The sequence below is a fragment of the Pelodiscus sinensis genome, chromosome 6 (assembly GCF_049634645.1).
Source record: "Pelodiscus sinensis isolate JC-2024 chromosome 6, ASM4963464v1, whole genome shotgun sequence".
In the NCBI taxonomy this organism is placed as follows: Eukaryota; Metazoa; Chordata; order Testudines; family Trionychidae; genus Pelodiscus; species Pelodiscus sinensis.
This window is the reverse complement of record NC_134716.1, coordinates 24,214,552-24,286,640: the sequence shown is the minus strand read 5'-3', so window position 1 is coordinate 24,286,640 and position 72,089 is coordinate 24,214,552. Positions and strand designations below refer to the sequence as shown.

At 40.2% G+C, this 72,089-nt stretch overlaps 2 long non-coding RNA genes across 2 annotated transcripts; one reads left to right on the top strand and one right to left on the bottom strand.

The window, feature by feature from the left end:
- The first annotated feature begins 25,443 nt into the window (after window positions 1-25,443).
- Window positions 25,444-41,593, top strand: LOC142830041 (uncharacterized). The gene is made up of 3 exons (XR_012905054.1): window positions 25,444-25,552; window positions 35,739-35,817; window positions 39,429-41,593. It is a non-coding gene; the product is annotated as an uncharacterized LOC142830041 (long non-coding RNA).
- On the bottom strand, window positions 27,014-58,272 carry LOC142830040 (uncharacterized). The gene is made up of 3 exons (XR_012905053.1): window positions 58,158-58,272; window positions 38,870-38,994; window positions 27,014-27,628 (listed from the first exon to the last, which is right to left on the bottom strand). It is a non-coding gene; the product is annotated as an uncharacterized LOC142830040 (long non-coding RNA).
- Window positions 58,273-72,089: the final 13,817 nt, after the last annotated feature.

Here is a 72,089-nt window from a genome sequence, read left to right as displayed (position 1 = left end):
TCTTTTCACGTTATGTCATTTCCATTTCTGAATATGAGGACGTGTGAAATATTGGTAAAGTTATTCTGAAAACTGTAAACATCAAGAGACGGATCCTCAACAGGTGTTAATTGGCATAGGTCCTTTGAAGTAAATGAATTTATGTTGATTACATCTTCTGGACAGAGACAGTGTTAGGGATAAGGAGACTAAGCAATTGCATAAGGCCCCAACCAGCTCAAGACAGCCTTCTGTTAATTATTCAAATGTGTTGGGGAGGCCCCAAAAATATACCTGCTTAGGGCCCCCAGAGGGCTAGCACCACCACTACAGCTGAGAATCTGGCCCAAAGTTTTTTATAGCATATGTATGGTTACCCAAATTGGGATCTAAAAGAACTGAAACTATAAAGCAGTTTGCCATTAGCCAACCACACCTCCCTGCGATGGACCTTCCCCCCCCCCCCCACCTCCGACGTTTTATGAAATGGTTTTACGGGCACAAATATACATAACTTAAAGATGCTTTGGACAAATTGCATCATACAACCTATCAATCTTCGACTATGTGTAGACCACATTGAAGATTCGAAAGAGGATATGCAAATTCCATGGGAATTTGCATATCTTCTTCCGAGCTCTGCTTTTGAAAGTGAAAATAGTCTAGACACATTTTTTTCGGCAATTCCACCCTTTTTCGAAAAGCTGCTCTTCCTCAAAAAATGAGCTTTACCCGGCTTTTAAAAAAAGGAGGGGTTGCCGAAAAATGCATCTAGACTATTTTCACTTTCAAAAGCTCTGCTTTCGAAAGTAAGTTTGGAAGAAGATATGCAAATTCCTGTGGATCTGCTTAACTTATTTTGATGTATGTATCATTCTTGTGTGTAATATTAGACATATGGAGAATTGAATGTTTTGTGGTTTTAAATGTGCAAAGGAGAGCCATCAAGTCTGTTTCCAATGCTGGGATGCCTCAATGTCTGGACAAATCGTATATAAATAGTCTTTTGTCCTTAAGTCTTAGCAGTGGTTGGTCTTAGGAAATCACGTGTTCCCTAACTGGGGGTATGTCTACACTACAGTGCTACAGCCTGGTCCTGGGAAGAGGGGGAGGGCTGGGGGGCATCAGGTGGCTGGCTCGAGCCATGCCAGGTGCAGGGTCTGCTAGCTGGGTGCTGGCAGGCTTGCATCTGGCACGGGCACCCAAGGGGTCCAAGAGGGGGGCAATAGGGTTTCCCTGGTGTTGGCCAGAGCGGCCACCAGGGAAACCTGGGGAGGGCTAGCCTCCCACTAGTTCGAATTAAGGGGCTACACACCCCTTAATTCGAACTAGTAAGTTCGAACTAGGCTTAGTCCTCGTGGAATGAGGTTTACCTAGTTCAAACGAAGCGCTCTGCTAGTTCGAATGAAGTTCGAACTAGCGGAGCGCTAGTGTAGCGCCTATCAAAGTTAATTCGAACTAACGTTGAACGAACTGCCGATGCTTTGGGCTCCAGCCCCACTGGGGAGGGTGGAAAGAGCTGTTGGCGCTTGGAGGTACTTGGGGTTCCGTCCCCAGAGTAGGGAGGGGAAGGAGCGACCGGCGCTTGGGAGTGCTTGGGGCTCCAGCCCAAGAGTGGTTGGGGGGGAGGCGCTACCAGTGCTTGGGGCTTCCATGGCTGAAGCTCTGAGTGCTGGTGGTTCCTCCCGGCCCTCTGCTGCAGGGGAAATATGGCACAGTGTGCCCTTGGTTTTTTTTGTTTTTTTTTTAAAGTAGGGATGCTGAGTACAGACTTTAAATACAGCACTGTCCCAGTAAAAACAGGATGGATGGTCATTGCAGCAACTTAGGCCAGGTGAGAAGTACCTGTACCTGGCTGCTGCAGCTGAAGTGGGCACAGCTGTGGAGGTGTGCCCGTTCCCCAGCAGGGGGACATTACAGATAGACACACAGGCAGACAGATACACAAGCAGACAAATGCTCTCAAATATATAGTATATAGCAATCTCTTTCTCCACCCCAATGGGATTGTGGCTGTTCCAGTCCCCATCTCTGAGCCTTTGCTACCTCCTATGGTCATTACACATAGTATAATGCTAGCAGACCCCCACTTCCCATTTTATAAGAAACAATCACATTCCAGGCACATCCCATTGTCCTAGAACAACCAACTCTTACCTTGCTTCAAGTTATGATCAGGGGAACTGCATATCAAATTTAGTGGTCCTAGCTCTTACTGCTTAAGAGCAATTCTTGAACAGACTCACACTCTCAAATTTATAGTAGATACTCTACTGTACTAGTTAAAAACAAGTAATCCTATAGCACTTTAGACTAACATGACTACCTTTCTGTTCTAGTTTAGCAAACAGAAAGCATATAAAGAGTTAGTACAATACAGTTGGTTAACAACTATATATTTCCAAAGTAACATTTAGTAAAGCATACCCAATAGCAGAGCTATCTCTCATAGCAGTAGTGCTGTGTATCACTGAAGATCTTCCAAATCAGTCAATGCCATTCCAGAGGTAATATGAAACGGTATGAGTTTCTGCATTCTGTGTAAATTCCTAGGTATAAACCATTTTCAGACAGTACCAATCACAGCAATTGTGGTGATTGGAGACTTAGCACCCAACTCTAGCATCTATGTAAGAGAATTTCTTAAATATGTATACACAGTCTATAGAAGAGTGTGTGAGTAAACACTATTAGCACTGCCTCATATATAATGTGTGAGATGAAGTTACTTGTAACGATATCAATAGCTATTACAATGGAGGCTGGTTGGGTTTTTGATCTGCTGTTCAGATCTGCAGTTGAATTTCTGGCAAAGGCTGTGGAAAACACAGGGGGTTCAACAGCTTCTGTGGGCCCCCAGAAGAGTGTGTGGGGGAGGGTTTGGCTCCATGCTCCTGGAAGGTGCAGGACCTCTGGCAGAAGAGGCAGGGCCAGGGACAGCCAGCTCTCAGCATTACCCAGACCACAATGCAGTCCCATGTCCTCAGCCCTCAGATCTGCTTGGAGTGTGCAGAGCCTTGCTCCAGTGGAGATTCAAAGGGCCCAGGCCTCTGGTCACCACCACTGCCATCACAGAAGGAGCCCTGGGCCAATTTGAATCACCAAGCCCTGGGGCAACTGCTCTCATTGCCCTCCCACCCTCCACTGCCCACCTGAGACAACATATTTTATATTGTCAAAGCTCCATTGCAATAGGTGACCAGTGGAAGGAAACCAGATACATGTGTTTTCCGTGCTGAGAAAGATAGACATACAGGAATGGAATAGTGACTTAGCAACTACTCTTCCAACATGTAGAAGAGAAATTAACTAGCAGGAAGTATAATAGTAGGAAGCTTTTGGTGTCAAAAATGCTTTATTGGATGGATGGATGGATGGATGGATGGATGGATGGATGGATGGATGCTTTCCAAATTTTACTCATTCCCATAGACTCCTAATTCCCATTTTCAAAAGTATCTAAATTACTACTCTAGCTGTCTTACCCATTACAAAGATAGCTTCCCCAATTATCACCTCTAATACCATTAGCTCACAGACATTTACCTTCTCCCCCCCCCCCCCCCCCCCCCGCTGCCGCATCCCCCTCCTGTTCTGAAATGTGATTTGTCCTTTTCATATGTGTTCATTTTTTTAATTGTATCCTTTGGTATATATGGTTGTGACTATTTTCTTCCACTATTTGATCTGAGGAAGTGGGTCTGGCCCATGAAAGCTCATAGTCTAATAAACCATCTTGTTAGTCTTTAAAGTGCTACATAGTCCTGTATTTTGTTCTAAATTACTTAGGAGCTGAAGAACTACTGTCGTTCGTAGGAATCTGTCTCATTGACTTTAAATTTCTTAGTTGCTTTTGAAAATGTTACCCATTACAAATGATACAATCAGGCCCCACTACCTGACTGAGGGCTCTCGGTGCAATTAAAATGCAAATATTAAAGACTGAAATAATAGTTTTATTCTTTACAAACATGTTCAAAAAAATGTGTTACAAATTCTAAATGGTTTATTCTCACTTTCATCACTATGTTAAAAGAAAAATATAGGAAAACAAATATCCTTCAAATTATTTCCATTCTGTGGTATCCCTATGTACAAACTTCTATTTAGACAAGCTGAGTAGTAATTCTGAAGGTGATTTTGATAAAAGCTTATGAAAGCTACAGATATTACTAATATCAAACACAAGACCCAAACACTTTCAGTACCATAAAAAAACCCAGAGACTCACCAGGTAGTAAAAAGTTAGTAATTGTTTATACTGTTATAATTTGTTGCATTTTATTGCTGCTTTATGTTCCAGCTCAGACAGTGCTAAAAAGGTTAAAGTTGGTGGGGGTTTTTTTTTGGGGGGGGGGGGGGGGGGAGAGTTCAGCATGGGTTATTTTCTTGAAGCTTACTATCTGGATTTTGGACACAAATTGAACAGTAAGAATAAATCAGAGAGCTCTATCTTTGAAATATACACACATTAATTTTAAACAGATTTAGGATATTTTGTCATTAGAATGTGGTGTGTGCTTATACTTTCTTAAAATTATGTAATGAATTAGTTTCAGTTTACCAGATCCTTTTCTGTTTCCAGATGGAAGGCAATCAGTAGTTTCTGAAGATAAGGCCCCTTTTAAAGGGCTAAGGAAAGGCCCCAAAATTTGAGGCACCAAGAGTTACTAGGTCCTTCTTAAAATGGAGGTCCTTAATTATAGATCTGTTGCACTCATGAAAGAGTTTAAAAAAAACCTGTCTTCAGTCTATCCAAAAGGAGACAGGAATATGTTTGTATCTGTGTTAATACCATTTACCTCACGTCTAATGATTTTGTCAAAGATATCTGTGAGTTTGAGGTGGGCAACGGAGATCATTCTCTGATTTAAATATGTGCCTCTGTTTTCTAAGGAAGGGTGTGCCTATACTGCACCATAGCTCGAAATAAGATTCTCAATTTGAGCTATGCAAATTGCGTATCTTAGCTTATATCATAATTGGGCGCTAACTACACAAAACTAAATTTTGAAATAACCCGCTATTCCAAAACCACCCTTAAACCTCATGGAAAGAGGTTTACAAGAATGTCAGAATAGCAAGCCCATTATATTCCAAAATAATGGGCTTGCTGTGAAGACATGGGGTAGCTATTTCAGGTTACTCCGGTATCCTGAAATAGCATTGCAGTGTAGACTTAGACTATGAAGAGGGTCTTCTGAGAAGGTCAGATAGTGGGGGAGAGAAATAAATTTCCAGCTTGAGGTGAATGGTGCTATGGCTTCAGCAACTCAGAGTATGTCTACACTACCCCCCTAGTTCGAACTAGGGGGGGTAATGTAGTCATACGGAGTTGCAAATGAAGCCCGGGATTTGAATTTCCCGGGCTTCATTTGCATAAAGCCGGCCGGCGCCATTTTTAAATGCCGGCTAGGTCGGACCCCGTGCCGCGCGGCTACACGCGGCATGGGGTCCGACCTAGCCGGCATTTAAAAATGGCGCCGGCCGGCTTTATGCAAATGAAGCCCGGGAAATTCAAATCCTGGGCTTCATTTGCAACTCCGTATGACTACATTACCCCCCCTAGTTCGAACTTGGGGGGTAGTGTAGACATACCCTTACAGACTATAGAATATACAGAGTTACCATCTGTTCTACTGATCTTATGAAGAATAGGCTATGATTAGTTTTCATATCACTTCAGCCAGCAGTTTTCACACTTTTTCTACATTGAGACTTCCTATTACATATATAAATAATCTTGAATTTGGAGGAGCTTCCATTATATGTTTGTATTCTATCCCTGTAATCCATCTTTAACCCCCTAAAAAGATATATGTCTATGTATGAAGGAGTGGGGCACATGCCAACAGCACATCCTGATTCTCTTCTTTTGTCCAACTTGTGCCTTTTGAGAGCTCCTGTAGGAGAAGAGGGACATTACTGTTAAAATCGCTAACACTTTCTGCTCCTTTCTATAACCAGTTCTCCTGCTCTCCTTTCCGGTGAAGAGTAAATGACAACCATGGCATACCATAAGGCCTTGCAAATACACCAGGGCTACATCTACACTGGCATGATTTTCCGGAAATGTTTTTAACGGAAAAGTTTTCCATTAAAAGCATTTTTGGAAAAGCGTGTCTAGATTGGCAGGACGCTTTTCCACAAAATCACTTGCCAGTGTAGGCAGAGCCCTGCAGCTTTATGAGAAGGAAAAAACATTTAATCTCAACAGCTGATTCAAGACTGAAGGATCAGTTTCCTTTCTCTCTTTTTGGAAAAAAGAAGACCAGTTTATGTGGCCCAAGGGGAAGAATAACACTTCCAACAGCCTCCTTCTCACAATAAATGCTCAGAGCTCATTGGATAGAGCAAAATATCTGTTTGTTACACAATAAGAGGAGCTAGTGATGGAGGATTCTGGAGTGAAATAGGGAGACTTTACCACGAGGAGTACTCTACAAATAGGTCAGTGAAACAAGATACAAGTTTCTCATCAAAGAGCCTTCGTGGGTATTACTGCAGATAGGGTTGCTAACTAAGCCCAAATATCAATGCCCAGCCTCCTGCGATGCTCCTTCCTTGAGGCCCCACCACTCTGCTTATTCTCCGAGGTCACATCCCTGCCTACTCACTCCATGCCCCCTGCCATCATGGCTCTCTCCCCTGCACCCTCACTCATTTTCAGAACTAAGACTGTGTTATGGGGTGCAGTAGGGACAGGGGCTGAGGGCTGTGGGAAAGGACTCAGGGCTGGGGCAGGGATTTGGGTTCATGAGAAAGGTGCTGCTTTCAGTAGAAGGCTCAGGGCTGGAAGTCAGGGTTGGGCTCCAACCAGACAGCACTTATCTTTGGCAGCTCTGAATCTCTGGTTGGTGGCACAGTAAGGTAGGCTTTCTGCCTTTACTGGCCCCATACGGCTCCTGGAAGCAAACAACATGCCCCTACCATTCCTAGACAGAGGAGCAGGGTGCAGGGAGCTGTGGAATGATCACTTGGAATATTTGAGCAGTGTGTGGAGTCCCCTGTTCTCCACCAACCTAGGTGCCATAGGCAGTGATGTGTCAACCAATCCCAGGAGTGGTGCAGGGCCTTGGTATACAGGAAACTTGTTTTAGTTCCACTGCACTACAGGCAGTCCCCGGGTTACATACAGGATAGGGACTATAGGTTTGTTCTTAAGTTGAATTTGTATGTAACTCAGAACTGGCTCCAGATTCAGCCGCTGCTGCTGAAACTGACCAGGGGCTGACTACAGGAAGCCCAAGGCAGAGTTGCTCCGGCCCCAGCTTCCTGGAATCAGCCACTGATCAGTTTCAACAGTGGCTGAATCTGGAGCCTGGGACAGAACAGCTGGGGCGCTGCCGGGTAGGTCCCCCCAGGACCAACCCGGCAGCACCCCAGCTGCTCTACCCCAGGCGTCCACAACATAAGCCTGGTCTGCTGGGAGGGGGCGGGCGCACTAGCCGCCCCCCCCCCCAGCAGACGAGGGAGATCCGGAACAAAGCCGCGGAGGCGGCGGGGTCCTGCACCTCCAAGGCTTTGCTCCGGAGCAAAGCCTTGGAGGTGCGGGACCCCGCCGCCTCCAAGGCTTTGCTTGGGGTGTCCCTGGTCTGCTGGGAACCCCCCCAGCAGACCAGGGACACCCGGAGCAGCTTTTCTTGCCCCGGAGGACGCGGTGGCGGGACCACTGCACGTCTGGGTGGTCCCGCCGCCCGCAAATTTCTGGGGCGAGAAAAGCCCCGTTCGGAAGTGCAGATCCGACATAAGTCAGATCCGCATAACTTGGGGACTGCCTGTACTGGATTTTTAGCAGCTTATCTCCCAGTATGGTTTCAGTCTGGCTATAGGAGACTCCTGGCAAAACTAGGAAGGTTGGCAACCCTAGCTGCACAACACGGGAAATCAGACTAGGAGAAAAGCAAATTTTCCTCTGGGCATGCATTCCCCAAATAACTGTTTGAATTCCCTGACTGAGATCCTGTATCTGCAAACACTCCTCATCCCATTTTCACTTGATAATGTAAAAAAGAGATTGAATGTCACAAGGTGGGCAGGATTAGTGGTGCATTACTTTTTTCCAATATGTATTTGAAGCATGTATTTTTAAGATTTTATTAAAAATGCCATTGCCTGATTCTACACAACTGATGTTAGTGGGAATTCTACCATTGACTTCTAGGGACACATATGGGCCCACTATTGTGCTCACTGAACTCAATGGCAAGATAGTTGCTGAGTTAAAGATGTAGGATCAAGCCCCTGAAGGCTAGAGGTTTATTTTATATAAAGATGTCTATATCTGTAAAATACAAAGCCAGCTTCTTTTTTGTAAAGAATAACAGTTCGGGATGTATGTGCATATGTCCCCCTCTCTCCACCTCATGTGCTGAGTGCTGAATGCTTTAAGCATATTCTTTTTAATGTTATTTGCCTTAAGCTGCTATTCTTTACAAAAAGAGATTGCTGAATCAGGTTCTTAAAATTTCAGCAAAGCATTTAACTATGTGTTTAAGTGCTTTCCAGAAAGGGGGCCTAAATATACAAGTACCTATTTCTGGAGATATATAAATGTAAAACTCTTGCTTGTCCCTTAATGGTGTGGGTGCAAACCCCTTGCCTGTGTCTAGACTGCATCTCTTTTCCGTAAAAGGGATGCAAATTAGACACATCGCAATTGCAAATGAAGCGGGGATTTAAATCCCCCCCGCTTCATTTACATAAACATGGCTGCCACTTTTTTCCGGCTCAGCGCTTTGCTGGAAAAAAGCCCCAGTCTAGACGCAGATCTTTCGGAAAATAAAGCCTTTTCCGAAAGATCCCTTATTGCTCTTAAAATAAGGGATCTTTTGGAAAAGGCTTTATTTTCCGAAAGATCCACGTCTAGAGTGGCACTTTTTTCTGGCAAAGCTCCGAGCCAGAAAAAAGCGGCAGCCATGTTTATGCAAATGAATCAGGGGGGATTTAAATCCCCGCTTCATTTGCAATTGCGATGTGTCTAATTTGCATCCCTTTTATGGAAAAGGGATGCAGTCTAGACACAGCCCTTGACTATAGAAGATGTAGGGTGCATATTACAGATACATACAATTTTTTTTTATTTTACTATACATATGAAATCAAGAGCAAGCAACCTCTTTTGTAAAGAAGAGTAGTTCCCTGCAAATAATTTTAGAAAAGAAGGAATGTTCTTAAAGCATTCATTCAATACCCAGTTCATTATTATTAATGTTGTTTTATTAAATCTCGCTTGAACATAGTGATTAAGAGTTTTTTAAAAGGTAAAATATACGCTACTTTAAAAAATAAAATAAATGAAATATCTATTGTGCCCCACTTTTGTGGCTAATGAGACCATGCACAGCAGCTCCGTTTTGACATTTTGGAAATGCTGACAGGAAAAAAGAGAAGGCCATAATAGTTCCCATAACCATATAAGTACTGAAAAGCACAGCCACAAAAGTAGGTCACCGAGCTGAGCCAAAGGATATGTTCAGGAGCTTTCTATGCAATCTAGAAATTAGAAGTGAGTATCTGCAAAGGATAATGCAACAGATAAAGCATTTCACGCCATATATTTATATTATGATTTCTCCTACATTGGAATCATTTCTTCATGCTTAAGACTTATTTTCCAAATAGCTGGGAATGTCACACAGTTTATTCTCTCATGCCAGAGAGCTGAAACATTCTTTACAGACTTCATAACATAGTAAGCATAAATATATATATTGTATAAATATATATGACAATTCACCCCGTATTCTTCATAGTGATGTTATTAGGATACTGTCATAGTGTAATTCTGATGTATTTTATGCAAGATGGGTTGTTCAAGGTGTCATTGGAAAAGTTGCAATTTGCTGAATATGATTATCTCATGAGTATGCATGTATCATGTTGTATCTCAAGTTATAAACACTGACTATGTATTTGTACTTCAAATGCAGTTACATGTGAGTAACACCCAGTAGACAAGTAACACCTTCTGGTTGGCAAGGACTTATTCAAGGCAATGAGCCATGAGGGAAAAGAGTAGGCCTGCTCCCACCTGATGAGCCTTCATGAAAACACTCTAGACAGCCTGAAAGTGATGACTGCTATGACTCTACAAAGACATGTGACCAACCCACATGATTCTGGACTCCATTTTGGGAATGTCAGTATTATTCCACACACCGGTCTGCAAACCAGGGTTTGAAATGAAGATTTCCCTCCATATGCTAAAGCTATATAAGGCAGGGAGTGATATCATCTGTTGTTCTTCACTCCCCACACAAGAAGACTCCTGGCAACATGAAAGGAACAAAGACTGAATTGGGGAAAGTGCTAGATCCAGGCTAAAGGCCTTTCTGGACTATGTGTGAAAGACCTGGAAATTCCAAGCTAAAAAGTCATTTCAGTTTGCCCCTTAAGAATCTGCAGCCTGCTTGTTTCATCAGCCAGGATGTGAATTTGCTAATTCATACCCTATCATTCTAGTATCTTGGGCTTAGTTTGTGTATATTTATATATAATCTGATATGATCTGTTGCTATCACTTATAATCACTTAAACTCTCTTTTGTAGTTAATACATTTGTTTTGCTTTATCTAAACTAGTGAGTTTGGAGTGACGCGTATGGAAAATAATAGCTGCAGGGACAAAGTCCACTGCATATTCCTCTTCACATTGTGGAGAAGAGAGGGAGAACAGACATGGTATATGCTTACACTATACAATTCCCTGTGCAATGCAATATGGGAATTTTGGGTTTATGATCAAGAAGGGGCACAGGTTTGCAGAGCTGAGAATTACCTTGATTATACCCTTTTCAGTGTTGGTTCATGCAGTGGTGACTCAGAAGGTCTGCGTGTAACTGTAATTGGGTGTGTCCTCACCTGTGTGAATGCAGGTAGAAGTGTAGGACTGGGGATGGATACGAAGCTTGTCATAGCATTACAGTGTAAGAGGGAGCCCAGGCTACTGGGTCAGAGGGCTTAGTGGCATCCCAGTTCCAGGGGGCACATCCAGGAAACCCATCACAATATATTTTTATATATTTACCTATTATAAATTTGAGTTTGTCTATCTGTGTGTGAGTCTGTCGGTTTCTTCAAGAACTCCTCCTAAACAGGAAGAACTAGGACTACCAAATTCAGTATGCACCTTCATAACAATTCAATATACAGCTTCATAAGATTATTTCTCTAGTCACAACTTAAACCAAGATAAGAGTTTGGTTGTTCCTGGAAAAAGGGATGTGTCCAGACTGGGATTGCTTTTCATGAAACCCTACAGAAAAGATCACCAGGCAGGTAAAAGAGGCTGGCTATGGGTGTGCTCCCTCCCACCTTTCCAGAACTGCCCCAGCCCCGAGCCTCCCACCCTCCAGGCACCCTTTAGGCAGGGTGAGGGGGCTGAAGCTCCCCCACATTCATATGGGAACAATGCTGGCTGTTTCCCCAGAGGAATGTGCATAGTTTGCTGCATTCCTCACTCTGGCTGGAAAGCACTGGGGGCAGATGCATGTGGACCTGCTCCAGCTGGGGGATATGAACCCTTCCCTTGACTGTGCCTGCTAGAAGTGCAGCATCTATGGAGAGGTGCTTCTCACCTGGTCAAAAACTGCTGCAGTGAGAAAGGGCTAGGGTTGTCCTCTCTCTCCAGAGCAATCTACATATTGAACCTCTCATCTCCAGCCCCACTATTTAATTTCCAAAAAAAACCCCAAGATTAATTGAATTAAGGATCCGAGCAATGCTAGGTACATCTATAAATACTCAAATGTCAAGTGTGTAGGGTTCACTTTGCTCTCTTTGAAAAGAGAGACACATCATCTTTCAATTACCATCCCAAGGAAACCAATGAAAAAGAATACCATCTACAATGAACAAGAATGGTATTGTGGCAAAAGAACTCTGTTTGTGAATAAGTTATCACCCTTGTAAATAGCTCAAACTGTATGAAATTTAACAATTCTTCCCCCTGACATGAGAATTAATGGAAAGTGGCAATTATCAACATGGTTTTCTATATTTAGAGCCTGATTCTGATGTCACTTACCCCAACCTGAATCAGGATTAACTATACTACAGTCAAGGAAAATACTGTTATAATACTAGTGTAATTAATATTTCAATTCCTCATAGTGAGGCAAGGGCAAAGAGAGAAAAACAGAGAGCCTGCAACCTCCAGCTGTCTCTTTCTTAGAGAGGAATGAGATACCTGACTACTTATTTTCTTTCTAGGAAAATTCTAGGGAAACCAAATGCCCCAACTGTTACTTCTTCCCTGTTGGAACGCTCCATATTGCAATTTGGGGATGAGACAGAGGTTTGTTTTAATAGACTGATATAGCACATTGAAACAATATAAGATGTAACTTGTGGAACAACAAAGGACAGAAGGCAAGGGATGGAAATATTAGTGTGAGATCTCTCAGGGTATGTCTACACTACAGCGCTAATTCAAACTAACTTAGTTAATTCGAACTAAGCTAATTCGAACTAGTGCATCTAGACCTAAAAACTAGTTCGAATTAGCGCTTTGCTAATTCGAATTAGCATGTGCACATTGAGTGGACCCTGAACCGAGGTTAAGGATGGCCGGAAGCAGTGCCGGTAGGGCATCAGAGAAGAACTTACAGCGTGGAGCTGCTGTCTCAGGCTAGCCGAGGGCTGTGCTTAAAGGGACCCGACCCCCACCCTGGACAGACAGTTCTCAGGGGTTCCCCACTTGCAAAGCAGTCCTGGCTTGGAGTGCCCTGAATGCCCACACTCGGCACATCACAGCACTCGGCCATCAGCCCGGCTGCACTTGACGCAGGCTGCCATCCGGGAGGGTCAATCGGGGGGCTGCAGGAGAGCTTCCACCCTGAGGAGCCCGCAGAGCCACCACAGTCCTCCCCATCAGGGGCTCGTACCCCATTCCTCCCTCATCTCTTTCCACTTACCCTTCCCTAGCCCCCCTTCCTGATGTACAGAATAAAGAAAACGTGTGGTCAAAAATAGAATCTCTCTTTATTGAACAAAACTCAGGGAGACTGGGAAAAGGAGGTGGGAGAGGGGAAGACAGAGGGTGGGAGAGGGGAGGGCAACTAAAATGATCAGAGGTTTGGAACAGGTCTGATATGAAGAGAGGCTAAAGAGACTGGAACATTTCAGTTTAGAAAAGAGGAGACAGAGGGGGGATAGGATAGAGGTCTATAAAAGCATGAGTGTGGTGGAGAGGGTGCATACAGAAAAGTTCTTCATTAGTTCCCATAAAGAAGGACTAGAGGACACCAAAGGAAAGGAATGGGTAGCAGGCTTCAAACTAGTAACAGAAAGTTGTTCTTCACAAAGCAAAGAGTCAACCTGTGGAACTCCTTACTGCAGGAGGCTGTGAAGGCTAGAACTAGAACAGAGTTTAAAGAGAAGTGAGATAAAGTCATGGAGGTTGGGTCCATGGAGTGGTATTAGCCAGGGGGTAGGATTGGTGTCCCTGCCCAAAATTTGTGGAATGCTGGAGAGGGATGGCACAAGACAAATGGCTTGGTCACTGTCTTCGGTCCATCCCCTCCAGGGTCCCTAGGGTTGGCCGCTGTCGACAGACAGGCTACTGGGCTAGATGGACCTTTGGTCTGACCCAGTACGGCCATTGTAAGCTCAGGGCTCAGGGTCGGGGGTCTCAGTGGACCTCCTTGATTTTCATGCACACCTGCTCCTGGGTGGCCAGGCTGGCAGCTATCCTGCCCTAGACGGCCACTTTCCTGTGCCTAATGCGGAGGTCATGGACGAGGTCTATGATGTCGGCACTAGACCAGGCGGGTGCCCGCCTCTTGCGGTCCTGGGCAAGCTCCCGGGAGCCGCCAGCCTGGTCCCAGGAAGAGGGGGAGGGCTGGGGGGCATCGGGTGGCTGGCTCAAGCCGTGCCAGGTGCAGGGTCTGCTAGCTGGGTGCTGGCAGGCTTGCACCTGGCACGGGCATTGTAGCCAGCCCGTGCCCCTTTAAGGGAGCCAGGGCCGGGAGGGGGGCAGACGAGTTTCCCTGGTGTTGGCCAGAGTGGCCACCAGGGAAAGCTGGGGAGGGCTAGCCTCCCACTAGTTCGAATTAAGGGGCTACACACCTCTTAATTCGAACTAGTAAGTTCAAACTAGGCTTAGTCCTCGTACAATGAGGTTTACCTAGTTCGAACTAAGCGCTCCGCTAGTTTGAATTAAGTTCAAACTAGCAGAGCGCTAGTGTAGCGCCTATCAAAGTTAATTCGAACTAACGTCCGTTGGTTCGAATTAACTTTGTAGTGTAGAAATACCCTATCTTCTCATAGTCATCCTCCACAAAACACTTCTTCCACAAGACCCATTTGTTTTGCTCCCTAATCCGATCTAATCTCTCTGTCCAGGAAATCATACCGTCCATACCATGTTTTCTGAGCATCTGCTGTCAGCTACAAATCATTAAACAAAACACTCAAAAGATTACACCGATGGAAGTTGAGGAGAAAAATCAAAACAAAGCCCCCAAGTGCTTCTCTGCAAGGGATCATCTTCTTGGCCCTGTTAAACTACTTGGTGTCAGTGCAAAGAGACTGAAACTCGATTTAAAGAGCTATTTGAGGACTCACCCAACATATGGGAATCCTATAATAGACTAACTACAATAGCAACTCATCTTCCTCTAAAACCAGATATGGGGGTGGCCTTCACTGTCTCTGGAAGTGTAATTAACTTTAAGTGTGCACATTATATTAATTCTGAGGCAGATACTCTTATTTTAGATTTATAGGGAGTGGTTAGGAAACTGGGCTTTTTATAGAAACAAAGATGCCACCTCAGGTGAAGAATGGCAACTGGCTCATAGTTATGTACAATATGTTGTATCAAATTGCTTGAGTGTTTTTTTTTTTTAAGTAAAGAAATCTAATTGTGAATGCGTCAGAATTTCATCCAATGAACATCTGGTAGGAAACAATTTGCCTGTGGTTTTTTCTGTCATCACTAACACAAACGAATGGGCTACCCGCCTTTGTCTCAAAAAAGAAATTGCCTGCAGGAGTCTGTAATTTACCTTCAATGGAGTATTTCACATTCAATATCAGCATTTATAGTTGGCAGTGGGTTATTTCCCATCAAAATTGTTTTTAAAATGTTTTCTCTCTTCAGATTTTGGATTCCCATATCTCACACATACTTCTAGTACTTGAACATAATTCAGCACTTATTCTGGACACTCTTTGGAATTATGCTACTGAAATCCCAAAATTGTTGAAGACTGATCTCTTATCCAGTTTTGTGTTGCTGCAGAACAATAACTTAAATTGTTTTTAGTTTTAAAAGGCACATTACTTTTCCTTCTGCAGTAAAAAGACTGTTTTCAAATAGAGACTGGAAGATAGCTACTGGGGTTGAGAGGTGGTGATGAAAAACTGGACTTTAATGTTTCAAATTTAAAGAAAGTGTTGAAGCCTACTACTATCTGACTGATGATCAACTTTAATGGCTTTGAGGAAGCTATTCATTTTTATGCTCTCTTTCTTTACAGAAATGTGTCAAAGGGAGAAAACTGACAACAGTACATGGAAACAGGGTATAACAAGACAGAAACTGCAGAAACTGTACAGTAAGGGTAAAAATAATAAAAAAGCAAACAGTAAATGAGGCATAAAAAAAAAAGTTGATTCCAAAAAACACTCCCAGAAAGCCTGCCAAATCTTCACAGGTGTCAAGTTTCTGCTTTAAGAATACATTTCATTATTTCATGAGTACTGGGGTCCCTACTGGTCTGTAGTAAGAATGCTTTTTAAAAACAAAACAATTGTTTGAGTAGCCGAGTAGACAAGAAACAGACCCAAACAACCGGAAAATTGGTCTGCAGCTGCATCAGAGCTCCCTTCTGAAATTTTCAGCACCCTCCCCCCAATCCTAGAGGAAGCTGAAATTTAATTTGGCTCCCAAGGTGAGTTAGAGCAACAGCACCTACAGGCATGCCCCTGCTTCTATTGCAGTGGAGACTAGAATAAGTATTGTAAGAGGTGACTACACGCCCTCTGGAATTCCCCGTGCATAGGACTTGGATGACCACTGAAGCAGCAGAAAGAAGGAGGAGCTTAGTTCAAGCACAGACTCTGATTATTTATATGAACCACTGAGGACATTAATTAGACCCCACTTGATTCCACATAACGCTTTCTCCCAACAGACTTTAGTTTCCTCACTAATTGCTTTCCTGTCTTTTAGAAAGAGATGCTCTGTCTCCCTTCACACCAGATTAGCTATCCTGGTGCTAACCTAGAAGGCCACATAAGGTCCTAAAGGATGGAAATTCTCAAGTGACTTTTTTCCATATATAAAGGGCATCTCAGCCAAGTCCCCGCCATGGAGTTAGTGAGTCCAGATGCACAAAGAACATGTGAATAGGTTAACAAGATACCCCCAGCCAATGAGACCTGGGTGGAACGAACTGGGGCATGAGGCAGTACCCTGACCCCCAAGTAGGCATCAGGTGACAAGGGAGCTGCACTAAAGAAACCATGGTGTTGTAGTGGGATAACAGTGCCTCAGTGAACACCTGCTTTTCTCCCCCTGTTCTATACCCGTTTGTCTTAGAAAACAACCTACTGATTCTGTATCTTTGTATAGAGCTGATTTTTTTTCCAGTTAAAACATTGTCCTTTTTTCCCCAAAAGTGAATAATTTCATGCATTGCTAACTTTCAAATTTTTATATTTTTGCAAGATTGTAAATCAAAATGCATTTAGAAACTATTACCAACTAACTGAAGAATGACTTTTATTGTGGGAGTTAGATCAGACTGGTGGGAATTAGATGCTATAATTCAGTTCTTCATCTGAAATGATAATATCTGGTATTGAAGGATGTTTTTGTTAACATATATAATATAGTCACAGAATAAGGTGATAAGTTCCATATAATGCAACTCAGCCCTTAGACAACACTTTTCATCCATAGATACAAAAGGATGTTAGTATTAGTATAATTTATAGGTGAGGATGTGGACGGTGGCAAAGTGATTTGCCCAAGGTCTCACAGTAAGCCAGTGACAGAGCTGCAAATAGTATACAGATTTCCTGAGTTCCTGTCCAATTTTCTTTATAAAAACCTAGTTTCAATGAACTAACAAATTTTAAAACGCCTTCTCTCAGTCTTTTGCTGGTCTCTCCATCCATTAGCTTCACATAGATAAATCCTTTTCTAAAAAGCAATCAAACAGGAAAATTATGAAAGTAATCCAGGCTTTTTCCTCCCACTCCCTAAGTGATGTTGCCTGATCTAGGATTGCTTAAGAATTTCCAGTTACCACCTTCTGGGTTGACAGGTTCTTTGCTCCAGGATTAGGTCCAGTATTTGATTAGTTTATGGTTGAGAATCCGGACAAGCACAGATGCAACATTCACACTATAGGAATTCCCGCATATTTACAAATATAGTTTATTAATTAGTTTAGCACAGTCAAAAATACACCAATTTCACAAGATAAATAGGGAATGTACATCTATATTTCCATACCATATATTCACACCATTTCTTCCAGAACAACCCAAGGAGCTAGCCATCATCGCCTTCACCTTCCCTATCATCACCAGTGGCCATCATTTTGGCACTTCCCCAAGACTACATCTCCCTCTCCTACCACCCCTAGACTGGGATGCCACTTTTATCATGTTACACTGACATTGGTATGTTATGTTTGATGCATATTTAATAGGGGATGTTTCCTTTTCCTCCTTGTTTGTATTTTCTCACCTTACTAATGGAGACGTGCCTTTTTCCAATAGGTTAGCATATAATTGATCGTAACTTATTATATACATCAATTCATTACCATGGGCCTATTGTGGTTGTCTATCACATTTATTATTTTTGTCCTACCTGGTTATTTGGTCTGGTCTCCACCAGTTATTTAGGGTTTTTCTAAGTAGCAATATACCTGCTAAGTTTGAGGGTATTTTTGGAAGTGCCCATACCATGGAAAGTCATTCTATCTTGCTACCATCTATTTAGGTGTAAGTCCCAAACATATGTGAGCTAACTTATCTGGGTGAAAGGTCCCAGATAAAAATACTAATTTTGCCTTAGCTCAAAATTATATAAAATTATATATATATAAAAATCAGGTTAAAGCCCTTGTGATTTGCCAAAAATAATGAGAGGTTAATAATAGAGGTGAATACTTAATTGCAAATCCTTCTTGCCTTTTGACACAGACTATATTCAGTGTTTTGTTTTAGTTTGTCATACCAAATTAAATTCTTCGACCTAGAATGCTCTTTATATTTGTGTTTAATGACAACAGTTTCTTCTGCCCATTTACATATACGGGTTATGTTAGGGGACATGACTGCATCTTCCTCTCATTCAGCAGCTATTTAGGTGTCTGTCAGACCAAAGACACTAGTACCTATCAAACCAGCGGGAGAGTAAAACAATCCATGCATTGAATTTGCCTTTTCCTTACATGGATGTAAATCAGGAGTTCACTCTAACATCACTGGAATTACACTGCTTTAAAAACAAGTGGGAATGAGAAACAATGAGGACCTGTTTCTCCTAATCAGTTACTTTAGTTTTTCACCTAAAGGAGTAACTGTTTGTTTTTTAAAGTAGAGCTCTTTCGTGTTTTAAATGACATGCCCATTGTGACTTACATGTTCTTTTCATAAAGATGGGCAGACATTTGTAAAAGATAGATAGCATGCTCCAGTCCTTATGTTTTTGCACTTTGCCTGGCACATTGGGACTCTGATCTCAACTGGTGCCTCTAGGTGTTAATAGGAGAAAACAGGCTTGCAAGATGGATTACAAAGCTGAACTACAATGTCTCTTCTTTCAAATGTCAAATTAAAGTGGTTTCCTACGTGGTGGGGCAGCCTATCAGGGACAGAGAATAAAATACCTTATAACCTGCCCACCATGAAAGAATTTGCCAATGAAAAGGACTAAAAAGACACTGTGAATAGCAAAGCTAGGGAAATTAGTTTTTAAAAGTTTGTAGATATTTCTATGTCCACTTCTAAATTAATTTTGAGACTCTAGAGCTACCCATGAGTTCTTTGTATTCCAAGTCAATCAGCTTGAACAATTCTCATAGTGGGAATTTGGCTACTGGAACATCTCCACTTTTTTTTTTCTTTGTAAATTTCCTGGGGGCTGGAGTGAGATATTTTATGCCATTGTTATTTTACAGATTGGGTAACTATATTATATAGAGGGAAAGGTTTAGAATGCACTACATTTACAATGTATTGCCTCGGAGCAGGTGGATTAGATTAATTGTCTCAGCCTTACTGATGAAAGCAAATGCCTATAGGGAATCCAGTCATTTGAACAACAAGAGTGGCATATGCAAGATTTTGTTGGCATGCTGGCAGGTGCTCAGAACCCCAATTGCCCGAGTGAAGGGATTTCACTTAGCATTTTTATTCATGACAGAAATTTAATGGTAAACAATTAGTACCAAAAATCAAAAAATGAATTTACTCTTGGCATGCACCAGTTGGTGCCATATAAGCATCTAGACATTTAGGGTGTCTCTAGACTACAGGGTTTTGTCAACAAAAGTGGGCTTTTGTCAACAATACTATACCTGCATCTACACTACCGCTGCAGTCTGTCAACAGAACACAGCAATTTTGTCAACAGTGGTAAAAGCCATTCTCTGAGAAATATACCTTTTTTCGATAGTACTCTGTTGAAGAAAGGCGCTATTGCATGCAAACTGTGCTTTTTCAAAAAAGAGCATCTAGACTCTTTTTCGAAAAAGTGGCTTGCTTTGTCAACAGTATTGGTTGTAGTCTAGATGCTCTTTTTTTGACAGAGGCTTTGTCGACAGTATCTGTCAACAAAGCTGCTGTCGAAAAAGGCGTGCAGTCTAGACCTACCCATAGACTCGTGGAATGCGTAAGCTGCAGAGATGATGTGGGGGAAAATGACACAGCCTGGACCTGAAGAACGGAGTAGGGCAGAAGTTCAAAAGAAAGTAGAATGCTGACTAGAGTGTGTGTGTTTATGAACACGCGCTAGTCCACACATCAGTGATTAATCATCTACAAGTACCTTAAGGAACAGAACAGAAAAAAAAATGAGGCTTTTGTAGGAACACATAAATTTAACACATCTCTGAAAGAAAATTCTTTCCCCAGAAATGGTACGAATAACAAAAATGTGTCAGTCATCCTGAATGCTATCACATCCCACTCATTAGCACAGGCAGAATCATCAGTCTCTGCCAAAATAAGCTGCACTTAGTGAATCAGAAATTACTAAATCCCTTTTATCTTTCTGGTAAGAAATTAACACTGTGACTAGTCCCTTAAAGCTAATCCTACATAGAATGTAGCTTCTTTTGAGCAATGCTCAGTGTCCTCAATATCCATTGATTTTAGTAGAAGCTTAGAACAGTCACAGTCTCTCAGGAGGGGCTCAACTTTCTAGGATTTGGATCTTTGTCAGTGGTTTTATTATTGGGAGGTACACAATGGCACTAATGCTGAAAACCTCATAAATTCTGTTCAACTGAATGCATTTCCAAAAAACACTGGTTGTTAGCTGTGGTCTATTACCAGTAAAAGTGTTTTTATTCTCTGATCTTTCTACCTCAACTTCAGATTCTCTCAGTCTTCTGACTCCCCCAGGTCCTCCACTGATAAGCCAGTGAGGAGGTGGCAAAAGTAGATGGGTGCTGGAGGAGTGGACCACAAGAGAGTCAAGTCTGACTAACTATTGGCAATGTACTATGGGGCTGAGAGAGTACATACACACAGCAGTGCTATTTCGGTATAACGTCCATTATCTCAAAATAGCGTTCTGCATATCTTAACAGCTTGCCCATCTTAATCTGGCTTCCTGTAAGCCTCATTGCACAAAGAATAAGGAAGATGCCGAAATATCAACTTATTTTTAAATAAGCTATGTGATTAGAGTACCCAGACTTACTTAGGTGACTCTAAATTGCTATTGCAGTGTGAACAACCTTAAAATGGTTGTAAATGTGATGTGTAGCAATCAAATCTCTGTTCCCTCATACTCACCCAGAAAATGTGCGCACACCAGTAGCAAGTGCATTGAACAAAATCCCTTGATGAGTTGGTTTCCTCGCTGAAGGTAGCATGACTAGGGAGAATATTAAACAAAGAAGTTATTTCAAACAGCCGGTTTTGATAGAACTCTACTTCAAAGACTCCTCCTGATGTAGGCTAGACTTTTAGGCATTGTTTCCAGCTTCATCAGGAGCATTGTTAAAAAGAAAATTCTTGTGGAGACCCCCTTCCCATAACATTAAACAAAGTTCTTTCAAAAGCTATACCTTCCTTATTAAATTCAATTGATACTACCAACTTTTGTCTGATCTATCTGGTAAATGTAGCACAGCAATATTATAAACATTTATTGAAGCTTAATAATCACCATGACTCTAGGAATCAAATAATCTTAGCACCTTTTTAGAAACTAGTATAATTTAGAATAGGAGTGAGTATGGCCAAGTGGCCCCAGGGCCTTGGGAAGAGAGTCAGGAGACCTGGGTCTAAGCTCACCTATTGTGGATACCACTCTACCCCTTCCTCTGTTTAGGCTTCAACCGTAAAATGGGAATAGGAATAGTAAGATGCTATACTGACAAATTTTATCACTATGACTTCTTAAATCTAGCAGAATTAGATAATTTGGAGGTAGCATTGTAAAAACACCCATTTTTATTTGTTTTCCTTCAATATACTACCAAATGTGAATACAGTATGGGAGCAGTACATTTTAAACAAATGTCAAATAATAATCAAAGGAAACAAATTTTGTATTTACAAAGGTAGGTATTTTTCATCGAGAAAACAGAATTACACTCATTCATTTGGGGAATCCAAAAGTAATGATATGACTGAATTTTTGTATATTAAACAATCAAATGCACACCTCACAATCTCTAGTTCAGGAATTAATCACAACAATTATTCTTTCCCACAAGCTGCTCATGGACATTTTGTGAACTAAAAAATAATTTAATTGGTCAATAATTCACCATCAGTTGCTTACTCTAGTTACTTAGGTGAATATAGTTTTTTGCATACTGAGAGCAATGCAGTCAGTCAAATATAAGTGAGAGATGCCATTTTGAAATATTCCCACTCAAGGGAAGAAACCTACTTCTCTCATTTCAAGATGACATTTTATAACCATAATATTTTCTAGCATAATGTTGTTATATATTATTGTACACTATGGTCAAAATACACTTGAAAAGTAGGCTCCTTAAAACTGTGTCACATACAAACATGATGCATTAAGCTGAAGGCGATTAAACATTTCCAAGTTTAGTAGCAGTAAAACGTCTTGTGCAAAGGAAAGCACCTTCTGTGCACATTTCTACTTCCCTTCTCTTGAACAAACAAGAACAACATTTTGCATCCACAATATTAATAGGAACATGAATAATTTGCATACATAAAAAGTTATTGCGTGTTCAATGTCTAATTGTACATGCAGTCTGACACATGCATATGCAATTGTTGATTTTGCACTTGTCCATGTAGATTATGATATATACCCATGTGTTCACATATACTGCAAGGCTATCCTTGATTTTCCCCACTTGAAGCCCCTGAATTTCCCCAAAACTTTGCTTACTAACGCTGGACTGCTAGCCTCCAAAGATATTGATATAAAGGAGAACAGTGACAATCCAAGATAACGGACTATGGTAGAGAAATTAAGTTGGGAATTGTTAGGTAAAGGGGCTCATTTAGAGCCTTCTGAGAGGTGGTTGATTGTATGGGAACAAAGGGGCTGTGGGCCAGGATTGGATTTTTTTAAAGTTTCAAATAAAGCTTATCATAATCAACTCAGAACTATTGGGTGTTCCTCCAACAATGCATTTAACTATAGCTTTGTTCTGTGTATTCATCATGGGCTCTCATTGAATGAAAATCACCCTTATGCAAAGAGCCAGCAAAAGGCTTCTACAAATGGCTCAAATATAACATCAGTGGTGCCACAAGATGACCCTGAAGCCAAAAAGTCTTAATAGTATTTTTTTTTTAAAAAAGATTAGACACATATAGATAATTAGGATGTCTTAATTACTTTAGATAGGATATATGCCCATATTTAATTCTGAAGTGAGCATGAATTATGTAATTGTCCCTATGTCTAATTCTTGAGGGAAGAGTTTATAACTATTTAAGATATCAGAATAATATCTGGCAGCAAAGAGTTCCACAGGTCAAATATACACTGTGAAACATTGACAGATTAAACACAATTTTAAACATAATATGTATGTGTTACATAATATTGATTAAATACTTTAATAGAATTTAAAAAGCAGTCAATGAAAATCATTTACTTGAATAGTCCATTGCAGTGTTTGTAATTCAATCAGTTGTGCATTTGCACACACTCACAGAAAGAATTAAAATAATGAAACAAATATAAAGAAGAAATTTTAAGCAGTTAATGGACATATAAATTAAACAGTGTGGCTCAATCAATAATATTACTTATTACACAGCGCTTTTCATCAGTATGTTTCAAAATGCCTACTCATATGAGTATGGCAGTCAGGGTTTGGCTCCTGGCTTTTGTAGAGCAAACAAAGTTTTCTTCTAATTACTTTGGAGATGCCACTGTCAGTTGGAGTGAAAGCTGGCTGAAAGGTAGTTAGGATCCTTAGCCCTAGTCTATACTAGGGAGTTATTTTGAAATAACAAGTAGAGTGTGCACACTACCGAGCCCATCCTTTCAAAATAAGGGCTGGTTATTTCAAAATAACTCCTACTTTCCACAACGAATAACACTTATTTTGAAATAGTTATTTTGAAAGAGCAGTAACGTGGATGCTCCACTGCTACTATTTCAAAATAACTATTCCCCAGAGTCATTCAAAGTAAGTACTCCCCAGTGCTTTCTGGGTCTCTAAGTTGAGGTAGCTCATCCACATTAAGAGAGCCTGCCTTGGATTAATTTCAAGCCTTCCTTGTAGTGTGGACATGCTATTTCAAAATAGTTATTTTCAGGAGTTATTATTTTGAAATAAGTTACTTTAAAATAATTTCCAAGCGTGGACATGCCCCAAGGAGCTAAAACATCACATTACGGTGAAATATTCCATGTGGTACCACATGGATTGTTGTAAGGTCAGGTTTTCATTAACTTCTTTAGGAGTTTCTGGGAGATATTGTGAACACCATACTAATTAAATGCTTGGATGACATCAAAGAGGAATTACAAATGTAAAAAAAGAACATGGGGAAAAAAAGAATCAATATTCAAAACATTTACTCAAGGCGGCCACATCTGGGAATAAAAGCAGGTGCGAATGCAAACTCTTGATATCTATGTAGGGTTCAATCCAGGAAAGTATGCTAGTGTAACCACCATGGGCAGATTTGAATCTGGGATCTCTGAAGTGGAATATAGGAGCCTCTACCCTCTGAGCTAAAAGCCAGCTGGCTCCCAGGCCATGCTGTAGAGGTCTCTTGATCTTAGCTGTTGCTGTGGTCTAGGTGCCACTGCATTGGTCAGTGAACCACACTAGGTGCATGGGTTACCTTAGCATTTCCACAGATGTTCGTTCTGTGGTAAGATGATTGACCCAAGATAGAATGTAGACTGCTATGATTACCCTAAACAGTTCTTTTGGGACAGATTTAAAAACTACCACGTGGTTGAGCTCATTCAAATAAGCTTCTGTTCATTAACCATTTACAAAGTTGAGCTCTTCAGACCCTTCTTTCTTTTATCTCTCTGTGAACATGTGGCTGACAGAAATTACAATAGGCTTACAGGTGGAATAAATTCCCAATGCACGCCTAGATGGTTCCAGCTCTTTAAATATCTCTTTCTTTTCAGAGATTCGTGGTAGTCAAAATCTCACATCTCTCTTCAGTTTTCTGCTGCTTGTGGATCTTCTTTCCCCTGACAGTTAGCATGCTGGGTACCAGCCCTTCATTTCAATTGAGTTTACTTTTCCTTTCCCAGGAATGGATGAAATGATGTGGTATTTAGGATTCATAAACACACAAAACCAGATACTTAGGAACTTGACAATAATGACAGTGTAATACTTTTTATCCCGTTAACAAACCTTGTGGTTGCAATGGCGGTCATTAGGGTCTTGCCTCTTTTAGAGCATAGAGCTAAGGAAACAATTTTCAAAAAATCTGTGCAGGAGAAGCTGAAGACAAATTGGGAATCAACTCTTGCATCATTGATTTTCCAGATAGCTCCTATGTATAAGCCCACTGATTTGGGTAACATGGTTGCTATTTTGTGGTCATCAATTCTTTCTTACCTACCATTCTGATTATAGGGGAAGTTATCCTGCAGACTCAGAACATATGAATGACCCTATTTACTCATCCCAATGGTCGATCCATGCCAACAGTGGCCATTTGCAGATGTTTCAGAGGGAATGAATAGAAAAAGACAATCTTGAACAGCCTGTCCCATATCATCCAGCCCTAGTTTCTGATATTTGGAGGTTGTGTGATTTACTGTTTGTTTCTTTTTCTAGTGGCTCTTCAAATTCTTTTTTGGCCTGATTATGTTTGCCTTTCTCGAACACTTTTACTCCACTGTTTTACCAACATAGGGTTTTTTTCCCCTCTTACTCCCAAAAAAAGTAAGTGGTGTGTGTGTGTGTGTGTGTGTGTGTGTGTGTGTGTGTGTGTGTGTGTATATATATATATATATATATATATATATATATATATATATATATATATATATATATATATATATATATATATATATATATATATATAGTAGGCATTTCACAGCTGTTCCTTTCAATTTCAGTTTAACTAGTTCTTATTTTCATACATTTTCCCCTTTTTAAAATTAAATGTTAATGTGATGGGTTTCTTAGCATTTTGTTCTCCACAAAAATATTTACAATTAAATTAATATCACTACTACCAAGAGGTTCAGCTAGGGTGCGTCTAAACTACATGCCTCCGTTGACGGAGGCATGTAGATTAGCCAGATCGGCAGAGGGAAATGAAGCCGCGATTAAAATAATCGCGGCTTCATTTAAATTTAAATGGCTGCCCCGCTCTGCCGATCAGCTGTTTGTTGGCAGATCGGGGCTGTCTGGACGCGACGCGCCAACAAAGAAGCCTTTCTTGATCGGCACAGGTAAACCTGGTTTCACGAGGCATACCTGTGCCGATCAAGAAAGGCTTCTTTGTCGGCGCGTCGCGTCCAGACTGCCCCGATCTGCTGACAATCAGCTGATCGGCAGAGCGGGGCAGCCATTTAAATTTAAATGAAGCCGCGATTATTTTAATCGCGGCTTCATTTCCCTCTGCCGATCTGGCTAATCTACATGCCTCCGTCGACGGAGGCATGTAGTCTAGACACACCCCTATAGTTGTCTCAAGGACCAGATCCTGTACTTTACTTAAGACTCAATCAAGAATGTATTTTCTCCTTGTGAAGTCTAGAACAAGTTGCTCCAAGAAACAGTCAATGGTGTATAGAAATTTTATCTATGCATCTCTTCCTGAGGTGATATAAACACAGCTGATAGTGAATGATATCTGATCAAAAACCACTCAAATGAATTTCACAGCTGTGTTTTAGCATACAGATTCAAAAGAAAAGAAGAAATTTCTGCAGGTTAAGCCAGTAAATATGCAAAGAATCCGAAAGGCAGCAGACATTTTAATAAGTACTTACTGTGTTTTGACTGTCCTGCTAATCTTTTTTTCCCCTCATTGCTGTGTAACCTATTAATCCTGAAGCCCTTCATCTAATCTTAATAGAACACTTAAATATGCCTAATAAAAAGTGTTATTGTGAGCGGACATGCTGTGATTCAATGATACTGTTACTGACCAATGGTACTATATCACGGTTCCTACCTCCTAATGCACGGGAAAACTGGTTACCATGACTATTTATTACCATAATTTTACACCTATTAATTTTGTCTGTAGAATTCATTTCCATAATCTATTATTTGAAGCAAAAACATCAGCCACATTCTTTTGCTAGCAAGACCAGATTTATTATAATGCTAGTAAATGCCAAACACTTTTTGCTTTTAAACACTGGATCTCTCCAAACACTTTCCCCCTTATTAAAATTCAAACAGCTGTGAAATGGCCAGACAGCATGAAGATGAAAGTAAATGTGAAGCGACCTTCATCCATGCTGAACAAATAGAATATTATAAACAGACTTTCCATTTGAAGTTACACAAAGCAAATTAAGAAATACCTAGGGCTATAATTTACTACAAAAATGTTTTCTAAATTTCTGACAGTTTCATTTAACTGACTAATTAAATTTGCTTGTAGGCATGTTAGTGGAGTCTAATAACTGCACTGTCATTTGGGAAGAAAATGAAAATGATTTTCTGTGGGCAATATGTTTGTAATGGTCTAGGTCTCAGACTAAACATTTGACTAATATTTTCAAATAGCGATGCTTTATTGCAGATAATAATGCCAAGCTTTAGGAAAATGTGATCTACAAATGCATGTAGCAATAGAGTAAAACTAAGCAAACATGATCTCAGGATATACAGGTGTCTAGGTCTTGAAATGGCTCTGAAGAAAAATATTTTCCTGTATTTATATGAAAAATGTGCAGACTTCCAGCCAGATCCTCAGCTGATACATCTGTGTATTTCATGTCAGTTCAATAGAACTATGCCAGTTTACACCATCTGAGCCTCCTGCGCTGGAATTTGCTGTAATCAAACACAATATTCAGCTTTACATTTCCTTTATTAATGTTTGAAGTCTGCAACTTTTCATACAAGATACATTTGATCGGAGACAAAACAGGTTCCCAGAGTTCCATCAGATCAAAGCTATCCACCCAAGAACCTCACAAATGGCTTACAAATCATATCCTGCATGTACATACGTATTGAGAAGATTAGCAGAGCAAATAATAAACCTCACACACCTCCCTTGTTTAAATAATTTGAAAACCCTCATCATCCCATAGTGTGATCCAGGATTGAGTAGTGAAACTTGAAAGCAGAGTTTAGCAAGCATGCGCTCTGCAGGAGCTTCAAAGAAATAGTATTATGAAACAGCCTATAATCTTGTATAATTATAATCCAGACAAAACCTCCAATGATGGTCAAAACATTGAATTTCTTTATTCATTTCTTTAGAAACAGTTTAGCATCTTGGTGTATAGAAGAGAAAGCACCTGACAAAGTTTAATAATTACCTTCTTTCATTATGTGTAATTGTGTTTTTCCTTTCAGGAAAAAGACATTTAAGAAAAAAATGTTGAGAGCTGCAATTATATGATTACTGTACCAAGCAGCAGTTACTTATAGACTGTGGCAGAAGTGGAATGCTTCATAACCAAAAGAGTTCAAAATGAAGTTCAGATAAGGGTACACACATCACGGATGCATGTATAGCAAAAGGTTTAACCCTTCTTTTCTGTCTACCCCCTCAAAACTAAAAATGTATAAGAAATAGAACTAGAATAATGAAAATGTGTACCCATGGATAATCAGTTCTGTCACTGATTGGGAAAAAAAAAAATCACAATTTTTTTGTAATATCATTTGGCTGAACATTGAATTAGTTAATTCATAAACATTAAAACTATGAATATTTAGACAAAAAATAACGTGTCTGCAGTAGCAAATAATAGCAGTTGCTGTTACTGCTCTGAATTATTGTACAAAAAGCTAAGCTTTTTCAACTATGATTTCCCTGCCGAGGAATTATTCAGATAGCTTAACGCACTGGAAAAGGGGTGAATTTTTAGTTTGGTTTTTGGCTTCATAGATGTATTAAAATTTGCAGTTTTCAATGAGGTTGTGTTCAAAATGTTAGCCTTTTATCTTCATATCATATAAACTGTTATACGGATATTTTAGGAGCTCAAGTGTTTTTTCCGTATAATATAATAATACATATTTAAGTTTTGCTTCTTGATGTTTGAGTAGAAACACCATGATTCCTTATTCAGCAACAGCTTGTCAATTCTAGGCATACTATTGCCCATGAGGCATTTATTTCCTATATTCCTAAATCGGAGACAACTGCATACTACTTTAACTCAGCCATGACAAAAGTATTGCACTAGATCATGGTCCATAAATAGTGGCTGGTTCTAAAAGACCTTTCTATTTCTCCAGTCCTGGGACCTCTGGTATCTAAAATGACCCCAACATAATTTAGAACAGGACTATTCTAGATAAGTTCCATTGTTGTATACATGTACAACCTCAATCCAAGCTCATCATCAGAAGCCAGCTTAATATAGAACAGGACCTTTCAAGTCAAAGAAGCACCAGACTCTGCCAAGACAATAGATGCAAAATTTGCAGACATGTCTCCATGCTACAAAGATTAACAACACCTTCCACAAAACACCTTTCAAGATCCATGTGTCTCTATATGTACCTATCACAAGGTGTTGTACCTCATTCAGTGCCCTAAATGCCCCCAACAACTATGCGACTGATACCAATCATTATGCTCTTGAATGAATTCACACAGGAAAATTATAAAAAAAGACAAAAACACCCTATAACCTCAGTATGGTTGCCAACAGTTCCTTATTACAAAGGATGCCCCTTATTTTTCATCTGTACAGCAAGACTGGAAGTGCTGAGTGTTGCAAAAAGCAGCAAGAAATATCCCTTACAAATATAGACAAGGGCCACTTATTATTATTAATAATGATTATAAATAACTAGGAGTTTGGGATGAGGGTGCTAAAAAACCAATCCCTTATTTTTGTAATACAGTGTTGGCAAACCTACCTATGGGTGAACACTCTTCACAAAGTGATCACTATCATCCAAGGAAACCTGTACAATACTTTCCAAAGAGGATCCTGGGAGCTTACATTCATAACTCTGCTAGATGCTAAAAATGATAGACTGAACAGAGACCCTGGGTTTATGGGTTATTACCCAGCAACCCTTGCTTTTTGTCCCATGATTGCAGTCCAAATGATGTTTAGTCAGAGCTAAAGTGTTCATCCATTATTTTCATTGTTCAATCAGAGGAAGCCAATGAATAGTAGCTTAAAATTGTTTGGAGTTCAGTTATGATTTGAATAACCATTTAAAGATTTGAAAGCTTATCCACTAATCAAGAGTCTACCAAGTTTAGTGGGAAGTCTCAAGATATCAAGCTTTCTTGCAAGGTTATGGCCATGCCCCATTTCTGGCTTCACTAGATAACATCCTCTCTCAATACTTCTGGTTGTGATCCCAGCTAGAACCTCGGACACATCCCATAAAAATGTTTCAGATTCTTTAATAAAGAGTTTGTCTCTTGTTTGATTCTAGAAATGGATATAGGTTAACTTGTGGGGAGAAAGAGAATTCTTATTTCTTCTGAACCTGTTTGCCTATCCCAGGGCTGGGCAAGATGTGGCCCAGGAGCTGGACTGCCTAACACTTTGATCCGGTCCACAGACTACATCTGGCTGTTTTCTATGTATATCCTGCAGCCCATGCCACAGAATTTCCAGGTGGTGACTCAGGCAGCAAAATCTATTTAAATGTCTCAGAAGGGGCCAGAGCCATGAGCCTTTTAAATAGCCACACAGTAACCGGGCACCTGCCAAATAATCATAGAATCATAGAATCATAGAATAATAGGACTGGAAGGGACCTCAAGAGGTCATCGAGTCCAGCCCCCCGCCCTCAAGGCAGGACCAAGCTCCACCTACACCATCCCTGACAGATGTCTATCTAACCTGTTCTTAAATATCTCCAGAGAGGGAGATTCCACCACCTCCCTTGGCAATTTATTCCAATATTTGACCACCCTGACAGTTAGGAATTTTTTCCTAATGTCCAATCTAAACCTCCCCTGCTGCACTTTAAGCCCATTACTCCTTGTCCTGTCCTCAGAAACCAAGAGGAACAAATTTTCTCCTTCCTCCTTGTGACACCCTTTTAGATATTTGAAAACCGCTATCATGTCCCCCCTTAATCTTCTTTTTTCCAAACTAAACAAGCCCAGTTCATGAAGCCTGGCTTCATAGGTCATGTTCGCTAGACCTTTAATCATTCTTGTCGCTCTTCTCTGTACCCTTTCCAATTTCTCCACATCTTTCTTGAAATGTGGCGCCCAGAACTGGACACAGTACTCCAGCTGAGGCCTAACTAGTGCAGAGTAGAGCGGCAGAATGACTTCACGAGTTTTGCTTACAACACACCTGTTGATACAACCTAGAATCATATTTGCTTTTTTGGCAACAGCGTCACACTGTTGACTCATATTCAACTTGTGGTCCACTATGACCCCTAGATCCCTTTCTGCCATGCTCCTTCCTAGACAGTCGCTTCCCATCTTGTATGTATGGAACTGATTGTTCCTTCCTAAGTGGAGCACTTTGCATTTCTCTTTATTAAACCTCATCCTGTTTACCTCTGACCATTTCTCTAACTTGCTAAGGTCATTTTGAATTATGTCCCTATCCTCCAAAGAAGTTGCAACCCCACCCAGTTTGGTATCATCCGCAAACTTAATAAGCGTACTCTCTATCCCAATATCTACATCATTGATGAAGATATTGAACAGTACGGGTCCCAAAACAGACCCTTGCGGAACTCCACTTGTTATCCCTTTCCAGCAGGATTTAGAACCGTTAACAACAACTCTCTGACTACGGTTATCCAGCCAATTATGCACCCACCTTATCGTGGCCCTATCTAAGTTATATTTGCCTAGTTTATCAATAAGAATATCATGCGAGACCGTATCAAATGCCTTACTAAAGTCTAGGTATATGACATCCACCGCTTCTCCCTTATCCACAAGGCTCGTTATCTTATCAAAGAAAGCTATCAGATTAGTTTGGCATGACTTGTTCTTCACAAACCCATGCTGGCTATTCCCTATCACTTTATTACCTTCCAAGTGTTTGCATAGGATTTCCTTAATTACCTGCTCCATTATCTTCCCTGGGACAGACGTTAAACTGACCGGTCTGTAGTTTCCTGGGTTGTTCTTATTCCCCTTTTTATAGATGGGCACAATATTTGCCCTTTTCCAGTCTTCTGGAATCTCCCCTGTCTGCCATGATTTTTCAAAGATCATAGCTAAAGGCTCAGATACCTCCTCTATCAGCTCCTTGAGTATCCTGGGATGCATTTCATCAGGACCTGGTGACTTGCTGACATCTAACTTTCCTAAGTGACTTTTAACTTGTTCTTTGTGAATCCTATCTTCTAAACCTACCCTCTCTCTGCTTGTATTCACTACGTTAGGCACACCTCCAGACTTCTCGGTGAAGACCGAAACAAAGAAGTCATTGAGCATCTCCGCCATTTCCAAGTTTCCTGTTACTGCTTCTCCCTCCTCACTAAGCAGTGGGCCTACCCTGTCCTTGGTCTTCCTCTTGATTTTAATGTATTTATAAAAAGTCTTCTTGTTTCCCTTTATGCCTGTAGCTAGTTAATGTGGGAGCAGTGGGGCTGAGAGCCGTGAGCGCTTTGCTCTGTTTTTACTTCAGAGCCTCAGACCCAAACTGCTTTAGAGGGAGGCTAGTCCCCAGCCCCACCCCTTCTGTCCCACACCCTATCCCTTCTGGGGGATGGAGCTGGCCTGTGACTATTACCACAATTGATTATGTGGTCCCCCTATGAAAATTATTGCCCACTCTTGGCCTATCCCATTTTCAGGAGCTCCCCCCTGAAAACTTTGTGAGTCTAGCAGAGTTGTCTGGGATAAAAAGATAAAAAAAAAATCTTTTGTTACACCTCAGCAGCCCGAAGATAAGTGTAATTAAGGGAAAATTTGCCTCTGTATTTGTCAATTGGGACTCTTCATACCCCTGTCTTTCTTCTCTCACTCCATCGCCTTTAATTGAACAAGGCTGTTGATCATTAACCCCAGGCCACCTACTACTAAATTTCACACAGTTTCTCCACAGATCTTGGGGTGTGCACTTGATAACAAGGCTCTCCGAGCTATCTCATAGTTAATAATGGTAAAATCTGCCTACACTAAGTGCTAGCAGGTTTTGAACAGACCTGAAAAAAAAAAATCACATGAGCTAACTCTTTTACAGTCCTATTTCTTTGTCTAGAAGAAGCCTAAGAGATTATGTTTCAGCATCATAACTCACAACAATGTTTTGTGGGGGCAAAAAGGAACTGATATAACTATGCTATTACTTATGTTCTTTTGATCTATTTCATCTATTTCTCTTGCCATGGATCAAATAGTGCAAGTGGGGGAGGCGGGGGGGGGGGGTGGAGGAAGAAAGAAAACATGCATGACTTTCACTATTGAAACACTTATTTGAGTCACTAATTAAGTAAAGCCTTTTTTGAAAGAAACAATGGGTTGGGATAATGTTTTAAAGGTAGACGGCCTTTCACAAATAATTTTTTAGAACAAAACCATTTGGAATCGAATAAAAGAGAAAAATTCATTAATGTGATTTTTTTTCCCTAGGCAGAAGAACACTGGAGTCTGCTGAGTCCATCACAGTGGCAAAAAGACCAGAGAGAAAGAGAAACAAAAGCATTAGGATAGCTAGAGGCATCTGGCCACAAAGCCATTGTCCTGGCAAGCTATAGAGAAAAAACAAGCTACTTGTCCATCATTACAGCCTAGTGATAAAGAGGTGATAGTTAGGGCTACATAAAACATTAGTCCATCAATTTCAAGAGCTCCTTAATCACCATTTCTAAACTCTCTCACTAATATTTGTACCCCTAAATCTGCAATTGCCTCTGCTCTCTCTAGATGGCAGTTGAGCTGTAGTTAGTGTTATCCAACAGTGCTCTTCTCCAGCCTTTGTTCGCTCAGATATTAGATTTCCTGACAATCCTGCTGCTGATATCCCCACACACAATGTAGGAGAAAATAGCAGCTCATGGTAGTTTGATTGTGATTAATTGAATTACATCTCACATGCAACACACACACACACACACACACCTGTTGCCATTGTATGTATCACATAGAACATGGATCCCATGGCCTCTTCCCAAGTCTGCTCTGGCTACCACCATCACCATCTTTCACATAGACTGAGTGAATAGGTCAGAACTGCAAAGACTCAGTACAGAGACCATTTTGCATTAGAATGGCTATGCCGCTCACATTCCCCATGAGGGGTTCAAGTCATCTTGTACTGCCCTCTTCACCATTGGTAAATTTCTGTCTACCACAAGAAGACGTGCAAAGTAACAGCCATCCCCCAACTACAGCTGCATAAATAGTCTCTGTAAAACAAACCATTTTTGTTTTCCATTTTCAACATTTAAAATGTGCAAAATTTGCAAAGTTGATGAAATGTTGGTAAAAATGTATAAATGCTACAATAAATTATGCCAAATTGGTTATACAACTTATTAATATTTTCAAACCAAACCCAAAGGGATTTGCACATTTCTGGTGATTTGTATTTTCCTCTCCCTAATCCCACTGGTTTTGTTTGTTTGTTTATCTTTACATCTGGTTTCCCATTGAGGCAAGTTTGTATACTCCATTTGAGTGTGCCAACATAAAAACTTGGCTCTACCACTAAATCTAGGAATCAGATTGTGATATCGTGGCATTCAGCTAAGGCTGAATTTTTCACAAGTGATGAGCAACCAACTGCTTATTGAAGTCAATGAGAATTACAGGGTACTCAGCAGATCTGAAAAAAAAATCAGACCATTAATATTAATGAGAGCTAGTAGAGTCCCTACCTGAGAAATCAATCCTGAAAGTTGCTGACTACAGATGTGAAGCCAGTGAGAACTTAGAAGCCTGAGCGTATCACAAGAATGTTCAACAGTTTACAGGAAATTGTTCTGAGAGAACAATCATTCCATGGAATTGTACAGCTCTCTGTAGACTTCAACTAAAATGTTTCATATTAGTGGCTATTTGGTGATATTTATTTAATTGGTACTTTTAGTTACCGTTTATATTTGCATGACTTTCTTTCTAAAATTATGAAAATATCCCTCTTCTCTCATCCATCATCTTTTAAAAACACTGCTTCTTAATGCTGTTGCCTACTAAAGTGTGAACTAAAGCCTTTTCTACACGTTAATTTTTTGATCTGTTACTACTTGGTATCACATACTACATTGCTATACAATGGCATTGAGATTGTATGCTTTGCCCTTTAAAAAAAAATCTTGTTTTTATCATCTCTAGTTGGACTTTTGAACTTTCCATCTGGTCTTTTTGGTTTCTTATTAAATTAGAGAGAATCAGTCTGAACAACCTCCATAGAAACTGTCCCATTTAGCCATTCATCATTTCTTATTACAATCAGTGTCAGTGTAATTGAAATTCTTTATCAGCAACTGCTGTACATAATAGAACACACCCCTATATACTTTCAGCTCTACAATAGTTCCTGCTGATCATTTTTTAACCAACCCTTAATTTCAATTCATCTGTCTAAGATTTGGTAACCATATTTTATATATGTAGGTGTGGAGAAAACTTATTTTGAAATCAATCAGAACTTTGTTACACTGATCATTTAGGACTAGATCCATCTACCTTAATTCTAAATGTATCCCAAACCTCCAAATTCTAAAAGAAATACAAAAATAAAGCCATTTAAAATGTGGTGTAACAGCTTAGGTGTGTGCTTAAGTACCATACTCAACAGAGGCCTTACTGAATATTTGCTAACTTATATTTTCCTCTTGATTATTTTTCTGTCTGGTATATTTCTTTGGCTTGAGGGGTATTTGCATCTTATTGCAAAGGAAAGGCTTGGGTTCTTTTCACCTGGATTTATGATGGTATAAATTAACAGGAGCAGCCTGAAGATATATGTTATAACACTAACACTTTATTTAAAACACAAAGGTTTTTTTTTATTTTCTTTGTTTACAGCCTACCTAATGACTGAAGATCACTGTAGTATACTCCCACCTGATCACTCCAAACTTGGCCGGAAGAAAGCTGACTACAGGTGAATATCTATGGCTTTATGTGTACACAGCAGTGTAATTCCAGAATAACTAACATTATTTTAAAATAATGGCAAACTGGAGGACTTCTTACTCTGACTCCTGTAACACTCATTTCACAAGGAGTAAGGGAAGTCAAAGGAAGAGTGTTCTTCCTTCGACTTCCTGCTGTATAGACAGCGCCAAAAGCCAAGTTAAGCTATTTTGACTTCCGCTACACAGCTGACATAGCTGAAGTAACATTGCTTATTCCAACTTTAGCCCTGCTGTGTAGATGTACCCTAAGGTGTTACAGAACCGTTGTTGTTTAGAGGGTTTTTTTAAGTTACAGACTAACACATTTACCCCTTGTTCTTTCCCTGGGTATCTTTAACCTGCAGACTCTCATTCATATTCTTGGAATTCTCCCAAATGATGCAGGCTGAGAGCTTTTGATTTAGTTGTTACAGTAATTAGGTTCTTTTTTTTTAAAATTGCACCATATCATCCAACACATCAAAGCCTATCCCAATACTAGTTTAATAATAAACATCACAATTTATTTGCATTTTGCAACTTTGGTAAAAGATATTTTACCTTGAAATATTCTGTTCATGATCATTTGTACATGATCCTTTTCAAGTGCTTTGCAAATTCATAACTCTTCTACAAAATAATCTGACATTTGAATAGCATCCTCAGTATAGCATTCTGTCCTCAGTTATATACAAGCAACTACATTGATTTCAACGAGATAGCAAAGGAGTGAGGACAGAAAGGGTACTTCTAGACTACAAGCCTCTTTTGAAAGAGGCTTCTTCGAAAGAATCTTTCGAAAAAGCCTCTCTCGAAAGAGAGCTTATAGACTTCAGCTAGTACTTTTGAAAAAAGCAAGACGCTTTTTCAAAAGAGAGCAACCAGGCAGTCTGGATGCTCTCTTTCGAAAAAGCACATGTTCAATAACGCCTTTTTTCAAAGGAGCTCTTTCGAAAAAAGGCATTTTTCCTCGTAAAACGAGGTTTTCTGGAATAAAAAAAACTGCCGTGTTTTCGATTTACTTTCAACAGAACGTGGCAGCAGGCTAGATGAAGGGGAAGATTTTTCGGAAAAAGGCCATTTTTTAAAGAAAAAAACCTATAGTCTAGACACCCAAATTGTCTTACTTTATCAATTACAACAAACAAATGTAGAGATCACACAACTAGTCAAAATTAAACTTTTTTTCTTGTGATTCAAATTGATTTGTTTTTCCAAAGGGGGGAAATATACTCGAACAGCATGTTGTCATCAGCTAAAGTGAAGTTTTCACAATGTATAATATTAGGAATATTAGATTCCTGCTTCCCTGAAAATATAAGCTTATACCTGTAGTATACATACATGTGTGGTACACACACACACACACACACACACACACACACACACACACGGTAATATTTTTAATAGAAGTTTTATCTTGACCCATATTCCACATTCTTCCTAGTGTTTCACTCTACCTGATTTCTGTTTCACTTCACCCTAGTTTTCATTAACTTTTATTCCTATCTGCCACCATTCTACTTTTCATTGTGTATCCCGAATTGCAAGTAATAAATCCAACAACTCTACAGTTCCAATTAAAATTCTGAAGCCACGATGAAATGGGCTCAAAATTATACAGTAATGTGCTTCCTTCTATACTATAAAGCACATGGTCAAACTGCAGGCCTGACTTTCTATATTTTAATTCTTTACAGCCACACAAATTTTATATTAAAACTGAGGCTAGAACTATGTAGTGAAAAAAAAAACACCCAAATTACAGTTTTTAAACTTTTCTTTTAAAAACAAGGTACAGGTTGAAACTCTTAACTGGGATTCTCTGATCCCGTAACATCCATGGTCCAGCATGGATGTTGCAGGACCAGAGAGTCCTGGTGGAAGGGGGCCAATGGCACAGATCCCTGTGAGGTTGGCAGGGCAGTGAGCTGCCTACAGTGAACTAATGGTGGGGCCACCTAGGGCATGACAGCGGGGCTGCCCAGCGCAAGGCTGCCAGCACAGTAGCATGGTGGAGCAGGAAGCTTTGACCCACAGCTGCCCAGCGGGTCCCAGAGCCATGGCAAAGATGGCTGCCTGATGGGGTCAGCAAGGCCAGCGGGAGGGGGGAAGCTGGCGGGGAGGCCAGCAGGTGGGCCAAGGGGGCTGGTGGCAGGGGTTCAGAAATGACCTCCTCTGGTCCAGCAAAAATCACTCAACCGGGACTAGTCAGGTCCACAGGATGCCTGACCATGGAGGTCCAACCTATATTTATAAAATCAGAACACACAACAACAAAAATTGGCTGTCTAGATATATGTACTGAGGTGATTGTTTAGAAAAAAAAAAGTCTGTTCTCTATCCCTAAGGATTTCCCAGGACACAAGAGAAGTATTTACTATTTCTGTTTAAATATATGGCCAGATTTTTAAAGAAGCAAGTGTCTTCATTTGTTAATGCATAATTTTCCATATGCGAGCAAGTATCACACATCTGACATTCCATCACTTGTACAAAGAGGTTTTAGTGCTAAACACTGAGCAGATATGTGCTGTGTGTGCATGAGTGGAGCCACGAAACCCAAAAATGACTTTTGTATAAAACTATATAATAATTACTTCAAAATATTGAATTTGCCCTTTAAATTTTCAGATTGCTTCATGTTTCTTAATTTAAATGTTATTGCACCAGAAGATTCAATGTTTTTTCAAACTCAACAACAGAGCGGCACACTTGTTCAGTAAAATAGAGTTATCTTACAATTTATCTGGATCCTTTCAGGTGTGAAGTATTAATGAACATTGGACATGCATCACATGATGTCGTGGAATCTTAGAAACTTGGGTTTGCTAGCATTTTTTAGAAGATTTAACTCCTGTACATCCAGATAAGCAGATCTGAAAAGGCTTTCTGCAATAGTGTGCCCTGATTACTAGACCAAAGATTCTGGATATCTGGCTCAGTTGCTCCAAAGATCAACTAGCATCTTCCAGACTTGGAGATATGAAAAGCTCAAGGAGAAATAGCTCTGAGCTCTCCTTTAATGGAAGGCCTTACTTTGCTGTTCCAGTTCCACTGTGCATGGGTGAATAGCATCAGTCTCTCTCTGCTGGTCAGAAACCAAAATAAGTGCTCAGTTCTTCTGCCCTTGCAGGCATTCTTGCAATATTTCTGGCCTCTCACTGTAAAAGGAATAACCAAAAAAATACAAACTGAGATTTCTACTCCAATTTTATTCCGAACAGTTTTTTAAACAGTGAGCAATAAGCATCGTAACTCAAAACCTACCTCAACTAATTTCTTTATCTTCTGAACCTGGATCAGCATTGACCAAATTATTCTGATTTTACCCTGGGTTCGAGATCTACATACCTCAGCCATATAAATTTTTATTCCGGGACTTCATTAAATTAACACACACCTCTAGCAGGTGGCAAATAACACTATTGCAATTCATAATGTTAGAAGTCAAGTTATCTGTATTTTTTATCCAATCAAAATAAGGGCAAGGAGATTTTTTTCTGGATGGACTCTCTCTTCTGTAAGAGTTACAAGCAATTCATTGTTAAGCCAATGCCTCATTCACTTTGTAATATTTCAATATTATGTTTTTCAGGCGAGATCTTCAGCATTGACTCACATGAGGAAATAATACTGCCTTTGAGTATACAGCTGCTGTTCTTCTGGGCAACAACGTTTCTGTTGCTCAGAGGAAAGCTGCCATAGATCTTCATCTGTGCAAAACCTTGAGGGGCCTCATATGCCAAAAAGAGAAAATGTAATTGTATCCCACATGAGACTGTGAAGTGCTAGTGTAAAAAGGTCACAGCACACTGTCATTGTCAGATGCTGAAGCCTGGAAGGTGAATCCTCTGTAGAAACAGAAAGAGGGCTGTCCCCTGGAACAATCAGAGAAGGATGAGAGGTCACAATCACTATAGGAAGGCTCTCAGAGGCAAAGTATGGAAAAAGCTGGAAGAACTCAATTATCATCACTAAAGAGGACTTAAACCTCTACGGCAAACAACAGTAAAGGCAGCCCAAACACAGATGTCCAAGTCACTCATTAAATTTGTTTTGTGCAGTAACATGTGCCAAGTTATTTCTCTCTCAGGGCGGCCTACCATGCATATTTTTAGCAGGGCATGTAATTGATTGAAATTATGTATGAGTTTCCTATAGTGTCTCAAAAGCATTTAAGACAGCTTTGCTATATTTCAGCCAGCTATTAGGATGATAAAGACTTTTATTACTTTACCTTTGCCCCTTCCCATGCACCTTGACAACAGCTTCTTTCCCTCTTCTCCTGGAGATATTAAAAGCAAACCTATTATGAAAACACTTAGCTGACTGTTTTCAACTCTAGATGCCTTTTGTATCCCCTCTTAGATTGAGGAACACCCTGGTTCTCAAGGCTCTTTAGAGACAATGAAACCCCCAGACTATGGCACCAAATCTATCTGCTTTCTAATAAAAAATACTTTTATATATTTCAGTTCCTGCATTATACTGAGCTGAAATACACTGGACCTGCAGCATTGTTTTGCCTTTCATAGTGGGAAATGCCTAACTATGCTTTTTAATGTGTCTGGAGCAGTGTTAATTGCTAAATTAGTGGGAGGATGGAAAGGCCAATGAAACACAGTAGATAGAATTAAAAATACTTCATCTCAGAATTATGTTTTCAAGTAAAAAATAACCTAGCAGTTTGAATCTTTGAAGGGCACCTAAAAGGAGACATTTTGGGTATCTACCTTCTAAACAAGCCCATCCCAAGAATGATAGTGCACAGAAAGATCAAAGAGAGATACGGGAAGGAGACAAATCGCAGCTCAGACAAAAGCAACAAAACACTCCGTTGCTCTATTTCAGCGCTGAAACAGCCTATTTTCCCACATCTCTCTCAACTGGTCCATACTGGGACCAGGCCAACTAATGGGGGGATGCAAAAGGGGAAACTGCCCTGGGTCTTGGTGATTAAAAAGGCCCAGGGCTCCCAAGCACCACTGCTACCCCTACTGCAGTAGGAGCACTAGCTGGAGCCTTAGGAGGTGTTGAGGTTCTGGGTTTCCTAGCCATTGCCCCTTCTACTCAGGGGCCCCACCGCTTCCAGGAGTACAGTGCCTACCCCCTTTCCCCATCTTGCTCAGGGACCCAGAAAATCTGTCATCCCCCTATGTAGGACATCCTGCACCAGGCCCAGAAATTTAAAGCTGTCTTGCAGTCCTACATTGCTATTGCAGAGTCCCAGCAATACCACTCCACGGGTTTGCTATTCCAGGGCTATTTCACCTACTTGCTATCTCCACACTGAGCCACCCTATAGTTGGGAATAATAGCAGCCAATCTACAGAACCGTGGGTAGGAGGGAGAATAACTAAATAACCCCCCATTTCATACCAGGATAAAGGGATGGTGCATCCCAAGCCTAGCAAATCCCATCTGAATCATTTGGGAAAGGTTCACAATTCATGCACAGCTGGCAGTGGTTCACTCTGGGCACAAAGGGCTCAGCAGCAGCAGTGAAGGCCAAAGGCTAGAGACTGCTGCAGTAGCCACACAATGGAAGATATCTCTGTATTCACTCTTCATGATTTCCATTCCCCTTCTGCAGTCGCTTGTTGCTTGGGCTTCAGTAAACAGATATAAAAGGAATAAATTTCTCTCTCCCCACTTCCACCTCAGCTATGCATGAATAACTGTGCATAATAAAGTGAGCATTAGAGCAAATGGACTCTATTTTATTGTAAATAGTGGGTTTTTGCATAAGCTACGGTTTTATTACAGAGAATCATTTAGTTTCATTATAATGACGTTCTAGGCTGTTAGCATCCTTGTACTTTTTCCTTTAACTAAAACTGTGTTCAATAAAAATATTGGCTGTCCCTCATTTCAAGCTGTGTGCCCTTCATTCTCAGGATCACTATGCCACATACCAGACTTTAGTGGTTGAGAGGTAAGCTTCTTCACTAACATAAGAAAGGCCATATTGGGTCAGATCAAAGGTTCCCCTAGCCCAGTATCCTGTCTTCCAACAGTGGCCCTGAGGGAGTGAACATAACATGTAACCACCTCAGGATCTCTCTCCTGTCATCCATTTCCAGCCTCTGACAGAGGCCAGGGACACCATTCCCACCCATCCTGGCTAATAGCCATTGATGGACCTTACCTCCATGGATTTATTCAGTCCTTTTTCGAACCCTGTTAAAGTCCTGGTCTTCACAACATCCTCTGGCAAGGAGTTCCATGGGTTGACTATGCATTGCGTGAAGAAATACCTCATTTTGTTTTAATTTTGCAACCTATTAATTTCATTTGGTGACCCCTCGTTCTTATGTTATGGGACCAATAACTTTTCCTTATTCACTTTTTTCCACATCAGCCATGATTTTATAGGCCTCTGTCATATTTAATAGACCTCTATCATATTCATGCACTCCTTGCAGGACAGGGGCAGGGTGGGAAGAGCCTTCACTTGCTCTCCTTGCCCCCAGATCCAGATTGGTCTGGGGATGCGGGGAGTGTGAATTCTCCTCACACCCTGAAAGTGGCTCAGCAATTAGTTAGCTGCCAGCTGCTGTTCAGCTGGCTGATTACTCTAAGCGTGGTGCTCTCTTGCATGGCGGGGGCAGACTTTGTGTGCTCCTGCCCCTAAGCTCTGATTGACCTGGGGATGAGGGTGGGGGGAGCGCACAAAGTCTTCTTCCACAACCAGGGGTGCTTAGAGGGAACCACCAGCTGTTCAGAACAGCTAGTGATTCTCTCTGTGTGGGTGGCAGGGGCAAAGACATCATATTCTCTCCCACCCACAGACCAATCAGGTTCTGTGGGCAGGGAAGCACGGAAGTGTCCTGTCCCTATCCCTTCTGCCAGAGACCACACCCCATCCGAGGCAGCCCTGAGCCACTTCAAAATTTTCTTAAGTGGCTCCTGGTCAAAAATTATTGCGCACACCTTTATAGAGGCAATAAGGTATTCTCTGTATTATTCCCTTGTTTAAGCAAACATTTGCTTTTTTGACTGCTGCTGCACACTGAGTGTATGTTTTCAGAGAACTATCCACAATGACTCCAAGATGTCTCTCAAGTAGTTGTAGCCAAATTAGTCCCCATCATATTGTATGTATTGGGATTATTTTTTCCAATGTGCATTACTTTACATTTATCAACATTAAATTTCGTTTGCCATTTTGATGCCCAATCACTTAGTTTGGTGAGATCTTTTTGAAGCTCTTCACTGTCTGCTTTGGTCTTAATTATCTTGAGCAGGTTAGTGTTCTCTACAAATTTTGCCACCTCATTGTTTACCCCTTTCATTTATAAATAGATTGAATAGGATTGGTCCAAGGACAGACCCTTGGGGGACACCACTAGACTCATAGACTTTAAGGTCAGAAGGGACCATTATGATCATCTAGTCTGACCCCCTGCACAGTGCAGGCCACAAAATCTCACCCACCCCTCCTAGAATAATCCTCTCACCTATATCTCAGATATTGAAGCCTTCAAATACTTTGAAGACCCCAAGATGCAGAGAATCCTCCAGCTGTGATTTGCACCCCATGCTACAGAGGAAGGCGAAAAACCTCCAGGGCCTCTACCAATCTACCCTGGAGGAAAATTCCTTCCCGACCCCAAATATAGCGATCAGCTAAACCCTGAGCACGTGGGCAAGACTCACCATCCAGACACCCAGAAAGTTCTCTATAGTAACTCCTATCATCCCTCCAGTGACCTATTTCCCACTGATAATGAATGGTCAATTAGTTACCAAGATCATGTTATCTCATCAAACCATCCCCTTCATAAACCCATCTAGTTTAATCTTGAAACCAGATAGATCTTTTGCCCCCACTACTTCCCTTGGAAGGCCGTTCCAGAATCTCACTCCTCTAATGGTTAGAAACCTTCGTCTAATCTCAAGTCTAAACTTCCTACTAGCCAGCTTATATCCATTTGTTCTTGTGTCCACATTGGTATTAAACTTAAATAATTCCTCTCCCTCCCTGGTATTTATCCCTCTAATATATTTAAAGAGTGAAATCATGTCCCCCCTCAGCCTTCTTTTGGTTAGAGTAAACAAGCCAAGCTCCTTGAGTCTCCTTTCATAAGACAGGTTTTCCATTCCTCGGATCATCCTAGTGGCCCTTCTTTGTACCTGTTCCAGTTTGAATTCATCCTTCTTAAACATGGGAGACCAGAACTGCACACAGTATTCCAAATGGGGTCTCACCAATGCCTTGTATAATGGCACTAACACCTCCTTATCCCTACTGGAAATACCTCGCCTAATACATCCCAAGATCGTATTAGCCTTTTTCACGGCCATGTCACAATGGCGGCTCATAGTCATTCTATAGTCAACCAGGACTCCGAGGTCCTTCTCCTCCTCCGTTATTTCCAACTGATGTGTCCCCAGCTTATAACTAAAATTCTTGTTATTAATCCCTAAATGCATAACCTTACACTTCTCACTATTAAATTTCATCCTATTGCTATCACTCCAATTTACAAGATCATCCAGATCTTCCTGTATGATATCCCGATCCTTTTCTGAATTGGCAATAGCTCCCAACTTTGTGTCATCTGCAAATTTTATTAGGACACTTCCACTTTTGGTGCCAAGATCAGCAATAAAAAGATTAATTAAAATTGGCCCCAAAACTGATCCCTGAGGAACTCCGCTAGTAACCTTCCTCCAACCTGACAGTTCACCTTTCAGTATGACCCGCTGTAGTCTCTCCTTTAACCAGTTGCTTATCCCCCTCTCAACTTTCATATTAATCCCTATCTTTTCCAATTTAACCAATAATTCCCCATGTGGTACTGTAGCAAATGCCTTACTAAAGTCGAGGTAGATTAGATCCACTGCATTTCCTTTATCTAAAAAAATCTGTTACTTTCTCAAAAAAGGAGATCAGGTTGGTTTGGCACAATCTACCTTTTGTAAAACCATGTTGTAATTTGTCCCAATTGCCATTAGCCTCAATGTCTCTAACTACTTTCTCCTTCAAAATTTTTTCCAGGATCTTACATACTACAGATGTCAAACTAACAGGCCTATAGTTACCCGGGTCACTTTTTTTCCCTTTCTTAAAAATCGGAACTATATTAGCAATTCTCCAGTCAAATGGTACAACCCCTGAGTTTAGAGATTTATTAAAAATTTTTGCTAATGGACTTGCAAGTTCATGTGCCAGTTCCTTTAATATTCTTGGATGAAGACCATCTGGGCCCCCCGATTTACTCCCATTAAGCTGTTCAAGTTTGGCTTTCACCTTGGATATGGTAATATCTACCTCCTTATCCTCAATCCCATTTGTTAACTTACCATTATCCCTAAGATCTTCATTAGCCTCATTAAAGACTGAAGCAAAGTATTTGTTCAAATATTGGGCCATTCCTAGATTATCCTTAACCTCCACTCCATCCTTAGTAATTAGTGGTCCTACTTCTTCTTTTGTTTTTTTCCTATTTATATGGCTATAAAACCTTTTACTATTGGCTTTAATTCCCTTTGCAAGGTCCAACTCTACCTGACTTTTAGCCTCTCCCACTTTATCCCTACATGCTCTAACCTCAATAAGGTAGCTTTCTTTACTGATCCCTCCCATTTTCCACTCCTTATATGCTTTCTGCTTTTTCTTAATCACCTCTCTGAGATGCTTGCTCATCCAGCTTGGTCTAACACACCTGCCTATAATTTTTTTCCCTTTTCTAGGGATACAGGCTTCTGACAGCTTCTGCAACTCTCCACTCGGAAAGCTTACCATCTATTCCTACCCTTTGTTTCCTGTCTTTTAACCAGTAATCAATCCAAGAAAGGACCTTCCCTCTTCTCCTGGGACTACTAACTTTACTTAAGAGCCTTTGGTGAGGGACCTTGTCGAAGGCTTTCTGGAAATCTAAGTACACTATACCACTGGCTACTCCTTGTCTACATGCTTGTTGGCCCGCCCTCAAAGAACTCTAGTAGATGAGTAAGGCATGATTTGCCTTTACACAAACCATGTTGACTTTTCCCAAATAAATTATGTTTCTCTACGTGTCTGACAATTTTATACTTTACTATGGTTTCAACTAATTTGCTTGGTACCTAAGTTATACTTACTGATCTGTAATTGCAAGGATCGCTTCTATAGCCCTTTTTAAATATTAGCATCACGTCAGTGATATTGACTGGAGTGACTCATGACTGGAACATAGCTAAAGGGATATTAATTCCCTTATATTCCCCTAGGAGGGCAATGATTAAACTGATTACTGTTACCTCGATTTCTGGCCATGATAAATGGGGAATATAGAGACCTGTCTCAATACTGAACAAAAGTGAATATTGTAGGCCTCCCTTGTAACCTCTAGACTGGCATCTTGCACAAAAGTGGGCCTGACATGACACTAGTGTCCTGCCCTGGCCCTCTTTGGGACAACATCATGTTTCAGACAGTGAGATAGTTCACACCTGTTGGAGCTATTGATTGAATCAGAATCTCTACAACTCATACAGATGTCACTGAGTTACATGGGTAATATTTTTAAGCTTTTCTTCACATCCCAGGAGATCAGAAACAATTTTTTTTTAAATTAATTCTGACCTGATAAAGTGACTCCAGGTTCTGGGGCCTATAGTTTCTATGCCTTCACCCTGTCCTGTTTCTGTCAATAACAAATATTAACTGAAGATCTTCAAGGGCCTATAAGACTGGTTAAGTTAATGACGATCCCTTGCACTGGAGTGTTGGTATGAGGGGAAAACATCGTGCCAAGTTGAAAAAGAAAAATCAGAGTACATCATGAAAAAAAAAACATCAGAAAATGTAAAGTTCCTCCTGCACTTGAAATCTACCTTCTCTTGTACACATATACTGCAATAGTTTATTTTACTAACTCACCCTACATATACTTAGTAATCACACAAAATGCCACATAAATGTTTCCAAGGTTACTGAAAAATTCAATGTTTCATTCGTATTGTATTACTCAATATGTATTTGCTGAGCATGTAAAAGAATGAGTACACATTACATGTAAAAACCTTTTTCTTTCAAATATCTTCACTTCTGAACATGTGGGCTATCAAATTTGGGCATGTCTTTCTGCAATTAGAGCAATAAGTGAACTATCTATTCTCAAATGATATTTTAAAATATCCATTGTTTTATCTAATTCAGTCCCCCCCCAAGCAAAGGATATATCCTTATTCAGAATTATTTGTCTATATGTGCCTAAATTATTTGTCTAAATTTTTAAGCTTTAACTCGGTCATTTGAGCTACGTAAGTGAAAATTAGGGTCTCAGAGAATTTCTCTTGCACTTGAAAATTTGTTTTCTATTTCATATTAATAAAAAACATGAATTTTTAAAATTGAACACTAAAAATTTTTTTTCTGGGCTTATTTTTTTTTAAATCTGTGGCCTTGACCACAGCACCACTTTCTCTGAATGCCTCCAATTCTCCCCCTACTCCATCACATCACACACAAGTTGCTTGTATTCACTTTGAAGGCCTTTCATGTCAATTTTTTTCTGCCTATCTTGTCTCTTGTGCTCTGGAGCTGTCAATGCTTGCCTTCATTGGATCACGATGCCAATCTGCTTTGGCCACAGTGTTTCTGCTCTGTGTTTTTACAATACCAAGCACAAATGAGTCGGACTCCATAAGTAGGGCACCTAAGTATTAGAGTAATACTAATAATGTCCATTTGTGTAAGTTAAAAGTGACTGAAAATATTGTTTTAGAATGGAAATGCCATCTTAGATTTAACAACAGAGTAGTTTCCTTACTGTGTGCTTATAAAATACTAAACTACTCTGTGCAGATGGATTTTGCCACCTATGTATGTCGGAGAATAAAATAAATCTAGACTGACTCATCACCCCTATGGAAACAATTCTTTCATGATATAGACATCTCCTATGGGAAGTGGAGGGTAGAGAAATGAAAAACATTAGTTAGGAATGCAGGAGTTGTGATATTGGATCAGATCTGTGACCCCTCTTCCAGGAATCAGTGGACAGTATTAACTACTTTAAAAAAAAAACCTCCAACAGGCAGCTATGATGTTATCTGCTTTTGGTTTGTGATGCAAAAAACTTTATAACCCGTCTAAAAAGATCATCAGCTGGTAGAAATGAGCCAGTCTTTACAAACCAAAGTTCTGACTTGGTTTAAAAATTCTTATCCTTACAACTAGGAATAGTCTTGTGCATATATATATATATATATATATATATATATATATATATATATATATATATAAATAAATCAAATCCCTCCCTGAATCTTGCTAAGCACTTGGAATCAATTGTATTTTCTGGCAATGAATAACTATTATCATATTTTTGGACAAGCAGTACCATGTCACACTTGTGTAACTCACCCTTCATTATAGTACCCCAAAGCATTTTACGAATATTTTCAAAATATCACAATAACTGAATAAGGTACAAGAGATATGTAAAGGCCAGTATATTTATATATCACTTCCTTCTACTAAACAGCTATAAGTGATAGACCTTATAAGACTTTCTTTAGCTCAAATTGGTAAGGCCTGTGCTTTTGGAGCAGGAAAATGTGTATCCCATCCCTGCTGTCGCTTGGAAATTCTGGAAGAGTAGGATGTGCAGCCAAGTGACAGAGATGTTCTGGCTGACCACAAACTCCTTCATTGAACAGTCTTCTATCACTTTATGTTATTATTTTTAACTGTCTCAGACTGATCATCATTTCATTACGACAGTGTCCGGAAATCTTCAAGCACCCTGGCAACAAGAAAGGGCAATAATTCTGATTTGATCATGGAGACCTATGGATGCTGACATATTCCAAAGCCTGCTGAGGACACCGCAACCCCATTTACAAAAAGAAGAGCTATGGTCCCAATGCATGATTGCCGTTCTACACTCACCTCAGCCATAGAAAATGCTGACTATCAAACATCACCTTCATCTGCAACAGCCACACAGATTGCCTTGGCTTTTTGACACCGCAAGGCAGATGAAAAGAAAGGGGGAGAAACTTGAGGGATGGAGGAAAACACAGGCTGATTCAGGATGAAACAAAACTGAGTTCTGAGGCATACGTCTTATGCCGTGGCTATATTACAGGCCAAGAGAACCTGACTATAAGCCTTCAGTGAGGATGACAAAGGCAGAGTCCAAAGCTGTCCTACCACTGTGAAAGTCTCCAAGCTACAGTATATGATCATGGTCATCGGATCCTCCCATTCCCTCATCTGCAAGTCAACATATGGATACATCCAGGCCCTTTCTGGTTTGTGAAAAAGTGACAAACAACCAATACCACTCCCGACTGAAATAATCAATGCCTCATTCAGGAAGGCAACCCTTCCTTCCTTTTTCACACATGCAATAGTCCGAACAATGCTGCAGAAACCTCCTCTAGATAATTTAGTCATAGCCAAATATTGCCCTGTGTCAAACCAGTCACTTCTGAGTCAGCCCATGGATTATCTTACAAAAGGCCAAGTAAAAGCCCATCTAACTGGAGTTAACATTTCTAGACCCACACAGTCTAGATTCATGGTGGGATATGGAAGTGAAACTATCCTAGTAGCACTGGTGCATGATCTCATAAGAACATAAAAACGGTCTTAAAAACCCTTGGATCAGTCCAAGGGTATGTCTAGATTACCTGCCTCTGCTGACAGAGGCATGTAAAATAGGTTACCCGATAGTCAATGAAGTGGGGATTTAATAATCTCCAACTTAATTAAAATAAAAATGGCTCAGCTGATCATTGGCACAGCATGCGAGTCAAGACACGGATCAGTCAACAAGGAACATCTTTGTTGACCACTCCCTTATGCCTCGTGAAATGAGGTTTACAGGAGTGGTCGACAAAGGATCCAAATTACTGCAAAGTCCTCCAAGCCTCTGGCTATCAAACACATAATTTCAGCATGTCTATGGCAGGTATCATTCCCAGGCTCAGACTGTAAGGCCAGAAGATCCTGATTACCTAGTATGACCTCCTGCACACTGCAGGCCACAGATTTTCACTCACTGACTCCTTTAATAGAACCATAACCTCTGAGTGAGTTACTGAATCCTCAGATCAGGTTTTAAAGATTTCTAGTTAGAGAAACTCCACCATTTATACGATTTAAACGTGCAAGTGACCCATGTTCTATGATGCAGGGGAAGCTGAAAACACCGTAGGGGCTCTGCAAATTGACACAGCTGAAAATTCTTTCCCCGTCCCTTATAAGGGAATCAGTTAGACCCTGAACAGATGGGCAAGACCCAACAGCCAGACATGTAGGAAAGAATCCTCTCTAGTAACTCTGTGTCCTCCCCATCTGCTGTTCCATCACCAGTTGTTGAAGATATTTGCTGCTAGCAATCACAGATAGCTGCATGCCATTGCAGGAAGTCTCATTGTCATATCCTTCATAAATTTACCAAGATCAGTCATGAAGCCCAGAAGGCTGCCGCAGACTGTCTGCTTGTTCAAATGCTAAAGACTCTATCCTTGCGCTCCCCGTCCCCTTATCTCGCTCAGTATGACTAATGAAGATAAATTGAATAATAATGTACATGTAACCAGCCCACACTCTGTATTAAGACTGCCAACATTTTCTGTGTAATGCTCTGTCACCTCATCTTCTCTCTGTTAGTGGGAGAGAGCATCAATATATTATTTACACTTCATCACTTCTTTCTGTGGTCTAAATCCAGTACTTTATCCACTTCTCAGTAAGCTCACTGTGAATTCTGCCAAAGCAAGAATCGCAGGATTTAGACCCGTGTTTGTCAGGAGCGTCTCTCATGATTGTTCACTGCCTACATACTGACTGCTGTTAACTCATGCTTCCTTTTTAAGTGAAGGCCAAATCCTGATCTGATTAAAGTAATTGGCAAAACTCCTACTGACTTCAACTGGGACTAGGATTGGTCTCTGAAGTAGTAACTGCCAAATAATACCACATGTGAAGCCATAGGCATCTGTTCTTGTTTTTTACCTTTGCAATACACCCAGGTTAGTATGCTTAAAGCTAATGACAGTTTAGGTTAATTACTTGATTACAAACTAGAAAAAAAATGTTTCATTTTTCTTTGCTGTTTAACTGGCAGCAATTTCTATTCTCCTTTCTCCAGTCTCTCCCTCCCCCCCTTGCATTAGGTATCCCAGAGCAATTGACACTAATTTAGTGAATATTAATGCTGCTTTGCTGTGAAACCCTAAGAATGCTGTGCAGTAGCTGAAAAAGATTCCACTAACAAGAAATTTTAATTTTTGCAACAGGAAATCTTTGTGTGGTCCGGGCCTTGCTCTAGGGACCCCAATCACACATGGCACTGAGAACTTCTTGTGAGGTGTTCCTGTGGGGCATTCAAGATAACTGATCATAGTTCCCTCTTCCTTATACAATCAGGGAAAGCAGCTGCATACTCACTGAACTCGTTATCTACCATGGTTGACAGCCAACAATTGGGAGCCATAAGGACAAGCTCTAATAAAAATATATGGAGATATACTTGTCTCAGAGCTGGAAGGGACCTTGAGAGGTTATCAAGTCCACTTCACTGCCCTCATAGCAGAGGTAAGTGCTATCCCTGTCAGATTTGCTCCAGTACCCTAAATGCCCCCCTGGAGGATTGAACTCTTAACCCTGGTTTTAGCAAACTAATGCTCAAACTACTGAGCTGTCCCTCCTCACCTATTGGCCCAGTCTTTTGCTGGGATGGGGGAAGAATGAAGATGTACTGACTAAGATTACAACAGAGAATTTGTGGCAGATTTCAAAGAGGGTTTTTTGAGCAATACTGTCTTGTTAAAAATGTAAGTTACAAAATATACCAACAGAGCTTCATCAGTGTATTTGAACAAGGTAATGTTATGCTTTTAGGTTATGCCCCCAGGGGTTAGAATAAGCATAGTGGAATTTTAAATAACTACTAGATTAAATACAGTCAATGGGAGAGGAGGGTGCACACCATCAAAGCCAAGTGAATAATTCATTACAAAATAATTGATTTGATACATTTTACCTGCTGCGCCTATAGAGGGAGTAGAAAGTTTTCATCCAGTGCAACAGAGGGCAGGATCTAGCTCTTAGTGCATAAAATAATTTTGTGTTTAAACGCCTCTTGGCAGAAGAATGTCTTAAAATGAAATCATACCCTTAACTGTCACCCATTTAAATAAATATTTAAGCTAGATCATAAGCAGAGTGTATATTTTCTTCTTTAATGTGATATAAAGAATGCTAGTCAGTGTGTCTTGACATGTGAAAGAAATGTGCTTTGGGAAAGCTTCATCTCTGGGTACTGCATGGTGGGCATTTTATTGGTTTTAGTTGTAAGTCATAGTAGTAATGAATAAAAGCTACAGAAGAAGTTCTTCGGGCTCAAGCCAGGAACTTTTATAAATCACATTAAAAAAAAAAAGCCAAACAATAGCCTTGGCCTTAACTATACATCCCCTTTCCTTTTAACTAGTGCAATGGATTCTAGTCTTAGGAAGATCTCATATTAAGTTAACTTTTCCAAATTAGAGCCAGACACAACATCACCACCTCAGAGAGGTCTTCCTTTTTTTAAAGCCATTTGTCTTACTTACACAGGTGACTTACACAAAAATGTCACCAGATTTCAAGTTTTAGTTTCTTTAATCAACAGAATATCATGAATGTGTTAACCATAGTTGTAGCTCATCTGCCTCAAAGGCTGAACTCCAAGAACAAGGCATAACGATTTGCAGTGACCTCTTACGGAAAGGCCACATTTCAAATTGTAGGTTGCATTTTCTGTATGGTCCATAATGAATAAGTCTACCAACTTTTGAGATACTGGATGTCACACATTCAAGTACATATGAGTAAGATGCATAAACTGTGAGGACAAGGTCAATTATAGACCTTTCTTCCTTCCTGCAACCACTGGTCTATAAAGAATGACAAACCAGATATCAATATTCTAGGTCAATGAAAACATGAAAAATATTGGTCATTCATTGAGCTCCTTTGTTCAAAGGGTCTATTATATCTGAGATTCTACACAACGACTTACAATCGTGTTATCACAATGTTCTCGTCTATGATTGAAGACTATAATATAGTATTTTTAAAAGGAAAAGTTGATAATGTAACAGTAGCAGCTTTTCATACCATGTTAAATTAGCTACAAACGTTCACTGTACACGCTTCAGTATCTTGACATAGTTAACAAAGCACAACCCCGTGGGCAGCTATTGTATGAGTCTTCTCTGATATCAGTCATTTTCCATCATTAGGATGTCCCAGGTTTTACCATTTTTCTATTGATAGCATCCACTGACTTTTCCAATCGACAGCAATAATGTCTCCAGCATTAGCAACAATAGTAGCAGCAGGGGTTGTGCTGTGTTTGATTTTCATTGACATGACTACAGCAGCAATTTATAATGGAGAACAAATGGTTTAGAGAGTGTGGGGAGGATATAATTGCCAAGAGAACTAGTAGTTTCTCTACTGCAGTTCTTTGTGTAAAATTTACACAAGAATCAAATGTAAATATGAAATTCATTTTCAGTTTTAATTGAAATCTAAATTATTGTCCAACTTGTGCATTTTCTGCAAGAAAGTGTGACTTCTTAAAAATCAACATATTTACCATCTTAAAAGAGATCATTACTTACAAAATGTAAAGACAGCTTGCAAAAGTGACTAATTTCAGTCTTGAGCAGAGATGGGAAAAACCTGAACATTTTCGTCATGGTGAAAACAAGGCATTTTTTCCCTAGTGCATTCAAGTGCCAAGTATCATCTTTTGTCAGTATTTTTATCTCTAAGATATTCTCTTCTGGGGACAAAGTCTTTTAAAAAAAATCTGATTACTTTAGTTATTTGAGGTGTGCATGAAATATTTCCAACACTGACCACTCAGCATTGACATTTGGAAAAGCTCTCTCTCTTGCAGAGTCTGTGAAAATGTACTACAGCCATGCCGTTGACCTGTGAATGTTCCCCAAGTAGGTTAAAGAAAGCACATTTTTAAATAGTCTTACACAGTCCTGTCATTAAGTATGGCATGTTGCAATACAGCTTTTGGGCATAAACCATTTTAAAGGTATTTATAATGGTTGTAAGTAAAAAGCAAAGGATTGCTTTATTTTAGAAGACTCACATAGGGACACATTCTGTCTGGGCCTTATATGGATGTGTAGTATGTGTATGAGGCGGGCATAGGGAGCCTGCCCTCACCTTTGCACTACCCAAAGGGAAAACAAGCAGAATCTCACCCTCTGAACTCTGGGAAGTATAGGGGCAACTCCTTTCCTATTATTCCATAGGCACATGAAGCCCCAAAAGCGAGAGACAAAGCTTTGAATCTTCTTTATGATACCCTGTTGTACCAAATAAAAGCAAGCAGGATCTTATGAGGGGGATAAGGCAAAAAGCCACATTTATTGTAAAGATAATAATAAAGAAAAGATAGATGCAAACAACATTGTTTAACTACTTAACCCTTATACATATAAACATTCATTCATCCATTCATTCAGGTTCTGTGTATTGTTATAGTTACCAGCCTGGAAGTTGCTTGTGACAGGATACTGGCCAGGTACTCTGTACACAAGTGATGGTAGTGGGGAGCGAAGTCCTGATCAGATGCGCATCTGAAGCTCCTGGTAGGCTGGCAGCAGAACCTTGGACTCTGATTCCATAGTTTTTTAGTCCAGTTCTTATAGGAATTTTTTCCTATGCCAGTCTATGGAAATTGCTGTATCATGCTGATGTCTCCAGGGTGGCTGCCAGGTGCTCATCAGTGATCTCATCGGGTGGACCTCCAGTTTCTCCACTTGACACCTTTTGGTTGCACTGGCACCTGACGCCTTCTTCAGCCCTTTGTTGCTGTATTCTCAGGCTGGCACCTCTCAGAACCATTCATTCATCATCCAAGCACTCTCTCATACATTCATACAGTATTTTGTATAATAATAAAAGTTGTAGTTACAGAAAGTTTCTGGGTGGTATTGCTTAAAACATTCTCTGAGTGCTGAATAAAGTTACAATGTTTTAAAGAGAACAGGCCTCAATTAAGTAACAATGCCCTTAGTCAATTACAGGGCTTGGCTCCCATAGCAGAGTTAGTGGCTTGACAATGCATTGTTACAAGGTATCTCTGCAATGTCAATTTCAAGCAGCCCCTTGCACAAGCTTGAGCATGCCCTGGAGCACGGGGGGGGGGGGGGGGGGCTGTTTCTGGCTACATAGGATTATAGTCTTAACAGTTCTAAGTTACATGACCTAATACATTATATTCTAAAGGGACAATAATAATAATAAATCTAAATATTTAACAATCTTAACTAATAATAATAATAATAAGAAGAAGAAGAATTAATAATAAATCTAAACACTTTAAGTTGTGGGGAACAAATTATGGGGAGTCACTTCCATTTGGAGGAATCATTTTCAATACATTAATATGTTATCCCTACAACCCATCAGTAGCCCAAGGGGTAGGTAATCCAGCCACATCTTACAAATGGAGGTAGCAGGTATGTATCCCTGACTCCATGTGTCTTTTTCGGGGTTTTTTTGGAGAATTCTGTTACCCATGCAGCTCTGTCATGTCAACAAATGAGAACTGAGTGCCTATGTTTTTGTCACCTTTAAGTTAAGCACAAGAGACATTGTGGGGAATACAATGGAATTTAAGCCAAGCAGGCAGGGTACATAGATCTGCCAGCAGCAACCACCAGCCATTTTTCCTTTAAAAAACCAAATATATATACAACCGCACATAGCCATTCCAACAACAGTTGTTAACCTGCATTCCACACTATTCAGAAAGCACTACTGATTCCTAAGAAATGTACGCTGCTTACAGTCAGAGGAGTTATGACATTGGTCAGTAAGAGTATAGTATAACACAGACTCAAGCAATACATTTAGCAGATCTGATGCAATTCTCCCTGTAATTCATTCTGCTCTGTAATGCATCTGACCAATACACTCTGACAATGATCATATGCCCTGAGTGAGGGCTTCAAGTCAGGCAATTTGCATTCCTCACTAGGCCAGCTGTTAGTGCTGGACTCAGGAAGGGGAAAGTCTCCACTGGCTTAACTCCACGGAAGTCAACTGAGTTAAAGCAGATGAGAATCTGGCATTCCTGAGAAAATGGGTCAAACTTAAAAAAAAAAAAATTAAAAAAAATCAACATTTATTTCCACTTGAGCTAATTCTTGCCTCGCTGTCTGAAACTTACTATCAGAAAGTCTTGTTCAATAGATCTTTTCATCCAGCTCTGGTTCCCTTTCCTCTTCCTTCATGGGGCTATTAAGCATTCTGGATTTATCATCAGGCTGACCACTTCGCTATTGGTGATATCCAATCTTGTGTTTGCATATTCTGGTCCTGAAACTGACCCACTGAAGTAAAAAATAGGACCTCAATTGATTTCAACAGTGACTAGATCAGACCCTAGGCATCTATGTGCCTTTACTAATACAAAAGTTTTTAAGTCAATATTTTGGAAATGGAACTATATTTCCTCTATTAAACTTTTGCTACTTGCCCTCACTAGAGCAGAACACAACAGTGTCTTCAGAAATGCCATAGTTCCATTGGAAAGTGTTGGCATGTCACAGGTACATGTACAGTTCATAGTACTGAAAGAGTCATCATTTCGGACCATTCCCTCATAGCACAAAACCAGCATAGCACTGCTCTACCTCTGCATCCCTATAACCATCTCCAGCCTCATCCAGCTGTCAAGGTGATGTGGACTTAGTCTTCCAACCAAGCACTTAAAGAAATTCATCCCTTCCAGGTAACAAAGCCCTTTAATAAAATCCAACAGAAAAAAAAAGAAATCTTTAGTCCATCCAGAGTCAACAATCAGTCCCGTTTTTTATGGGGAGGTGTTAGCGGTTGCAGACTGTCATAACACCCCCCAGTAAGTAGTTACTTGGATCTTGATCCACCCAGAATCTAACGCAGGCTGATGCTCTTACAAAAGGCTCACTGGAATCCTCAGAGAGCTCCTGGCCCTGAATCAGACTTCCTGACCTTTGATAAGAGAAATCTGCCTATTCTTCTTACTGATCAATCCTCTACTGCTGGACCTTCCTCCACAATCAGCCCTCACCCACTGCATAAGTGCAGCGCAACAAGGCTAATTAAACAGGACTTATTAGCTCAAGTCTTCCTAAGCCCAGATCCACAAAGGGATCTGAGAACCATGACAATGGTAGCCATGCTCTGAGCACCCCTAACTTCACACAAAATAGCCAAGGGGGTAAGGGAAGGAGGTGGCAGCTTTCCTTTGGAGTCTTTAGTCCAGTAGTTAGAATACTCACTAAGGTTCTGAGAGACCTTATGTCAAGGCTGTTCCCCACTCTGACATGACAAATGCAGAAATGGGGGCCTGAAAGATCACCCCAAAACCTTGTCTCTATAGCCTTTGGTATAAAAATTTCCCCCAAAATTCTAATACCCAGACTTCGGAGAAATCCGTGCCACCACCCAAGCAATTCCAAGAAAACCAGGGAAGAGATCACTTGGGAAACCTCTTCCCTAAGGTAAAACTCTCCCCTGCCCCAATCTCCATTTTACTCGAAGTTGGGAAAAACAGAGGGGATTCACAGATAACAATGGACTCTGCCCTTGCAGTTAGGCACTGAGTCCAAGGACACACCAATCAACCAATTCCTGTTAATTAGAAAAGAGAAATAAACTTTTATTATCAAAACAAAACTACAGTTGCAAGCGTAGTAAAGTGGCTAGATGGAAAGAGCCACCATTTGATAAAGGTAATCAAGGAAACCCCCCGGGCTAACTTAGTTACAAAGAAAGACCAAACACTTAATCAGCTCAGACATTTCCAAATTCCCAAAGCAGGAAAACAACAAAACCTGATGGAATAGCTAAACTTTTCCCTACTTATACATTGGAAGAAGTCCATTCTTGGAAAGAGAAGTGTCTTCCATCTCCCTTCATACCTGGAAGAAACTGCTCTGCTCTTAGACAAAGGAGGGGAAGATAAAAACTCCTCTGTCCCAGTTTGAAATTCCTACCTGCATTGTTATTGGCTGACCACCTGATATCTGTAGGTGCTAAAGACATTAGTTAACCTCCTAATCCCCAGATGCTAGTCAACACTCCTGGTTATGACACCTTAGTTCAATTTTCTCTTCTGTCTAATGAAGTAAAGGGATTTGAACAGATGTTTCCTACCTTTCAGGTGCATATCACAGCCACTGGACCATAGAGTCACTCCTTTTAATCAAGTTAATATTTATTTGCTTAATATAAAGTTGGATGAGGTCAACAAGAGAGATTGAAGAATGCTCGCTTCAGATCATCCCATAACCCAGCAGATAGACAACTCACCTGAAAGATAGCAACCCTTATTCCTCCTTATTGTGAAGGGAAATTGAACTGTGGTACCCCACATTCAAGGTGAATAATACCTAGCCACTGGGCTAAATATTATAAGGGAGGCCCACTGCTCTTGCCACACCCCAGCTATTTGAATGGAGTTGGGCAGGTGCCTAAACTATTATTGCAAGAACGGCTCATTAGCACCTAGGGGAGGGTTCCAGTCAGTGCAATCCAAACAGACATAGGTGCCTCTGCAGTGCCAACTTCTGAGAGAGGGATAGGCCTAATACACATCTGTCTTGTAGGTACCTGCTATCAGTTAGCTTAGGTGGCTCTTCACCTAGCCCTGGTCTACACTAGGGCTTTATTTTGAAATAATTCCCCTTAGGTTGAATTTGTAAGTGGAGTGTCCACACTACTATGCCTGTAATTCCCTGCTTTTCTCAGGAAATAACACTAATTTTAAAATCGTTATTTCGAAATAGTGTTAGGGTGGACACTCCAGTGCTGCTGCTTTGAAATAACCACTTCCCAGAGTAATTTGAACTAATTACTACCCACAGCTTTCTGGGGCTCAAAGGCGAGGTAGTGTGTCCTTATTAATGGAGCCTGCCTCAGACTAAATTTGATGCTTCTCTGTAGTGGAGAAATGCTAACTCCCAATTTTACAAAATGGTAATAAGATGAATTTAGTTATTTTGAAATAGTTTCCTGGTGTACATATGCCCTTAGTGTGCTAGCACTTGTAGATCCCATTCCAATCTGCCTACATACTGTATAAAAAGCTGAGGTCGCTAACCTCAGGACTGGCATTACTGTGATTTTTCAAGACACCTAAAAGTTAGATATTGCAATGTCTAAGTCTTTTTGTGGAGTCAGGCCTTAGCCTTTAAAGGAATGGGCCATGTTGTGATTGTGGGATTCTCCTAGAGGTGTTTTATTTACCCAATGTATTAGCTACATGAGGCACCAGAGAACTGATTATTCTTAAAAATATTGATGGACACAGATGCCTAGAAAACAGACTTAACCCTCAAATAATGTCTCTCTGAAAATTACCCATTAGTTAAACTGCTGCAACTTCTGCTTGTAGATTAGTGGTTAGTTTAATTCCCAATTCAAAACTATGTTTATTATGTAGCTGTCTGCATTGTGGTTGTAGCTGTGTTGGTCTAAGGACATTAGAGAGATAAGGTAGCTAGGGTAATATATTTTATTGGACCATATGTTGGTGACACAGCATTTTTTTTAACTTGCACAGATCTCGTCTTCAGGTGTGGGGATATCAGGTCTTTAGGTAGTTGTCTGTCAGGGTGGATCTAGACTACACCTCTCTGTCAATAGAGAGATGTAGATTAGGCACATCAAAATTGCTAATGAAGCAGGGATTTAAATATCCTGTGCTTCATTAGCAAAAACATGGCCACCGCTTTTTTCTAAATGGAGTTTTTTCAAAAAAAAAATTGCAACCCCATTTTTTGAGGAATACAGGATCTGTTGAAAAAGGGTTTATTTTGACAGATCTGCATCTAGACTGCTTTTTTTTTTTTTTTTTTTTTTAAAAAACTCCATTTGGAAAAAAGTAGCAGCCGTGTTTATGCTAATGAAGCACAGGATACTTAAATCCCTGCTTCATTAGCAATTTCAATGTGCTTGAGTTGCATCCTTCTGTCGACAGAGGGATTCAGTCTAGATGTAGTGTCAATTACTACAGTGCATGGTATTATAACACAGGATGATCACTTGGTTTTGTTAGCATTTTGTTAACATTTTAAAATATGTGACAATTATGGGTGGAGACTAACTCTGTATGTTTTGATTTCTTAATCTTTAACTTACTTTCTGGATGAAGTGTGAGAATAAGGGCCTTTATTTTACAGCAAGGGAAACAGAGGCAAAAATAGATTATGCAACATGCCTAATTCTACAGAACAAGTATTGTAGGTGGCTGCAGATGCTAGGAAGTAGGAAAGAGACTCTTGTTGCTACTCCTGCTATACTTGGCCTGTGTGTTAATACATGAAGACTTGGTGGTGGGGCAAGTTCCTGCGTGGCCTAGGGGATAGGGCATTCACGTGGGGAGGACAGGGTTGTGGGTTGGGACGTGTCGGGGGAAACAGCCGGGCGGCCCTGGGACAGGCAGGATAAAGGGTCTCTCTGCAGTAACATGATGGGGTGGGTTCCTGCATGGCCTAGGGGATAGGGTGCTGGCCTGGAGGACAGCATCATGGGTTTGAGTCCCCCCCTCCACTGGGAATAAAAGTGTTCATGGACAATATGGTGGGATCAAAGCACAAGTCAGATTCAGTGGATTTAATTCACGCTGCTGTTTCCTCATTGTTGCTTAGCTACTCATGAGGCTATTTTACAGATGACAATTATAACATTACAATATAGTACTTGAGAACTCTTCCTCTGCCATTTCCCCCTCTTGATGTATTTCTGATTCTGTGTCCTGGAGCTATCATATACTAGACGTGAATGGAGGAAACTGTTTTCTTAAGGCATTTCAGTTTCCTATGTGTATCTCCACTGATGAAAAATCACTCCTAGAGTGCTCTTGAGCTGACATAGTAAGGGTCCAGACATGGTAATCTGAGTGGAGAATAAGCTTTTTCTCTGATTTTTCCCATTTGTACATTCCCAATAAATAGTAAGTGGCTATGCCAGCTGCAAATTTCACATGTGTTTTGATGTCGTGTTCACTTAAGTCTCACAAATTGTTTTTTTACTTCAACAACCTGTAATAAAATACATGGCTAGCATTAGGACCTTTCCCAATAATAGCAAAATTAAGAGCTTCTGCTATTGTAATTCCAGTACATCCTATGGGCAATATCACAAAAGAGTTTTAATCTAAATTTGGGCTTTTTATATACACTACCTTGTTTGCATGGGTATAATCCAGATTTTTTATTTATAGGCTTTTTGACAGCACTCCTTCCTGTACATCAGAAGACCATACAATTATCAATGGATTTAGTATCATAATATCCCTATTAGCTAGGTATGTAGTATTATCATAATTTTATGGGTTGGAAAGGGAAATGTTCACTGAATTGCTAAAGTTCACACAAGTCTGAGATGGTGCCAGAAAATGAACTCACCTTTCCTGGTTTTCTTGTCAATACTATCACCCCAAAGCTATCTTTCGCAGGCTAGTATTCAGTGATTTTTTATTTTTTAGGATGAGTGTGAAATGCTAGACCTCTTTCTAACTTTCTGCTTGTGATGTGTGTCATTGTTCTAATGCTGTAGGAAATATCTGCATGCTATATCATTTCCAGCAATCTGCACTCTAGCATTATGCTAGAGAGAACCATTCAAAAGGAGTGCTACAAAGTATATTGCGAATATGGAAGCAGCAATTTTATCAAAGAAGGCCCTGAAATATTTATTTCAGGCATTAGGAACATATAGATAGTAATATGATAGCAGGCACGCAGGGATCTGAGAAGATTAGGTTACGCAGGAAGGGTGCGTCTAGACTGGCAAGATTTTGCGCAAAAGCACATGCTTTTGCGCAAAAACTTGCCAGCTGTCTACACTGGCCACTTGAATTTGCGCAAGAACACTGACTTTGTAATGTACAAAATCAGTGCTTCTTGCGCAAATACTTTCACACTCCCGTTCGAGAAAAAGCCCTCTTGCGCAACAATATTTGCACAAGAGGGCCAGTTTAGACAGGGAAGAACTGTTTTGTGCAAAAAAGCCCTGATGGCTAAAATGGTGATCGGGGCTTTCTTGTGCAAAATCGCGTCTAGACTGGCCACGGATGCTTTTGCGCAAAAGCACTTTTTGCGCAAAAGCATCCGTGCCAATCTAGACGCGCTTATGTGGAAATACTTTTAACGGAAAAACTTTTCTGTTAAAAGAATTTCCACAAAATTATGCCAGTCTAGACGCAGCCGAAGGGTCCAGGAGAGATTGTAGAAAATAGGAATATAAACATCCTCAGAACTCTTAACACCTTCCCATCTAGGATTTTGCATGTGTGGAATAGAGATCGAATATTTGTTCTCAGTGGTGGACTTTTTAGTTGGCGGGCAGTTCCTTGCTGCAAAGACATAGCAGCATAGCAGAGCAGCTGAGTTATGATAGGCATAGATGTCTTTTTCTCTTCCCTTCATACCATACCCGTGTGTACTGAGGGAGCCATAGCATGGATTGAGAGTGACAAAACAGCTGCAAATAACAGGTTACCCAAAGAGTTGTTAATCATGTTACAGGTGATATTACTTCACTTTAGATATGAAAGTTGTAAGGAGCAGCTACAGTATATGGAAAACACCAGTCTCATAAAACCGCATCCAGATAGCTCTCAAGTGGTGATCAGCAAGATTGAAGATATTTGACTTGACAGCATGTCTCCTATCAATCAGAATCAGTAACAGGCTGTGCTGAATAAGAAACAATCACTCCAGAAGGCCCAATCTCCATATAAAGCATTTTGGCAGCGCATGTGAGGGCATCAGCAGTTTGAAGTGGTCAGGGAGTAGAAACCAGAGGAAAACGTGAGGGGGGGTGAACAAGAAAGAGCAGCAGGAGTGGTAGGAGTGGAAATCAGAAAAAATAGCAGCAAGAGAAGAGCAGAATGGGGCAGAAGATTAGAAAAATGGATAATAAAATATATCCTGCTATAAAGCATATCTTTCCTAAAAAATAAGCAGGAAGTCTCAGACTAGTAAGAGACAGTCCAACCATCAGTAGTTACAGGTTACTAGTCCAAAACAAGAATGTGAAATTGATAATTTAGATTTTTGGGGGCAGTAATTGTCTTAGTTAGTTCAAATAGCAGCAAGCAAAATGGGGCACTGACTGGAATCTCAGAGGACTATCACAATATGATCCATAAAAATAGCATCAGAGAAGAAAAGGAAGAGTGTTGTGATGCTTTCTAGTACATATTATATTTAGGAAGAGAGGCTTTATGTATTAAGTGCCTCAGGAACTGGGGGACCAACTTGAGACATCTTAAATAGGCCTTATTCTAAAAAAAAAAAGTGCTGATTACCTGTTTTCTGAATACCAGGAATACTTGACTTGTTACGTGTTGGGTGCTCAACAATTAAGGAACCCCAAAACACTAGTTGCTGCTGAAAATGTAAGCTTCTGAATCATGACCAGATCAAATTGTTGCACCAATTGCTTCAATAATGCTTCTGTTTGAAATACAGTAATATTCAAGTTGAGTCACTTGTTTCTAACTGGATATCATTACACTATTAAGTGCTTCCTATTATTTGAGAATTATCTTATATAAAAATCAGGATAGCCTCATTGCCTACAAGTGTCACCACCATGAAAAAGTTATGGACCACTATCCTGGTCTTAGTCAATCTAGACTACTGCCCTGTAATCGCAAGTGCCTAAAATTCCTGGCTGATGTATCTTGTATCCTGGATGCCAGCAGCAATCTTGCAAATCACACCCTGAGTGATTGTGTGCTAGACAGCTCTAGTTCAGCAGCTCTGATACACAGAGTCTGTCGGTCTAGAATCAAACAGTGACTTCCACCAGCCTTGTTTATAACTTATGAGGTGATACCAATAAGTTCCCAGACCCTGCAGCTGCATCTAGACTGGCATGATTTTGCAGAAATACTTTTAACGGAAAAGCATCTAGATTAGCAAGGATTCTTTTGCGCAAAAAGTGCTTTTGCACAAAAGCATCAATGGCCAGTCTAGACACGATTTTGCGCAAGAAAGCCCTGATCGCCATTTTAGCCATCGGGGCTTTTTTGCGCAAAACAGTTCTTCCCTGTCTATACTGGCCCTCTTGTGCAAGTATTCTTGCGAAAGAGGGCTTTTTCCCGAGCGGGAGTGTGAAAGTATTTGCGCAAGAAGCAGTGATCTTGTACATTACAAAGTCATTGCTCTTGCGCAAATTCAAGTGGCCAGTGTAGACAGCTAGCAAGTTTTGGGGCAAAAATCTTGCCAGTCTAGACGCACCCTGCCTGTCTTCAGCCCTCTCCTGGGCTGTTTAGAGAAATAATATTGTATGTTTGTCCATTTAAAGGGACAAAAAGCCAATCACAGCTGATTAACTTAACTAGGTAAATACATCTTTCCCTTCAAACTCTGAAATGAGGGGGTTTTATAGTGAAAATAAATTTATTAACAAGACATGGGTGAAGTGACACCAAGTGAAAAGAACTAAGTTAGAAAAGATTACAAGCAAATAAAAGTAGAAATATGTACCTAAAAGTGTAAAACACAATCTAGATTTGTTCAACATGATTTCTTTCACCACTCCGTCTTTTCCGCCATGACTGATTTTACCTCAGTCATCACTTTTCACAGACATACAAAATGTTTGCTCTCCTGCATCCTGCTTCAAAGACATTTTAACACTAGACTTGAAAGAGAATCCTCTGAACTGTCATTCATGCTTAAATTTGACACTTTACACCTAGGTCTTAACAAAGACATTATCTTACCCATTACAAAGATAGCTTCTCCAATTATCACCTCTGATATCATTAGCTCACAGACATTTACCTCCTCCCTCATCCCCCTTCTGTTCTGAATTCTGATTTGTCCTTTTCATATGTATTTTTTTTTTTTTTTTTTTTTGATTGTATCCTTTGGTATATATGGTCATGCCAATTTTCTTCCACTAGTTGATCTGAGGAAGTGGGTCTGGCCCACAAAAGCTCATCACCTAATAAACCATCTTGTTAGTCTTTAAAGTGTTACATAGTCCTGTTTTTTGTCTTCCTAGGTAAAAGATCTTTGCCTAAGCAGGTTTTTCTATATTCAGTTTCCAAACAGTTCAACCTCCTTTGCTGCCCCCTCCTCCAGTAAAGGACCTATTTTCCTCAAGCTTGCAAGAGCTCTGGCTTATGTCTCCCTAGTGATGATTTCTGTTTTTGCAATATATCTTTCAAAATTCAATTACTTTGTTTTAAGAGGTAAAATGACCTAAAGCCTTCTTCTAGCCTTCCTGTGGACTATTTAACAACTTTACCTAGGCAAGGCAATATGGTTTTGAATATGTTTTAGTAATATCATAGAGGGGAATTCATAACTCTACATATAATGTTTCTACACACATTTCCCCATGGTGTTGACAAGTAAATTATTAGTTTTCACATGAGACCTCATAAGGTGTACTTTATAAAAAAAACCACCACCATAGTTTGTAGTGTGTGACTATATGGGTACTTTGAGTCACAACCATACCATGTATCATATTTTGTGTGTAATGTTTTAAGACAATAGTAATAATGTGTATCAAGTTAGCACCTGGAGGCCCCAACCAGGATCAGGACCTCATTATGCAAGGAACTATACATTCTTAGTCAGAGACAATCCTTGCCTCATAGAGTTTTCAGTCAAAACTGAACAAACTAGTAGTATTCCCAGTTTTTAGAATAGGAATCTGAAGCACTGAAAGATTAAATGGCTTGCCCAAGGTCGCACAAGAAACCAGTGGGAGAACTAGAATTGAACTCAAATTCCCAGTGTTTGAATCCAATGCCTTAACCAAAAAAAACAAACAAACAAACAGATCTTTCCTTTGAGACTGTACAAGGAAATAGAGTTTTAGGAATATTTTATGGTGGCTTTTTAAAATGGTTTTGGTAGTTTTTCTCGTCTCTTTTCTCCTGTAAAAATCAGGCTTCCTTCGTACCTGGAGACCAGGAGCACAGGAAGAACTAATGAGAATCAGTACAGTTTTTGAAGGCTCTAAAATTTATTTATTTCTGTACTTTAATAATCTTAGTTTTAAAGGCTAATATCTCAAGATCTCCCAAGACTAATAGGAAGTATTGTGAGTCCTGAAGAAATGTCAGCAATTTCTTCTTTGTAGTGCTATAAATCTCTCCTCTCTAGTTTCCTCCACTCTCATGGGCTGTGAGATATTGAACCTCAAAGCTACCATATGATCTATATGTTAGAAAAGTATCATCTGCGGGTGGATCATTGGTCTGACTCAGTATGGCAATTCCTATGTTCCTACAGACCAGCCAAGGTCAGCAGCATCTATCTTGCCCTTCTTAATGGGTCCATGGCATTGGTCCCACAGGTCTGAATGATTTTAGTTACCTGATAATCAGACAAGTAGTTCTTTGGGGCTCTCTGAACTATAAATCAGAGGTTTTCATCCAAGAGTGTAAATAGGTATTACATTGCCAATACCCACAGAGGACCCGATCCTACAAACACATTCACAGACTTAAACTTTACCTCAGAACATAATGCCACTGAAATAGGTAAACATCCTGCCATGGAATGTGTTTTCGCAGACACAAAGTGCTCTGCGTATGTGTGCATTAAAAGTCATCTCTACATATATTGCATTAATAGTATATGTATTGTACATGTAAGAAATGCTTACTTTCGCTTGTTTTGTTTATCACTTAGGGCTGTTCAAAAACTCTTGCTGAATTTCATTCAGGGTACATCTGTGATTAATTCTGATACAACTGAGGATAACAAAATAATAAGTGAGTTGTAGATCAATATTCTTCTCAATCATTAACAGTGGAAAAATCTGTGCAGTGTGAGTTTAAAGAGAGAGCGATCTATTGACATGAATGTGATGCTTTGACTTCCGGCAGTGAAAATGGCAGTAGCTTGGTTTTTTAAAGTTGAAAATGTCTTAAGTCACTGAGCTAAACTGAGAAGAATGTCAGAACTGCATGCTTTTACCAAAAAACCAAAGCTCAAACTGCTATATTTCAGCTACTTTTTTATAGCAATATTTTGTTCCTTTTTTTTCCCCTATACCCTATAGAGATAGAATCAAATATTAAGAAAAGCGTATGGCAGGCTTTTCAACATTTCTGAGTTCTGCTGGTAGCACTTGAAGGCTTAAGATTACACACACTGTGTGAGGGGGAACAAATCTTCAGTTTAAATAAAGTGCAGTCTTAGAGTTAGTAGGTAAATGCATATTTCCCAGATGGTAGAAAAAGACTATTACAAGAGGCTTACAAAGTCTAGAAAAGATCTTTGAATAATGCTATGATGAGAACACACCACAGATTATTTTTATAGCATCATCTAGAAATTTACCTGATGGTAAGTGCTATAAAGAGCAAGATACTTTTTGTTGTAACTAGAGCAATCCATTTTAATGGGTTCTTTATATTTGTAAGCCATGGTATAGACAAAATTTAAAAAGGAGAGTGATAGACAATACTAGAAATCCAAAATTAGAAAGAGTGGAGTCCATTCCTTGCCAGGTTTATTTTGCAACTGTAGAAGAATATCACAGTATCCCTGTTTAGAAGATTGAAAAAGTGAATGTATAGGTTTACTGGGTATTTGGATGGTAAGGCCTCTTAGTAATTAAAATGTCTGTAGATTAATATTGTGCATCTGGAAAAGGTTACCATCATCAGTCATTACTGTGAAGACAATCCCAGGAATTTGACTACAAAGTACATTCATAAATAATCTGAATGTACAGGAGTCCATAGTTCATGTGAATTAAAATGGGAGTTCCACTTTTGACTTCCGGGGGAGCTGAAGCAGGTCCTTTTGGTGTCACGTGGAAAATTCTTAGAAGACATTAAGGACACTAAACCATATACATTTAACAACACAGTACATATTAAGCACAGTCTCCTGGTCTTGGAAAAGACCATGAGAAATGCTATTTTGTGGATCACAAACTTAGATCAATAGAAGAAATCTATCAGTTAAAAATCCATTTAAACCTGTGGCTAGGATTCATACTAAAGGGGGAGGGAAAAAAAAAGTCAGAATAATCCAAACTGATTAAGATGTAGGAGCACCATCTGGTGTCCAATAGAGAAAGTGCAACCTGCCTTTCATTCATTTTTCCTATGCTATTTTCTGCTTGTTTCAAATAGCCCAGGGCAATTTAAGGATGGGCAGCCTTTTAAAAGAAATATGCAGGTAATTGCCATTATTTGAGTATAACTTTTTTTAAATCTAAAGTATTTTAGAGAGAAAAAAATAATGCAATATAACATTTGCAAACACAGCTATTTTTGGAAGGCTGGAGCGGAGAAACTGAGTTTCAAACCACATATTTTAAGGCTCTAGATGCTGATTACAGTAGATGGTTTCTGTATTCTATTTTAGTGTAACCCTGAAGTCGGAGACTGAAATGTGCCAAATAAATGATATTTTTTTTCTGTTTGCAAGGCATAACCAACTGCCTTTTCCCACACTAGTGTATTTTAAAAGCAATTAAATATAAAAAAGCCAAGAATCCTTCCTGACATCACAATGAAGCACAGCAGGCTGCAAAGAATTTCTTGTGGTTTTAAAGAAAAGTGCATATTTGATAAACAAGACTTGCTGATCAAGAATGTCAAGTCAATAAAAGAACTGGGACTCGTAGAGCTGGAACTCTAATACTCACTTATGGTAACTCAGATATTCTAATAGAACTACTGGTTGAACTGAATGTGAATGAGAAGTTGTACGCCTTTAAGAAGGTTTCCAGTATCTGCTTCTCTGCAGTACAGCTAGTCAGGAACAATGATGCACAAAACACAAACTGGGAGAGAGTTGATCTGTAAAACGAGTACAGCCATATGGACTTTACATAGAGGAGAGAGAGTCTGATATCTTCCATATACACACAAAGCACTAAATTACCATCACTTTCTAAGTAGGCTGTGCACCTTAACTGTATGAATGTAAGTATTCATGCACAAGAATTAAAATATAGAATTTTTCTGGTTTCTACTTTAGAATTAGTGAAAGATATTTTGATTAGTACATTTATTATTGTACTATAGTATTTTTTCATTCATTATGGATCACGGTCTATTGTGCTTATGCCAAATTTGTAGTTTTTAGCTGTAACTCATTTTACTCTGACTGAATAGCTCTAGGAAAATAGGTGATACCTTTCACATCTAGAGAACTGGTTAGAATTTAACCTGGTCAGGACTTACTAAATGTGATCATATGATGGACATTTGGTGGCTGTCATATTTTGGCACTATGTAATATATCTGTTTGCTTGTGTAGCTATAACCTCTAGTCAACAGATCTACACCTATAAAAATCAGAGACACAGAATAAGGCAGAACATATTTTTTGTGTGACATGTTCGGGTTCTAAAAATAAATTGTCACGGCTAGGATTTTTTCAAGATCTAGTTCCTTTACAGCACAGTCAAATAATCAGAGACAGTAAGACCATTAGCCAACTCTCAACAACTAAAGCTGGTCAAAAATCAGAATTTCAGTACCACTGGACAGTCCAGTATTTCAACAGTTGTTTCCATCCAGAATTTGAATATCCAGATTCATGGAATTAAGGGTTCCAAAAACATTTGGTACCACATTGAACTATGTCCCCCTGCATTGATATTTCAGTTTTGCCAAAATCTCTCAATATTTCATCAAGAAAATCCAAATTAAATATTTTGGCTAGAGTCAGGTCAAATCAAATCAAACCAAATTTAGTTTGCATTACTTTCTTTCACACAGACACACATTACATTGCCCCACAATAGGCCCCTGCACTGCCATCCAGAGGGACAAAAGTTTAATTCTGTTTTCACTTCAAAGCACATTAGCTAAAATCACAAGAGATGCGCTTACACTGTTGCTCCTTGTGTTGTATCAGTTCAGCCCCTGGAAAGTTTCAGTTTTTGTTGCAATCCACTATCTGATTTCATAATATCCCTCTCATTCATTAGTTCCCAGTGGAGTATTTTGATTGGCTGTCTCTGAAGGGCTATAGTGAATGAGTCCATAAGCACATGGAAGTTCTCTCCCAGGCTGTGTCTAGACTGGCCAGTTTTTCCGGAAAATCAGCCGCTTTTCCAGAAAAACTTGCCAGCTGTCTACACTGGCCGCTTGAATTTCTGCAAAAGCACTGACTTCCTACTGTAAGAAATCAGTGCTTTTTGTGGACATACTATGCTGCTCCCGTTTGGGCAAAAGTCCCTTTTGCGCAAAACTTTTGCACAAAAGGGCCAGTGTAGACAGCTGAGATTTGTTTTCCGCAAAAAAGTCCCGATCGCAAAAATGGCGATCAGGGCTTTTTTGCGGAAAAGCGTCCATGCCAATCTAGATGCTCTGTTCCGAAAATGCTTTTAACGGAAAACTTTTCTGTTAAAAGCATTTCCGGAAAATCATGCCAGTCTAGACGTAGCCCCAGTGTTCTGAACATTGTCTGTGCAAGATTTGTTTTTATGATATATCCTGAAATTTTTAATGGCTATTCAGAGGGACATCCCAGTGGTGAAAAACTTTCTAAATGTCTTGAACAAGAACCAAAGTAAGCATGTGTGAACTGGGATTTCATTTCATATGTGCTTGTTTGACTTCGCTAACAAACTAATCAAGGCATTATAGGACAGGAAGGGAACCTGAGAGGTCCTCTAGTTCAGTTCCTTTCACTCATGGCAGGACCAAGTGTTTCTAGAGAATCTAGACCATCCCTGGCAGGTGTTTGGATACTTCTGTAATGAACTCAGTACGATAACATTCCTTTGAGTAGGATTCCAAGTGAAAGTCAACAAAGATCTATAAAAAAAATAGTTAAGAGTTCTTAAAAAAAAAAGTGCCTAAACTTAGTCTTCCAAGCCTGTATTTAATACTTTAAAAAGTGTTTTGGCTTTTGATGTGGTGAGTGCACAGGCCTTCTACTGTGTGCTGAACATCCTCCATGTGTAGAATGTCTAGAACAATGAGACCTCACTCTCAGGTGGGACCTCTATGAGCTACTCTAGCATAGTAATCTACTATATATTTGAGAGAGTTTGTGCATGTCTGAGACCATTTGTTCAAGAACTCCTTCTAAATGGCAAGAGCTAGGACCCCCACATTTACTATGCTGCTTCCTCTTACGACAACTTAAAGCAAGGTCAGGGTTTGGTTGTGCCAGGACAAAGAGAGTGGGATAGCAGGGACAGTTATACCCCAGAATGATCACGGGGGGCAGGAAGTGTCCCAGCCTCGGGGAGCAGTCACCAGCTGGGCTGTATTCCTGCCACCGCCCTGGGCCAGCCTGAGGAGTAGCCACTAGCCTGGCAGTATGGTCCCTACCACTTTGCCAGCCCTGGGTAGCAACCAGTGGCCACTCCCTCCTCTGAGCCCTTCTACACCTCCAAAGCCCTTGCTCTGACTCCTGAACCTCCAGCCCCTGCCCTAACTCCTGCAGCCCCCACACCTCCAAGTTGCCTGCTCTGAGAGACCCAAAAAATAATAAAAAAGAAGATTCACCTCCTAATGCCAGCACTGCCCAAGACAAGGTGTTTTTTGTGTTAGGTCTGATCCTTAATCAAACTGATACAAAAGCATAGCATTAGTGTAACAGGGGCCACCCTTCATGCAAGTGCCCCTTGGTGGCTGAGGGGGATCTTACAGTCTCTATCCACCTGTCTGCAGGCAAAGCAGCATCCAGTAAGTGGCCAGAGATCAGGCCTCTTCTTTTACCCCCTTGGGTGCAGTCTGCAGGGGGCTGGGAGGGACCCAGGCCCACCTACTTCTCTAGGTCCTGGCCCAGAGACCCTACAAATAGCAGTTACCAGCTGAGTTTCAAGTGATTAGTTGCTGTCACATCCCTGGGACACTTCCCCAGAATGCTGTTTCATCCAGCCCTTTTCTAGGGCCTTGTGGTTGAGTTCCCCCTTGTCCAGGGTTCTGCAAGGTTGTCCATGGCTTCTTGGCTAGCCTTCAGCCACAGGACCTGGCTCTGACCAGGTATGATGCCCAGCTCCCACTTAGAGCTGTCCAGCATGCTAGTGTTCCCCAGTCAGCCCTGAGGTCTGCCTGGGTCAAGCTCCACAAAGGAACTGACAGACCCTAGCCTAGCAGCGCCTTTTATATCAGCCTGCTGCACCTTGATTGGCTGCAGCAGAGGCTTCCCCTCTCTTCTGCTTGGAAGACCCCTCTACTGCCCCTGTTGCTGTCCAGTGTGCTAAAAGGCCTCCAGCAAGGATGTTGGGCTTTGTCCACCCCATCATAATTATGCACAGTGAAGAGAGTGCCCATTA